The sequence below is a fragment of the Squalius cephalus genome (assembly GCF_949319135.1).
Source record: "Squalius cephalus genome assembly, chromosome: 1".
In the NCBI taxonomy this organism is placed as follows: Eukaryota; Metazoa; Chordata; class Actinopteri; order Cypriniformes; family Leuciscidae; genus Squalius; species Squalius cephalus.
The window spans coordinates 18633888-18705976 of record NC_137122.1 but is presented as its reverse complement, the minus strand read 5'-3'; the positions used below and the strand labels follow the sequence as shown (position 1 = coordinate 18705976).

At 36.4% G+C, this 72089-nt stretch overlaps 1 protein-coding gene and 1 pseudogene across 2 annotated transcripts; one reads left to right on the top strand and one right to left on the bottom strand.

Annotated features, from left to right (window-relative positions):
• Nucleotides 1–25850: 25850 nt before the first annotated feature.
• LOC307171187 lies at nucleotides 25851–29168 on the top strand (annotated as a pseudogene). Its single transcript has 3 exons — nucleotides 25851–26479; nucleotides 26662–26727; nucleotides 28883–29168. The product of its transcript is annotated as an uncharacterized misc_RNA (transcript).
• A 5580-nt stretch (nucleotides 29169–34748) lies between these two features.
• On the bottom strand, nucleotides 34749–40301 carry LOC307169296 (uncharacterized protein). Its single transcript, XM_079889848.1, has 8 exons — nucleotides 40205–40301; nucleotides 39452–39823; nucleotides 36002–36034; nucleotides 35844–35918; nucleotides 35523–35551; nucleotides 35363–35431; nucleotides 35145–35213; nucleotides 34749–35026 (listed from the first exon to the last, which is right to left on the bottom strand). The coding sequence occupies exons 1-8, from the start codon at nucleotides 40263–40265 to the stop codon at nucleotides 34916–34918; spliced, it is 819 nt and encodes a 272-aa protein (XP_079745974.1). The 5' UTR covers nucleotides 40266–40301; the 3' UTR covers nucleotides 34749–34915.
• Nucleotides 40302–72089: the final 31788 nt, after the last annotated feature.

Below are 72089 nucleotides of genomic sequence, written 5' to 3'. Positions count from 1 at the left end.
TAGTCACAGAAACAAGCTTTTTCAAATTTATGTTTTTGCCTGGTCCATGAAAAAAATGTATCAGTGCAGAGTTAATGTCCTCTCCACGGGTTTGGCCTTTCAATGGGAGCAAGGTCAACATTTCCTCTACAAATTTCTCCCCTTTAAGAAAACGCACCCACACTGCTAGCTGTGCGACATCTGTGCTGTCAGTAGATTCATCCAGTGCTAAACTGAAGTACTCTGAACTTTCAATGTCTTTTAGCAACTGTGAAGAGAGATCGTCTGAAATTAATTCTATTCGTCTGGTCACTGTTGAATCAGACAACTGCAGCTTTGAGATTTGCCGGATGATGTCTTCCTTGTTCTTAAAATCCGAAAACAGTGATTCTGCACAGTCTATAAATGTTTTTTTAAGAAATTCTCCCTCTGTAGATGGCCTCTTTGCTTTTGCAATATTCCAAGCGATTCTGAATGAGGCCTCTGTAATATTGTCGGTGCTTTTAACAATGCCGCAGAACATGGATCTCTGGGCATTCAAACCAGCTAACAATGTATTTACCTTGTGACTCCTGACTGAGCTGCTATGTGGATATGCAACGCTGAAATCGGAATGAAGTTGCTCATGGTGGCGTTGCAGATTAGCTCGCTTTAAAACAGCAATTGTTTTTTGACAAATGAGACACACTGGTTTGCCACCTATGTCCGCAAAGGCGAATTCCATTTGCCACGCAGGGTTGAAAACTCTGTTTTCATCGTCAACCTTCCTTTTCTTTGAAGCCATCATTATTTAATGTACCGTACGTACACACGTATTTTCACAAGGTTTAGATGACAGATGAGGTTTCGCGATGATTCATCGCCGACGAATAGGCTCTCTTCATTTTCGCGGTTCCGTTACCACCACAACCTTAAAGGTACACTCCCCAGTTTTCACATGACTTTTGTTAGCCTTCATGAGCAGATGTTGAGGGCCATTAAATATATGAAGAGCTCTTTTCCAAAACGCGATAGGCTAAATCCATTTCAATAGTTTTCAGGAAAATGACATTTTTTACCTAGACCCACACATTTTGTGAATATGCAATTTATCCTGTTAAAATGTTGTTGTTGTTTTTTTGCTCAGTCTGAACATGTCGAACAATGATTATTAAATCAAACAACAATATTGTTGATGATAAATTCAAAGTTATTTTTTTTCTTTTCAAAACGCTATAAATCCATAAATTTTTTCCCAAAACGCTATAAATCCACCCCCCCCCCCCAAAAAAAATGCTATAAATCTTTTTTTGTTTGTATTTTTTAAAAAGTCTTTTGTCTTTTATTTTTCGTGTTTGCATTTATGAGGAAAAAACAATGTTACGTGACAGTTCATTATATGGACGCTCTGAAAGCGGCACTAAAAGACTTTCAAACTTTCACAGAGACCTCAAACAGAAAGCACAAACCTTTCTCGACAATTGACCCATTGACAATTTGAAAATAAGTTTTGTTTTTCATGCTGTTAAGAGGATCATCAGCCCATTTACACACTGACACTGCACTAGAGATGCGCGGATCAGCTCTATCGTCACCCGAATCAGCTGTGAAAGTGCGCAGCTCTGAATGCACGAGCTATGCATAGCGCGCCGCACACACAAGTTGCCTGACAGTTTTACCGCTTGTTTTGCTATTGTTGCGCTTAGCAAGTTAATGGTACATTTCGGAGATATCAAGTAAAGTCTCACTAAACATTCCACACACATCACAATGACGATGATGAATGTTATTTTTTATTAATCGACCAACGGATTATCGACCGTCCGCAATATACATAGATATAAATCACACTGTCTAATATGCGCGCAACTTTTGAGCTCAAATTATTCAAAAAAGTGCTTTCATCTTTTGCATGACGCGGGCCATAAAATTAAGGCCGATGGGCCGGATGCGGTACCACCTGTTGAGTATCTGTGATGTACACAGTCATTTTGATCTTCAAAGTACCAATTTATAGAGACCAAACATGGTATGCATGGGGTTACGTGGACTGTGGGTTCTATAATAAGATATATAGTATCAAAGAGATAATAGTATCAACAGATAATAGTATTAAAAGACACAACACAAGACAGTAAGTCATTCACAAAGTTGCTGGTATGTATGCTCATTTATAGATCAGTTCGTCTATGATTAATGCAGAAAAGTCTGTATTAAAGATTGTTTCTGTCTTCCCATTGTCTCTCTCTCGAGCATGTGGTCACATTCTTTTAACACCCATAAAACCTTATCTGATCGTGGTCATGACAACTAGGACCGTCTTGCCCTGTTTGGGGGGATGGGACCACAGATCCCAGAGTGAAGTTTGAAGATTGTTATGGTACATATACCAAATAATTGTGTCTGATTTGGTCTCAGTCGTTACAATACCTTCTGTATGCAAAAACAAAACAAAGATTAAAGCTGCAAACAGCCTTCCTGGGCCAAGCCCTTATGGCTGTTTGGCTTGTTTGGATACGGGCCATTCTACAGAATTGGTGCAAACTGCTGTCCCTCATCCAAAAAACACATTTGAAAAGCATTTAATTATTAAAATCTTAGATGTTTACTAAGATCCTTCAATTATCTATTGAAACCCACAATAATATTTAAGATATCAGTAAGCTTTATATATATAAAATCATAATTTATGGGCTACTTTCAATTAGGAGGTGGCTGTCCCAAACCCTAACCCCTAAATTTCAACTTGTGAAAATGATATTGAATAATTTTTTGCAAATTTTTCCTTTCTTGTTTTAAAAAAAATATTTTTGTTTTTTTTAAAAAAATGAAGTTAAAAAAAATATTTATTTTATATTTTATTTTTAAATCATGAAACTTTATCTAAAAAAACATGTCCCGCATTTTCATGTCACTACCAAAACAGTGAATGTTGTAGTCCATTGGCTGAGACTGATTTTAACCACACTCCTACATTTTTGATCAGGAAATATTCCTGTGTCCCTCTCTCTCATGTGCTATATGGTGAGTAGATTGATCCCATCATTTTGAGGTAAATGTGTTCTAAAGTCTAAAAATCTGTGTGTAACTTTAAGGAATGTCACTACCAAACTCATTTTTTCTGCTATTGAGTATTTTTTTTGGGATGTTATTCCATAAAATTTAGTTGTTATATGTGTTCAACTGTTCTGACCAGTGATGGCTAACCATGTGCTGATTAGCATCTTCGAGCTAGGCTCAAAAGTTATCTAAAATTGTCACTACCAAAACAGTCACAACCGAAACATTTTCTTGAAGTTTCGGTTGTGACATTGTTTTGGTAGTGACAAAAGGGAACACATAATCCTTTATTTGGAGGAATAAACTACATTTTAGTACAGTTATGCAAATAATTACTACTGTAGTATGTTTTAGTAGTGTTTTAGTATGCAAGATTCTGTTAAAATTCTGTAATGTGATGAGGTTACAATTACTTAAGGTTGCAGTCCATGATACTAGCTTAGGTGTAAGGTTGTTGTCAGTAATGTTAATTTCTATGATTAACTTGGCAAGGAGAATGACATAAAACACCAACATGCCTAAAAAAAATAGAAAAACTACAACAGAGAGACAGAGAGAATACAAACAAAGGTTGAGGGAAGACCCAGTGAAGTACGAGGAATACTTAAGGAAAGAAAATGAAAGAAATAAGAAACGAAGGGAAGAAGGAAAGTTGAAGAGTATCAGTGAATTATCTGACAGGGAGCAAAGACATGTCAGAAAAGCATGGAGGAAAAGACAGAAAAGACACAGGATGATGGTGAAAAGACAAAAAGAGATGGAGACATTTTGCAGGGCTTCCACACCACCTAGCACTTCCAGTGAGGGTGATCAGACACCAGTACACACACACACACACACACACACACACACACACACACACAGTTCAGTGGTTCTGGAGATTTATCTGAATGAGGAAAATTATTCTGAAATTAATGTATTATGTAAACACACACACACACACACACACACACACACACACACACAGAGTTCAGTGGTTCTGGAGATTTATCTGAATGACTCATAAACAAAATGTTGAAAATGTGAAAATAAAACAAAGTGGTTCTGAGTCTACATTGTAAGTTGTTGTTTTTTTAGGAAGAAAAATCTATGAGCATACCTCTTCTCACTTGCACCTCAAGACCAAAGTATAGAATAGCTCGAGGTGTTCTTATAAGATATTTACTGTCAGATGTGTGTCTGCTATATGTACTGACTGCATATGTGCATCATAGTTATTTATTTATATTAACATAAAATGTGGACAGTCTGATTCAGCCATGGCAAACTAATTATTGTGGTCACTACCAAAACATTACTGTCACTACCAAAAATGTGCAGTCACTACCGTAACATGGGATGTTTTGTCAAAAATAAAGTATATTGAATTATCAACTAAGATGTTATGATAGTGTTTGGTTCAATGCATATTAATACTAATGAATCCTTAACTTTGAAATCAGTACGATAAACTTTATGCCTTCTACAAAGAAAGATTGGGTTCAAAATACAACAAATCTCATAAATCACACTTAAAATATTATTAAAATTATAATCTTTATTGATTTAACCAGTAAAAATATTTTTTAAAAATAGAAAAAATATATATTTATAAGGTAGATGTAAACAAAATCTTAATAGGTCATTATAAGCCTTCTTAATAAATTATTTAATATTGTGTTTCGGTAGTGACAAATTTGGGGAGAAGGAAAATATTCCAGCATTTTCTGAAAATACAATATGAGAATTAACTGCACAATTACTAGAAAAGCATACCTTGGATATTATACAATTTGCATACATGCAAAATTTGTGGGAAAAAACAAAAAAATTTCAAGATGTTTCCAACTCTGACTTTGCACCAATTCTGTAGAATGGCCCATACATGATTATTTATTTTTTACTAGGAATCTTTTGAACATTGCACAATTCACATGGTTTATCGACTTAAGTTGTTGAAGGTAGAACTGCAACTATTGGCTGTAAGTGACAAACAGGAATCAAACACATTACCTTTAGGTCAGATGCTTGTTGTTTAATGTCATTCAGCACTAGACAGACCAATAGACAGCCAGCTGCTGAGGTTCAGTAGTTAAAAAGAGAATGAACTCAAAACAAAGATTTTGTATATAAACGAAACGCATGTCATATTTAAAAAAAGAATAAAGAATAGTACAATGCTTAAGTATGATAAAGGAACTGAAATTACACACAATTTTGTAAAGTTGACCAAGACGGGATTCGAACCCACAATCTTTGGGGCTGGTGCCTGCAGGTTTCTTGTTGCGACACTGGAAATATGTTTTTTTACACATGTCTTCCATATTTCATATTCCATATTCCAACTTCCATATTTCAAGTAAGAATCAACTCAAAATGAAGAATTTTTAAATAAATTTGCTGCATGTTGTATTTATTGAGTTCCTTCACACATAGACACCATGTCTGGAACAGAAGCAACTTTTCCAGCACTTAAGGCCACAGTACCTCTTGCGGTCTGGGCATGTGCCACACATGATTCACTCCCATGACCGGAATGAATTTGTACTTAAAAGAAATGCATGTTTTATGTGACAGCTTCAGATGAGATTATTCTTAGGCACAATTCCTGGAACAGATGCAACTTCTGCATCTTTTCCTGCCACAGTACTTCATGCGGTCTAGGCATAGTCACGCTGAGTGGTGAACCCACAACGCTAAGCATCGGGATACGTGGTGTAACACGTTGAGCTAATCACTCATGCATGTTCACCAACCTGCTCAGGACAGGTTTCAGTGTGAGAATGAGTTCACAAAAAAGTTCCATGACATGTTAACCAGATTAGCATGCTATGCTAATGTAGCTTATGGTTAACTTGATAGCTGAAGTCCCACATTAAAAAGAATGGCATCTGGTTAGCATGCTAACCAATTATTATGCTAAGCTAATTTAAGCTAACTTAGCCTGTATTTGTAGACCTAGCCTACAAATACAGGCTAGGTCAACTTTTGAGAAGAATATCTCGGGAACGGTAGCGATCAAATTTTGGACAACATTAAGCAAGATTTGAAGGAGGAGTAGCGAAAAAACTGTTTTTCACTTGCTTCAATATGGTGAACAGTCACATTGTTGGAAAATGACAAATGAGATACCGTCAGAATTGGAATAAACCAAGGAACATAATGTCATAAAGCAATCAAATTTCAAGCAATGTTTGAAAAGTACATGAGAAGTACATGCCCTGTACTTGAAAGTACATGAGAAAGTACATTTTCATGTACTTTCAGGACATGCTGTTAATGATCCCTACCAAATTTTGTTAATAAATGTCAAATAATTTAAAAGTTATTGCAATTTATGACTAAATTCAAAATGGCGGACACGTGGTACATCCAATTCTAGCAAAATTGATATCGACGGATTCGGCATGAACCAAGGAATCGATAGACCCGATAGACACCTTTGGTGCTTGACCGACTCAGTATTGGCCGACGCTGGTCATGTGAGCAGCACAACGCATGCGATCCTGACGCAGGAGCTGGCCAATAACGAGGCAGCGTTCTGACGTAGATCCTGGCAACACTGCACTGTGTACAACAACGTGTGTTGGAGAAGCGTGTGCAGATCAGAGGAGCAGTAAATGAAGACTTGGCATTTAGAACCGGAAATTGTGGAATTATTTCTGAAGCAAGAAGAATCAGCAGAAAATAAAATTGGACAATAACAACAAGCTGTTGATAAAATTATAATGATTTAATGAGTTTAATCAATCATTACTTGAAGTACAAAAATTAATAAAAATTAAAACTAATGAGACAGATCTCTGAAAAACAATGAACGAGTTCAAATTAATATCAGTTTCATGTCTCTGTTAAAAGTGTTACGACCTCTTCTTCAGCTCCCTGAACATGAAAGGTTTTTTTTCCAGTGTAATTTTTGGTGCTCTTCTTCAGAATGAGAATGCAGATGTGATTTCAGAACGAAGGCCCGAGTGAAACTCTTCCCGCATTGATCACATGTGTAAAGTTTCTCTGGCACCTTGATGTCAAAATTACGTCAAGAAATAGGTCAAAAATGAAAGTCAAATTGACGTCAAAGTGTTGATGTCAATTTGATGTCAAGATTTGACCTCTGCTGATGTCATTTTGCCAAGCAAAAAGGTGAAATGCATGGCTGTACACTTATTACCAGCTTCACTTAAAACTAACCAGATTTACTTTATTTAATTTCCGGTTTAAATAAATATAATATTTAAATAGTTTAAAATATATTAAACATATTTTGATGACACCATGATGGTGGTTAGCGTTTGCTTTAGTTGTGCTCTTGACCCTTGACTCTTTAAAATAAAATTTCTCTGGCTGCTGTAATTGTGTGTTTATAAAGCACAACTGTTGTAGCTAAAAAAGCCATGAAAAAATGAGATCAGGAGATGTTGGCAGTTTATTGAAAATGATGATATTATCCTCATGTAATTGCCTGAATCTCTGATCTTATTCAGTGTCTAATGTTTGGTTATATAGGACTTGTGATTTTAATGTTGTATTATAATAGAAGCCATTTAATTTTACAGCATGAGAATAACATCTTTTTAAATTAATAAAGGATTTTAAAAACATTTAATGCATTAAACTCAACATTATTACTTAGCTATCAAGAATCAGTGTATGACTCTCAACAATGGTGACAGTCAATGAAATGCTTCATGCTGCAGTGCATGCTGGGAACCACCAATCAAAACTCACCCACATCTCCCAGCATGCATTGCGGCTTTAATAAATTATGCAGCTGTAGTTGATCTGATTATCTGGATATTTTGTTTGATTGTCACCATTGTTGAGATTCATATGCTGTTTCTTGATGTCTGTGTGCGTCTTAGTAATGCCATAGATGAAATGTTTTTGTGCACTAAATAGTTATTAAAAACCAAGTATATTATTTGATAACATTGCTAGACATGCTGTAGAATCAAATTACTTTTATCATGAATAAAATCACTTTTATACCACAAGTCCTATATAATCAAAACATTAGACACTGAATAAGCTCAGGGATTCAGGCAGTTACATGATGATATCATCAACAAACAGCCAACATCTCCTGATCTCAGTTTCTGATGGCTTTTTTAGCTACAACAATTGTGCTTTATAAACACACAGTTAAAGCAGCCAGAGAAATTTTTATATTAAAGAGTAAAGGGTCAAGAGCACAACTAAAGCAAACGCTAACCACCATCATGGTGACTTTAAAATACAAAATATGATTTCATTAAACTGGAAATTAAATAAAGTAGGCTAAATCTGGTTAGTTTAAGTGAAGCTGGTAATAAGTGTACGGTCATGCATTTCACCTTTTTGTTTGGCAAAATGACATCAGCAGAGGTCAAAATCTTGACATCAAATTGACATCAACACTTTGACGTCAATTTGACTTTCATTTTTGACCTATTTCTTGACGTAATTTTGACATCAATTTGATGTCATATTGATGTTAAATTGACATCAAATGCCCACTGGGTCATGTGAATCTTCAGACTTGATTTACATGCAAAGAGTATTTTAGGCTTCTGTTTTTCCTTTCTCGTTCGCGTCCATCAGATCTAAAAGAAACATTAAATCATGTGAGATTTCAAATGAGAGACAAATGTGAAATGAAAAGTGAAGCTCAAAGTCAAGATCACTGATGAGTTCAATAGTCATTTTAATCCCATCATATCTGGTCAACAACTGCTGTGCACGATTATGATCTATTTTAATATCATGAAGATGATTTGTGTTATAAATTATTAGTTTGGTCATGAAACAATGTAAATCTGGTGAGCATCAGCATGTTTGTTCTAACCTCTTTGTTCTTCAGTATCATGATGTTTCATTCTGCAGGTTCTGGATCACTGGCGTTCTCTCTGTCCTCTCCTTCCAGATGCTTTCTGGTAGTTCTGCCAAAAACAAACCAGTTTAATTTCCAGCAGACATGATGCCAGATGAATAATCAATATTTCAGACTCTGAACTAAGTACTAAGGCTAATCATGTTTAAAAAAAATTGTGACCTTGATCATGTAACTTATGATCAGTTTTGATCAAATGATCAGTTTTGTTGAAGCCACAACAAACAAAACAAAATTAAAATTACCACGGGCTGCAACAACTAATTGATTAAATTGCTGCAGGAAAAGTATACAAATCATGTTTTCCTAAACATGAAAAATGCTTCATATTAAGCGCTTTACAGTTTAACACGTCGTACAGATGCATGTGTTGTTTACTCTAATGTGGTGTTCCCTTTGTGTAACTTATTAACCTTTATTTAACCAGACAAGTCACTTAAGAACAAGTTCTTATTTTCACCAACAGCTTGACAGGAGAGTTAAAATCTCCTAAAAGAAATACAAGGAGAAAAACTCTCTAGTAGTTTATTAAATGCAGAGATTGAAATAAATGATTGCAATTTGAATTACTTTTGTAGCACATTCTTTCTTTTAATGGTTATATCCTTATCAGTAAATGTTAGAAAGTCATGTGTGTATTTCCATTTTCCTTAAATGCTTGTCCCGAGAGCGAGTGAGTCTCTGTTCAACTTTACAGAACGAGCTCCAGCACCTCAAGTTGATGAAGAGCAATAATTCTGACTAAAATATACATTTGTAGTTAGACGTTAAATCCTTCATGTTATAGTTTTATGAAAACAGAAACTGTAACTAATGTGTCACATTTTTTTTAAACAGAGAGGTGTTCTAAAACATTATCAGTAATTCTAATCACATGCCAGATGAGATGGACTTGGTAATTGTGATGATGTATTTGTTGTTTTGTTTATTTTTCTGACAATGTATATTCCAGCGAATTCCATTCTCTTTACTCTGTAGTATAACATGTACATCTTTTAAAACTGTAGTTTAAAATTAATGATTATTTATGCAAAGTTGACAGACTCTCCAGGCATTTATCCTCACCATTTGAAAACATTAAAATTTGTAAATTAATTTTCCCAGTTGTTAATATTACTGTTGTTATAATAAATACAAATATGCAACTGTCTCTTTCAATGGAACTTGAGCTGCATCAAAATCACTTGTGGTGATTGCATCATAAAGCACTTATGGAATCAGTCCAAGGTCTGTGGCAGGACCATCATCTCTCGTGGCATATAAATTGTCTGGAAATGTTGGCGGAGTTTCAGGCCCTGAAACACTTCCTCCCAGACCTGAGGGTCCATCATGTGCTTGTTCGGTCAGACAACACCTCCGTGGTCTCGTACATAAACCATCAAGTGGGTCTGTGTCCCTTATACAAGCTGGTTCACCAGATCCTCCTGTGAGCCCAGGGGAAGCTACTTTCATTGAGGGCGATTTATGTCCCAGGGTATCTAAATCAGGGGGCAGACATCCTGTCGAGGCAGGGGCCAAGGCCTGGGGAATGGAGACTCCACCCCGAGGTGGTGGCGCTCCTATGGAAGAATTGTGGTCGTGCTGAGGTAGACCTGTTCGCATCCAAGGAGACATCAAGGCTCAAGACTAAACACAGTTCAATGAAAACTGCCAACTGAAATAGGGCAAAATACAGGTGGAACACAATCATAATCTTGATTAGCAATCATAACTAAAGAGTTCACAGCAGGTGGGGCCACCTAATGGCTGGGAGAGTAATTGCAGGAAGGAAGAGACAGCTCTCCCTGGTGGCTTGGAGAGTGGTTGCAGGATGAGTCTTACACTATCTCACTTGTTTACGAGTCGGCTGGTCAGCCTTCACCTTTAGCTGTACGAGCTCACTCTACTAGGAGTATGACTGCTTCTAAAGCTTTATCAGGCTTTCTGTCCTCCTTTTCTGACTTCAGACCAAGAGAAACTAAATATGATCTGCCTGGTAAGGGCCCTAGATGCTTATGTCCACAGAGCTGCCCTGTCGAAGTAATCTGAACAGCTGTTTGTTTGTTTGTTTTGGGTCACCCCGGAAGGGGTGTCCGGCATCTAAGCAGAGGATGAGCAAGTGGGTGGTTGAGGCTATCTCACTTGCTTACGAGTCGGCTGTTCAGCCTTCACCTTTGGCTGTACGAGCTCACTCGACTAGGAGTATGACTACTTTTAAAGCTTTATTGGCAGGAGTTTCCCTACATGATGTATGTGATGCGGCAGGCTGGTCCTCACCGCACACATTCGTAAGGTTCTATGATCTTGACTTCGGCTCCACTCCAGGGGTGCAAGTGCGTTCGTCCGAATGTGTACTTTGACTTCACATGGACAGACATTTGCTCTTATGGCGACGTGGGTATTAGCGTTCCCACAGCGTTTCGACGCAGCTCGAGTTCCCTTGAAAGGGAACTTCTCGGTTTCGTAAAAAGGGAAAGGGCCTGAAAAGGGAACGAGACGCTGCGTCGCCCTGCTTCCATACTCCCAGCATGTCCGTGATCGACTTGCTTCAGCCTATCAGAAGCTGACGCGGTTGTGATTCAGGAGTGCTTTATAGTTTCCTGGTTGATGACGTCACCCGCACATGACGTTCCGTCTTGCCATTGGACTGATTCCATTCGTGCTTCATGACGCAATCACGCAATGGAGGGACAGAAAGCTCTCAGATTTCATCAAAAAAGATCTTAATTTGTGTTCCAAAGATGAACTGGTTTTGGTCTTATGGGTTTTGGAATGACATGAGGGTGAGTAATTCATTTTTGAGTCAACTAACCCTTTATAAGTTTAATTCACTTTCCTGTGTTGCTACACAGGTGAGGAAGCTCTTCAGCTCGTCCTGGATAGTGAAAAAGAGATTACATTTTCCTCAGAATAAGAGCGACGACGATGAACATTTTCATTTTGAATAGAAACTTGATCCCGCTGTGGACACAATTTCGGATGAGTAAGTTCTTATTTATATTCGTTGGAGTATTTCCAGACTTCTATTTGGATATATTTTTTAAATGCAATTTATTCCTGTGATGTAAATTATTACTCCAGTCTTCAGTTTCACATGATCCTTAAAATCATTTTAATATGCTCATTTGATGCTCAAGAAACATTTCTTATTATTATGAATGGGGAAAACTTGTGTACAATTTTCTTTCAGGATTCTTTGATGAATAGAAAGTTCAAAAGAACAGCATTTATCTCAAATAGAATTCTATTGTAACATTATTCACTACCGCTCAAAAGTTTGGGCTCAGTAAGAGTTTAGTTTTTTTGTTGCTGTTGCTGTTGTTGTTGTTGGTTTTTTAAAAGAAATTAATACTTTTATTCAACGAGGATGCCTTATATTGATCAAAAGTAACAGGAAAGAAGACATTTGTATTGTTAAAAAATCTTTCTATTTCAGATAAATGTACTACTCAAGGAATCCTGAATATTTTGTACACAACTGTTTTCAACATTGATAATAATCAAAAATGTTTCTTGAGCAGCAAATCATATAAGAATGATTTCTGAAGGATCATGTGACACAGTAGACTGGAGTAATAATGCTGAAAATTTTGATCACAGGAATAAATTGCATTTTAAAATATATTTAAATAGAATAGAATGTATTTAGAATTTTAAAAATAAACAGTTTTTGAGTTATTTTGGATCAAATAAATGTAGCCTCGGTAACCATTAAGAAGAGACTTCGTTAAAAAAAAAAAAGTTCAGATCTAAAAGTGAAAAAGATCTTTTGAAAGGTAGTGTAGGTCTAAAATTTTAAGTAAAGTCTTTGTGTAAAGAAAATGTACAGTCAGATTACTTATTTTAACTTAAACTTGATTTTGTGAATAAGCTACAAACAATACATTCAATCATTAAGTCTCCTCACATTCATTCTCTATAGTTCCCTCATTCTTCATTGATAATCAGGGTAGGGTCTTTGTCTCTTCAGGTGTGAATCACAGCATTATTCATGATGTTTCACGCCTCCCCGCATACAGCCATTCTGACATTAGGTGTCTTACAAAAGTTAAATGACTACATTGTTTTGTATGAGTGATCAGGATGGTTTTCACATTGTTTTGAAGAAAAATAAATAAAGCCTTTTAAAAAGCCTTGTGAACAAATGTTTACTGTGTTATATGGCCTTATTTCAGTGACTTAAATTTTAGTTTTAAAAAAAAAACATACATAAACATGATTTTCTCAATACTACAAACTTTTATGTACATGTTGTTCACATATTACTGTATAGCCCAGTTTGGGTTGACCACAGTGAAATCAGACTTTAGCTTTTATTATGTGTTTAAGCAACTGAAAAAAGCACAAATGTCAGGGCATATCAAAACTTCTTCAGGCCCCAGAATACCCTTAGGCCCAGAGGGTTAATCATAAAATGACTATTGTTTTGCATTAAGTGCAGTTACTAATAATATTACATGTTTATTTCTTGACAATATTTGTCAGTGTGTTTGCCATTTCACAAGATTTGTAACGTAACTCAATTGTAAATCTACGCCAACACAGGAGAATACATTTAAATGTTTCTAAATAGCCTATGTGAATTGTTATCATCGCGATTTCAAAATAAAAGTTTAACCCCTCGCTCTGAGTTTGCATGTTTTGATGTGCACATTCTTTTTTAAGAGATTACAGCGGCTGTTGCATGTCTATCGTACAAAAGTGATAAAATATTAAAGATGAAGTGGACATTGAATTAAATGTTGTTTGGTCAATATTAAACAAGGATTTGGTCATGCCGTAGTGTTACAACAACAATCACCAGGCCATTGACACACTTCTGTTATACATTGTATTAGAAGTTATGTTTATATTAGTTTATATAATTTTTACATGGTGTATTTTAACAGTGTTGTTCATTAAAACCCAAATGATTACTTACTTTGATACTTTATTTGAACCAATTATATAAACGATTTTCATTACTCAATGCCAGACCCTTAATCTTTTGGATTTGGGTCTGGATTTCCAGGCTACTTTCTTACCACTTTTTGTTCGATTACTCGATTTATCGATGGAATAATCGGTAAAATACTAAAATAATCGATAGCTGCAGCCCTACTTGGAGTTTCACTACTGGAGTCCTCTGTTTATTTATTTCATCTAGCATTAATGGACAGAAGCCCAGAACATGTTGATATATTGACATTCAGAACATGCCGACATTCTCAGACGTATTATTGTTATTAATAATATTATTATTTACTGTTATTATTATTATATGCGTATACAAATTTTTACTAAATTAGTTAGTCGATTAATCGATACAAAAATAGTCGTTAGTGGCAGCCCTGGAAAAAAAACTATTATGGAGTGGAAAAAACGTATAAGTCAATAAGCGCTCCTCTGCCTCCATCTACTGGTTATAGTGCTCATTTAAAAATTTTAAATAAATATGTTGGTTTGCCACACTTTGAAACGTTTAGTTTTACAAATGGGGACAATCTTTGAAGGATGAACAAATCATGGTTTTGGTCATCACATTAAAAATAACATTAAAACGGGATAATATAAAAAAAATTGAAGAGAAGTGTTTCTCGTATGCAGCAGAAGTGGCAGCTCTCTCGCACCGGCAGCAAAATGTGACCATTTACTCGCAGTCTAGAGCCCTGTAAAGTGGTTTATTTCTGCTTTTACATGAGAGCCATCTACTGTCAGAGAGTGATTTTGTGGTATTTTTGCATTGATCTGAACTGACAAATTACACATTCCTGTTGGTTGAACACAAGTTAATAGATATCAATCAGTCAACAAAGTGTCACACCGGCTATAGGTGGAGAGGAGAGATTTGGCTATAGGGTGATGGGTGTCTAATTTACACAGAAGAGACTTTGTTGCTCAGCACATGAAAATAAACTACTTACCGTGATTTCAGACTGCAGTGATGTGGTTTCTCCACTGCATGGATCTTCATGTGTATCTTCAGGTGACTTTTAACAGCGAAACTCTTCCCACACTGATCACACGTGTGCGGCTTCTCTCTGCTGTGGATCTTCTCATGTGTTTTCTGATATGATGAACGACTGAATCTCTTGTCGCAGTGTGAACACTTGTAAGGTTTTTCTCCAGTGTGGATCCTCTCATGTAATTTCAGAGTTGATGATCGACTGAATCTCTTGTCACAGTGTGAACACTTGTAAGGTTTTTCTCCAGTGTGAATTTCCTGGTGCAGTTTTAAATTGTTTGCTGTAGTAAAAGTCTTTTCACACTCAAAGCACATGTACTCTCTTACACCAGTATGAGTTTTCTCATGTGCATGTAAAGTTTGCAGCAGTGAAAAACTCTTTCCACACACAGAACATGAATGTGGCTTCTCCTGCGTATGAACTGTCAGGTGTTTCTTCAGGTTTCCTGCCCAAAGAAATGTTTTGCCACATTGATCACACTTAAACGGCTTTTCTCCGGAGTGGATCCTCATGTGTTCATTAAGGTTTGAAGATCGAATGAAACTTTTACCACACTGATCACACTTAAACGGCTTCTCTCCAGTGTGAACTCTCATGTGAACATCAAGAGTATATTTGTTTGTGAAATTGTTTCCACATTGATGGCATACATGCAGCTTCTCTCCAGTGTGGATCATCTCGTGTGATTTCAGATGTCCCGACTGACTGAATCTCTTGTCACAGTGTGAACACTTGTAAGGTTTTTCTCCAGTGTGGATCCTCTGGTGCAGTTTTAAACTGTTTGCTGTAATAAAAGTCTTCTCACACTCAAAGCACATGTACTCTCTTACACCAGTATGAGTTTTCTGATGTACTTTTAAAGATTGCTGCAGTGAATAACTCTTTCCACATTCAGAACATGAATATGGCTTCTCCTTCGTATGAACTGTCAGGTGTGACTTCAGGTGTGATACACAAAGAAATGTTTTGCCGCACTGATCACATGTGAACGGCTTCTCTCCAGTGTGAACTCTCATGTGGATCTCAAAATGATGTTTGCTTGTGAAACTCTTTCCACACTGAGTGCAGGTGAAAGATTTCTTGGCTCTTCTTTTCTTTAAAAATGTCTTTTTAGTCTTTGTGCGACTCAAATGTTTTTCTCCAGGTTTGACATGATGTTCCTCCTCCACTTCACTCAGTTCTTCACTCTCCTCGCTCTCTTCCATCAGGTCTGACATGAAAGAAAAAAATATTGAATTTCTTAAAACTTTCCATGAATGAGGTAAATTTATCTTCCAATTATTATTTTTAAAACATTATAGGCACGAATCCCATGTTTCTTTAGCAAGAACTATTAAATATACTTGATCAATGACACAATTATCTAATATGATATTAACATTAAAATATACAATACTGCCGTATTTTGACACCAACTTTAAGATTTATATTAATTTTACTAAAAACGTTTGAATTATTAATGGACTATTTCAGTAGTGAGAACTATTAAATATATTTGATCAATGACACAATTATCTAACATGATATGAACATTAAAACACACAATACTGCCATATTTTACAATACTTTTAGATTGATATTTTAGATTGATATTTAATTATGTTAAAAACTACTAAAACATTTAAATTATTAAGGGCCATTCACACTAAAATTCTCCTTCCGTTGACTTCACAAGCATGAAACACAAGATCAAGTGAATTTCACTGTGAGAAAGAGAAATGTTTGCAGTAAAGCGGAGTAGATTGTAGATTTTATTTACAAAGCGTAGATTTGTACATTTTGAAATTATTATTATTTGTTATTCATGTTTGTAAAAATATGCACAAAATTCAGGTCAAATTTTGGTAAAATTGTTACAAATTGTAAACCATATATAAATGTAAAATAAAACAGTTAAAATATTTAAATTGAGTTTGACCTGATGTTGACCATCAATTCAAATCCCTTTACTGACCATTTGTTTAAAAACAAGAAGAAACTTTTGCAGACATTTCTTAGTTTAACTGTTTATCTAAAAGAAGTGCTTGCATCTTTCTAACATGAATGTTCTTCAGCATCATGAATGAATGAAGAATAAACACCAACCTCTTTGTTCTCCAGGGTCTTCAGTGTGTTTCATTCTGCAGGGTTCTGGATCACTCATGTTCTCACTGTCCTCTTTAATAAACTCTTTGCAGATTTCAGCTCTTCCTGATGCTCTGATGCTCGTCTTCACTTGTAGCTGATGGGAATTTTACAGCATTTATTGGAAAATAACAGTGGGAGGAGCTTCACTCTGACCATGTGACTCCAGTGGGAGGAGCTTCACTGATGATGTGACTGCAGTGTGGGAGGAGCTGATCTGCCCAAAATCAAAAATATATAAATTACTGAGTTTGTTGTTATAATAAATGACACTTCTAAGCATTTATGTCTGTCTATCTATTCATCGTATCACTGAAACTGAATGCCAATTCATTCATTATTTTTAATGCTAATCCTCACATTATTATGCTTCTTCATTAAAATGCAGGTATATAGAAATAAAGAAAATAATATAAATAATTTAAATTCTTCCAAATATAATGGTAAGAAAAACAGTTAAAATCATAAACACAGAAATAAAGGTACAGTATAGTAGCCAACAAATACTCTCAGTCTATTGACACCAATGAAATGAGCTTTAAGTGTCAATTTACAGGAGATCTGAAGACATCAGCATAATAAATGAGGTGAAAACAGGAACTATTGTCATGAAATAAAGAGTCTTTTCAGCAGATCTGTTAATATTGATGAGCCTCAGACTATCAACACTCATTCAACAAGCCATTCAGGATCATTACCAGATCATCTCACTTTATTCTGAGTGTTTGCTGTTAGCAACACATTATTTGAGTCAGGATAGATGATAAAAGCCTGTAAAACTGCTCTATAAAACATCAATAACACAAAAACAATGTGACACATTACTGGATGTGAATCTTGAAAAGGAAAACAGTTCAAAAATGGCAAACACAGGTATAGTTGAGTCTGATGCAGAGTTACTTAAATTACCTGTGTCACGTGAGAAAATTATTGCTGCACAGAAAGAGGATAAAACACCTGTCACTGTTTTTAATTCTGCTGTTTCTTCTGATGTCGTTAATGCAGGGGGCAAAACACCTGTTTTTTAGGAAATCAGACATGGGCTGCTGTAAAAGGTTGTCATATAAAAATGAAATCTATGATGTCTGAGGATCACAACCTGGGTGGACAACCCGGTCAACAAGCTGCTGGAAACTTGTAATTAGGGTCAAAACAATGTTACCTCAAATTCGGCTTTAACTCCCAGAATCACCCAAACATGCTAAAACGGTTTAATTATATTCATGAATCGTGAGCCATATCTCCCTGATACTTTATGCTAGAAACAAACTGAGCACACCTTTAGAAAGAGTGGAAGATAAGCTTTCATCTGATGCCTTGATTGTACATGTAATTAGAATGTAAGAGTTAACAATGCCTCTTAATTCATAGGTAGGCAAAATAAAATAAAAATAAATTGAACATTCCATTTGTAATCGGTAGCATTCTTTTCCCTTTGTTGTTGTTACAATAAACAAATTACCATGTAAAGTTAACTTTTACTGGATGAAATCATATTTTGATTTTTTTTTTTTTACTAACCAGACAGTCCTCATGGCCCATAACACATTTAGAGGTAATTCAATGTCAAGCCTAGCCTGTCAATTCAAACAAGGTCCAAGAAAGACCATTAACTGATGTTAATTGTATACTGCTCTGTTTCTGTATGTACAGTATATCGTTTGCATATTTATGCAATATCAATTATTTGTATTGCAATGTCTATTTCTAATATTCTTTCACAAGTGGGATAGCTTTATTTATTCTATTGAAAAAAAAAAAGGGATTTGAGGATTTTGGGTTAGGCTGGTTATTGTTCAATCCTGGTGTTTGGAGTGTGAGACAAAGGTACTGACAACTAAATGTTGAAAGACTAAAACACACAGGAGTCATGTGTGGAGTAGGTTTAAAAGTATTTACTGATTAAAACGGTTACATTAAGTAGCAATTTGTACCAAAAAAAAAAAAAAAAAAAAAAAACTGAATATTACTTGCACTATTGCAATATTAAGTGCATAGATTGCACTTTTATGATGGACAGATGCACTTTTATGATGGACAGATGCACTTTTATGATGGATAGATGCACTTTTATGATGGACACATGCACTTTTATGATGGACAGATGCACTTTTATGATGGATAGATGTACTTTTATGATGATAGATGCACTTTTATGATGGACAGATGCACTTTTATGATGGACAGATGCACTTTTATGATGGACAGATGCACTTTTATGATGGATAGATGCACTTTTATGATGGACACATGCACTTTTATGATGGACAGATGCACTTTTATGATGGATAGATGTACTTTTATGATGATAGATGCACTTTTATGATGGGCAGATGCACTTTTATGATGATAGATGCACTTTTATGATGGATAGATGCACTTTTATGATGGACACATGCACTTTTATGATGGACAGATGCACTTTTATGATGGATAGACGCACTTTTATGATGGACACATGCACTTTTATGATGGACACATGCACTTTTATGATGGACAGATGCACTTTTATGATGATAGATGCACTTTTATGATGGATAGATGCACTTTTATGATGGACAGATGCACTTTTATGATGGATAGATGCACTTTTATGATGGATAGATGCACTTTTATGATGGACAGATGCACTTTTATGATGGATAGATGCACTTTTATGATGGACAGATGCACTTTTATGATGGATAGATGCACTTTTATGATGGACACATGCACTTTTATGATGGACAGATGCACTTTTATGATGGACACATGCACTTTTATGATGGACAGATGCACTTTTATGATGGATAGACACACTTTTATGATGGATAGATGCACTTTTATGATGGACAGATGCACTTTTATGATGGATAGATGCACTTTGATGAAAAATATACCCATTGACTGTCATTATAAAGCTTGGAAGAGCCACGACACTTTTTAATATAACTCTGATTGTATTCTTCTGAAAGAAGAAAGTCATATACACCTAGGATGATGTCAGGGTGAGTAAATCATGGGCTAATTTTCCTTTTTGGGTGAACTATCCCTAGGACCATAGACATAAAATACAAATAGGACTACCAAATTGCCTATCACAGTTTTTGGCAAGTAAATCACGTGATGTGACACATCCTATTGACCCTGTTCACATTTCTGGGTTTCTCAGAAGTGGAAGGCATCATAGCTGGGTTAACTTCTATAGCAGTGAATGAAAGACTACATTAAATATATTTTTTTTGTTTTCCAATTTGCTCAAATAGCAAAAGAAAAATGCCACAACAGCGTTTTCACAACTTTCAAAAAGAGTAAAAAAATAGATAATGGCAGTCGGAAGAGAGAAAGTTGTCAACTTTGTCACAGCCACGCTATTAGAAACACCCTCACAGCAGCGTTAACTAGTTTTTGTGTAATATAATACAAATATAGTACATAATATATATTATACATAATATTCAGGTTTTTTTTTTTTTTTTTTTTTTTGTTGGTACAAATTGCTACTTAATGTAACAGTTTTAATCAGTAAATACTTTTAAACCTACTCCACACATGACTCCTGTGTGTTTTAGTCTTTCAACATTTAGTTGTCAGTACCTTTGTCTCACACTCCAAACACCAGGATTGAACAATAACCAGCCTAACCCAAAATCCTCAAATCCCTTTTTTTTTTTCAATAGAATAAATAAAGCTATCCCACTTGTGAAAGAATATTAGAAATAGACATTGCAATACAAATAATTGATATTGCATAAATATGCAAACGATATACTGTACATACAGAAACAGAGCAGTATACAATTAACATCAGTTAATGGTCTTTCTTGGACCTTGTTTGAATTGACAGGCTATTATAGGCTTGACATTGAATTACCTCTAAATGTGTTATGGGCCATGAGGACTGTCTGGTTAGTAAAAAAAAAAAAATCAAAATATGATTTCATCCAGTAAAAGTTAACTTTACATGGTAATTTGTTTATTGTAACAACAACAAAGGGAAAAGAATGCTACCGATTACAAATGGAATGTTCAATTCATTTTTATTTTATTTTGCCTACCTATGAATTAAGAGGCATTGTTAACTCTTACATTCTAATTACATGTACAATCAAGGCATCAAATGAAAGCTTATCTTCCACTCTTTCTAAAGGTGTGCTCAGTTTGTTTCTAGCATAAAGTATCAGGGAGATATGGCTCATGATTCATGAATATAATTAAACCGTTTTAGCATGTTTGGGTGATTCTGGGAGTTAAAGCCGAATTTGAGGTAACATTGTTTTGACCCTAATTACAAGTTTCCAGCAGCTTGTTGACCGGGTTGTCCACCCAGGTTGTGATCCTCAGACATCATAGATTTCATTTTTATATGACAACCTTTTACAGCAGCCCATGTCTGATTTCCTAAAAAACAGGTGTTTTGCCCCCTGGGTATAAGGATAAGAAGTTTGCTTACTTCATTGACAAGGACTTACTGATGAGAAAGTGGTGTTCTCAGGCTGACGAGAATTCAGATTGGAATGTGGTTTATCAAATTGTGGTTCCGTTTTCCTATCGTTTTTTTTGTTAACTATCATGTGTGTGGCCACCAGATTTCCAGAGGCGATTCCCTTAAGAAAAATCACTGCGCCTGTAGTCAGCAAGGCATTGGTGAAATTCTTCTCCACGTTTGGACTTCCAAAAGTAGTGCAAACCGATCAAGGTACGATTTTTTTATCTAAACTTTTTAAGCAAGTACTTGAATCACTAGCAATTTCTCATCGAGTCTCAAGTGCGTACCATCCGCAGAGCCAGGGCGCACTTGAGCGTTTTCACCAAACCCTTAAGTCGATGCTTAAGAAATATTGCTATGACACCGCTAACGATTGGGATGAGGGAGTTCCCTTAGTTCTGTTTGCTGTTAGAGAGACCATTCAAGAATCTCTTGGTTTTAGTCCGGCCGAACTTGTGTTCGGACACCAAATTAGAGACCCGTTGAAAGTTCTTAAAGAACGAATTTTAGCACCTGATTCGAATACAAACACTAGTGTACTGGATTATGTGAGCCAGTTTCGAGATCGTCTTCATACTGCTTGGTCGCTAGCTAGAGAATGGCTTGCAAATGCTCAGAAAGATATGAAGAGTACATATGATAAACGATCAGTAGCGCGATCTTTTCAACCTGGTGACGAAGTGCTTGTGTTGCTGCCTGTTCCAGGATCATCTTTATCTGCTCGTTTCTTTGGTCCCTATGTTGTGAAAAAGAGAATGAGTGAAACTGATTATATGTTGTGTACACCTGATCGAAAACGAAAAACCCGTGTTTGTCATCTAAACATGATGAAAGCTTATCATACTAGAGAGTCGTCAACGGCGAGTGTTGCGGAACAGACGGCAGGGCCCGCTGTCTCTTCTGTTGCGATAGCCGTGGACCGGAAAACATCTCCTAGTATCGTAGAGGTGGACACGGATGGTGTGGTGCTTCGCCATGCTTTTCAGCAGGGTGTAAGGTTGGAAAATTCTGAGATTTTAGAAGATCTTCACTCGTATCTTAATCATTTTACTGTGGATCAGAGAATAGACATTGTAAAATTACTTTCTGATTTTAAATGTCTGTTTAGTGATGTTCCTACACAAACAAATGTTCTGAAACATGATATTGATGTGAACGGAGCTCGTCCTATTAAGCAACATGCTTATCGTGTAAACTCAATGAAAAGATCTGTTATGAGTCAAGAGGTAGAGTATCTGTTGGAAAATGGTTTGGCCAAGTCCAGTTGCAGTCCGTGGAGTTCTCCATGCCTACTTGTTCCCAAATCCGATGGCACATTTAGATTCTGCACAGATTACCGTAAGGTAAATGCTGTGACTGTGCCAGACAGTTACCCGTTACCTCGGATGGAGGATTGTATAGATAACATCGGTTCTGCACGTTTTGTTACAAAGCTTGATATGCTAAAAGGATATTGGCAAGTTCCACTCACCTCAAAAGCTTCAGAGATTTCAGCCTTTGTAACCTCAGATAATTTCCTCCAGTATACGGCAATGGCTTTCGGGCTTAGAAATGCCCCAGCAACTTTCCAGCGCCTCGTTAACATCGTTTTTCATGATGTACCAAATTGCAACGCGTATCTTGATGATTTGGTGTTGTATTCGTTGAGTTGGACAGAACACATTAGCCTGTTGAGAACAGTGTTTGAGCGACTTGCTAAAGCAAATTTGACACTTAATTTAGCAAAATGTGAATTTGGCAAAGGAACTGTTACTTACCTTGGTAAGGAGGTTGTTCAAGGCCAAGTACGACCAGTAGAGGCCAAGGTAACTGCCATAGCCGAATTCCCAATTCCTACCACCCGCAGAGAGTTGAGGAGGTTCTTGGGAATGGCAGGCTATTATCGTGGTTTCTGTAAGAATTTCTCGACCGTTGTGAGTCCCCTTACTTCACTGCTTAGTCCATCTAAATCTTATGAGTGGTCAGTTGAGAGTCAACATGCTTTTAATTCAGTCAAAACTCTGATGTGCAATGCACCTGTTTTAATGGCACCTGACTGTGCTCAGCATTTTAAATTGGAGGTTGATGCAAGCGCTGTGGGTGCTGGGGGGGTTCTTATCCAAGAGGATGCCAATGGAATAGAACATCCTATTAGTTATTACTCTCGTAAGTTTAACAAACATCAGCTGAATTATTCAACTATTGAAAAAGAAGCTCTTGCTTTGTTACTCTCATTACAACACTTTGAGGTTTATCTTGGTTCTAGTAGTCTTCCGATTGTAGTATATACCGATCACAATCCCCTCGTGTTTTTAACTCGAATGTATAATCACAATCAGCGGTTGATGCGTTGGGCTCTTATTGTCCAGAACTACAACCTCGATATCAGACATAAGAAGGGTTCGGAGAATGTTTTGGCTAGTCTAGAGTCTAGTTTTTTTTTTTTTTTTTTTTTTTTTTTTACAAACGAGTTTGTTCTTAAGGGTGGGAGTGTTACGTTCATAGGTGTCTTGTGGGAGTGCCTGTGTTTGTTTTCTCTCGCGCTCTCTCTCTCTCTCTCTCTGTCTCTCTCTCTCTCTCTCTCTCTCTCTCTGTCGATCTCTTAGGCTGTCTTCCTTGACCGCTGATTGGCTCACGAGGCTGTCAATCATCATTAAGAGATGTGACGTCGACCTATCCGCTGCCAGTAACGTTCCCGTTGGCAGATTAAAGGACGCCGGAAAGGAGTGAATGGAGGCTCTTTTGTTTACTGGTTTTTGCTGTCATTGTTACTCGTTTTTTGCTTTGCTTTATTTGTTATTTGCTTGTGCCAACCTCTGTTGTTTTGTTATAATTTTTGATTTACTATTTTGTTCGATTATTTTCTTTTGCGTGGATGGCGTTGTTCTTTGATCTTCGCTGAGCTTACGCTCTCTGATGTTTACTCTTTACCAAGAGGAAGGAGGATAGGGAAGATGTCGTACGACTTCCATTGTGCAACATTTAGGTAACTCTGTGTATAGAAACCCCAGGTAAGAGGTGAACGCCACCCATTGTATGTTTTTGTTTTGTTAGCTGAGAGTAGGGAAGTTTACGGCGTTTGGCGCTGAAGATTTCATTTTATTTTATTTCCTTTAGTTAGGTTAGAGGTTTAAATGAGGCAGAATTGTTTGTTTTTGTTTCTTTCTTTCCTTTGGCGTCACTAGAGTCCCCTTTCCTTTGGGTTGATTTGTTTAGTTTTTTTTTTCCCTTGTTAATTTCTTTTCCTTTTTATTTTTATTGTAAATTTGTACATATTGGTTGTGGCTTTAATAATTTATACTCTTGTCAATCTACTTTATAGTTTAATGGTTTATTTTCCTTTTTGTACAATAAATCATTTTTCATTGACAGTTTGTGTTGTTGCATGGTTTCTTGCCGCCTCCTATTATCCTTACAGATTTTGCCATATTTTTTTTAGTGTTACTCCTCTTGCTCCTAGACAAATCTTAGAGGGGTCGTAACACCGGGCGACGTCACGGTCCTCGATTTATATGTCAACATAAAGGTTTATGAACTGCTCTTAGTCTGACCCGTCGCCTAGGACCTGTTTGCCTTGGGAGACCCTACCAGGGGCATATAGCCCCGGACAACATAGCTCCTAGGATCCTTTCATGAATTTGTCACACTTCAGCATCTTTTAAAAAAATAAAATAAATTCAGCATATAACAAATAATAATACATCTATACAATACGCAATCTACTTCACCTGACTACGATGAGTTGGTCTTCTTTTAATTGAACTGATGCATCAATCTTGGCCACAAATACAAATGATACAAATGCCAGTGTCCTACATTCACATGCGTATAAATGGAAGTCAATGGAAGGAAAAACTCTGTGTGACCAGCCTTTAATAAATTAAGAAGTTTAGTAAAATAAATCTTAAATCTTAAATCTTAATCTTAAAGTTGGTGTCATAGTTTTGGCAGTATTCTCTATTATTTAATGTTAATATTATATTAGGTAATTGTGTCGTTGTTCAAATAAAATTGTAGTTCTCACTACTGAAACATGGGATATGTGCCTAAAATGTTCAATAACTGAAAGATTTACTGAAAATGACTTTTTTCCCCTTTCATGTCAGACCTGATGGAAGTGAAGGAGGAGAGTGAGGAACTGAGTGAAGTGAAGGAGGAGAGAGAAGAACTGAGTGAAGTGAAGGAGGAACATGTTAAACCTAGAGAAAAAACTTTGAGTCGCTAAAAGACTAAAAAGACATCTTTAAAGAAAAGAGACAAGAAATCTACAACCTGCACTCAGTGTGGAAAGAGATTTGCATACAAACAAAGTCTTGAGCTTCACATGAGTGTTCATACTAAAGAGAAGCCACATGTATGCCATCAATGTGGGAAGAGTTTTGTGCGATCATCTCACCTTAAGAAACACATGAGAGTTCACACTGGAGAGAAGCTGTTCACATGTGATCAGTGCGGGAAAAGTTTTCCATACAGAGAAAGTCTTATTGTTCACATGAGGATCCACACTGGAGAGAAGCTGTTCACTTGTAATTGCTGTGAAAAGAGATTCTCAAACAAACAACAGCTAGAGAAGCACATGAGAGTGCATACTGGAGAGAAGCCGTTCACATGCACTCAGTGTGGGAAGAGTTTCTCACAAAGAGAAAGTCTTAAAGTTCACATGATGATCCACACTGGAGAAAGACCGTTCACATGTGATCAATGCGGGAAGAGTTTCACAGCATTAGCAGACCTTAAACGGCACAGGAATATCCACACCGGAGAGAAGCTGTTCACATGTGATCAGAGCGGGACAACTTTTCTTTGAGCAATATCCTTGAAGACACACCTGATAGTTCATACAAAGGAGAAGCCATATTCATGTACTGTATGTGGAAAGAGTTTTTCAGTGCTGCCATATTTACATAGACATGAGAAAATTCACACTGGTGTGAGAGATCTTGTGTGCTTTGAGTGTGGGAAGTCTTTTATTTCAGTGAGCTTTTTAAAACTGCACCTGATAATTCACACTGGAGAAAAAACATACAAGTGTTCACACTGCGACAAGAGATTCAATCAGACATCACATCTGAAAACACACGAGAGGATCCACAGCGGAGAGAAGCCGCACACATGTGATCAGTGCGGGACCAGTTTTGCTATTAAACGCTACCTGGAGCAACACACTGGAAAAAACCTTACAAGTGTTCACACTGTGACAAGAGATTCAATCAGACATCAGCTGTAAAAAAACATGAAAGGACCCACAGCAGAGAGAAGCGGCACACGTGTGATCATTGCAGGATGAGTTTCTCTTTTAAAAGTCAGCTGAAGATACACACGAGGATCCATGCAGTGGAGAAACAACATCACAGAGGTCTGAAATCACGGTAAGTAGTTCATCTTTATGTGCTGTGTAGTGACCATCTTTCCGTCTATGAAATATAGTTGAGGCGTGTTCCATAAACTTAACTTATTTATTTTGAAAACAATCGGAATATATAATAATATAACAATTCGGGAAAACAAGGAAATCAGAGACTGATCACATTTTTGACCGGTCTCAAAACTGTGTCCCTTTCCCCAACTGGCCACACCCTCACCTGACTACTGTCTAACTATGGTCCCTATTTTAACGATCTGAAACGCAAGTATCAAACGCAAAACGCAAGTAACTTTGTGGGCGGATCTCGGTGCTGTCAGTATAATAGCGCTGTTGCTATTATACCGACGGGATAAATTACTCTTGCGTCCGACGCATATCTAAAAAGGGTTAGTCTGAAGTAGCTTCATTACTCAAAGGTGTGGTTTGGGGGTACACTGTAAAAAAAAAAAAAAAATCCCGTAAAAAAAACGGTAAACCTCTGGCAGCAAAGTTTCAAAATTACAGTATGTTACTGTTAATAATGGCTTATTAAACCGTGGAAAAACAGATAAATGATGTCAAATTACATTTAAAAAACAACATTTAACTTTCAGGTTAAACTGTAAATTTAGGGTTTTATAAAGTTATTTTATATAATAATGCTGTCTATCTGCAGTAATTTTCTTTTAATATATAGTTGTTCTGTGTAAAATAACAATGAAATTATGTATAAAAATGCAATAAATTCAAATACATAAACATAAATTCATAAACATAAATTCAAATACAAATATTTGTAAATTTACAGTTTTAATTTTTATTTGTACAGATCCAATTTCACAACTTTGACCAATCTCTAATTAAGTACTTAATAATAGCAAATTTAACAGTCAATTTCTGTTAAATTAACTAAATGTATGAGTACAGAATACCAAACACTGAACATCAAGATAAGTGATTGATAGGAAATAGAAGCTTAGTATATAGGCAATTGCTGTATATGTCACAGGTCGGGGCGGGCCAAGTCAGGCTGCACCCACCCCCCTAGGACCCGTACCACCCTTGGGGAGTTAGACAGAGGCCAGGCAAAGACGACAGACAACGAGACTTCCAACAACACAGTATTTTATTGAATAAAATAGGGGCAAAGGGATCCAAAATGGTGAGTCTTCTGGGCAGGGTCGTTCCGTCCTGCGGACCGCCGGGGGACCCACAGTCGACAGACAGAGAACTTCCGGCTGGAGGAACTTCAGGCTGGAGGAACTTCACTGCAAAGCAGTCAGGTGAGTATTCAGGTATGCACTCCTCTTGAAGGGCTGACAGACACAGAACTTGACGACAGAGAGACGTTACTGCAAAGCAGACAGGTGAGTATACAGACACGTAATCCTCTTCTTCAGTAATGACAGACAGAGGACTTACGGCTGGGGGAACTTCACTGCAAAGCAGACTGGTGAGTATACAGACACGTAATCCTCTTCTTCAGTAATGGCAGACAGAGAACTTACGGCTGGGGGAACTTCACTGCAAAGCAGACTGGTGAGTATACAGATACGTAATCCTCTTCTTCAGTAATGACAGACAGAGAACTTACGGCTGGAGAAACTTCACTGCAAAGCAGTCAGGTGAGTATTCAGGTATGCACTCCTCTTAAAGGGCTGGCAGACACAGAGCTTGTGACAAACGTTACTGCAAAACAGACAGGTGAATATACAGACACGTAATCCTCTTCTTCAGTAATGACAGACAGAGAACTTACGGCTGGAGGATTTTACTGCAAAGCAGTCGGTTAAGCATTCACCTACGTGTCTCTCTTCACAATGGGCTGACAGATAGTACACTCAAGTCTCTGTGGAGTACAACAGTATTAGCCTCTTCTTACGTCCGGGAACGTGATAGAAAACTCAGGTAATTGATGGACATTCAGCGGGTTTAAGTTCACACTTCACACATCAAGGCAGTGCATCACATCACTCCATCACTGCAATTCAACACTCAGTGGGAAATACATATGGCCGTCGCCCATTTCCTGACCTGGCATTCTCATCAAGAAGTCCCATAGACAAGAGAGAGCAGATGGAGATCGATTGGACTACTCACAGTCTCTCACCAGCGATCTTACTGTACAACGATTTCCTTCCTCCAGTTGAATCAGCGTGCTCTTCCTCCCACACTCACAGTCTCGCGTCCATTGCCAGCCCTACTTCCTCTTCTCCACCGCTCGCGCTTCCTCCGAGATACTCAGTCCCCAAACACCACCTGTCCCCAAACACCTTCCTCTCCAGACACCTCCCGTCCCAGCCTTCACATCGTCCCAAACCTCTCGTCCCCCAACTTCACTCCTGTCTGATCTCCACTCTCTCCCTTTATCCTCCTCTAAATGGCAACGTGTCTCATTGTCCACAGCTGGCGGCGATTTTAGCTGATTACCCCATTCACGGGGATTTTGCGCTTGCCCGGAACTAAGCCGATGTTCTGTTGTTTTGGGTCCGGCGGGAGGCAAATCTCGGCGGACATTAGTTCCGCCTTTGGGGAAAAATTTAAGTTTTCGTCACCCCGTGACATATACCTTTATACTCTAATATAACTTCTTATTTTAAACATTTACAATTACATTTTATCCAAAGTGACTTACCAATTAAGATAACAATAGAAGCAACAAGTGCAGTGACAAGCCCCAGTTAGTCTAGCACAGTACACATAGCAAGTTTTTTTAAACAAAGATTTAGTATTATTGGGTCAAGTGTTTATGAAAAAGATGGATCTTTAGCAGTTTCTTGAAAATGTTTTGAGTTGCGCCGGTCATTCCACTAGCAGGAAACAGTCCAGGGAAAGGTCAGTAAAAGTGGTTTCGTGTCTCTTTGGGATGATGGCACCACAAGGCACCGTTCAGAACACAGGCTTCTGGAGGACACATAGATCTGAAGCAGTGAGTTTAGGTATAGAGCTACCTTTAAAGACAACTCTTGCTGCAGCATCTGGATCAGTTGCAGAGGTTTGACTGATGCTGGAAGAGCTGCCAAGATAGCATTACAATAGTCCAGTCTGGATAAAACAAGAGCTTAGACAAGGAGTTGTGCAGCTCTGATAGGAAGGGCCTGATCCTAATGATGTATAAGGCAAATCAGCAGGATCACACAGCAAAGGTTTGGCTGAAGCCATAAGCAGTTCTGTCTTGGCAAGGTTGAGTTGAAGGTGAAGGTCATTCATCCAGCAAGAATCTCCATCAGGTAGGCTGAGATGCGAGCAGCAACCGTCAGATCATCTGGCTGGAATGAAAGGTAGATATATGTGTCATTAAGAAAGTAGTGATAGGAAAAGCCATGTTTCTAAATGACAGAGCCTAGTTACAAAAAAAAAAAAAAAAAAAAAAAAAAAAAAAAACATAGATGGGTGGAATCTAACACAATCGTGGTCTTAGTGTAGAAAATCCAGACCTTGTGCACACTTTTAGTGCAATCATATGGAATCAGAAGACTCGGCCATTATGATTTTTTTAAAGTTAATTCTTCCCATATCTTGTTTGCCATGATCATCTGCTTTCCACATGACCTGAAATCACACAAAAGAATAAGTTATTTTAAAACTCAGTATTACCATTTACACATGTCAGAATATGTTCCATTGGGACAATGCAAAACCTAAACTGACTATGATCTGGAAGCTGAGCTGGAAAGGCTAACATTAATGTTTTGAGCTGCCATGTGATTTTAGCTAAGTTACATTTATAGAAAGTAAATGAATATGATTTACTGTGACCTAGCTGCATCAGTTACACCTAGGGGTTCATCGTGTTGTATTCATATTCTAGTCTTCCTGTTTTAGGCTTTCCTGTATCATTATCAACAAGTACAGTATTTCGTTTTCTTAACGGTCTTGATAGTTATCAAAGAAACAAACAAAAACACGGTAGGCCTATTTTTAGTAAAACTGTGGCTATTATAATGGCAATAAATCCGCCAAAAACGTGGTTACTACTACAATTTTACTATAATAAAATCAAGGATGTTTTTTTAAGAGAAGAGTTTTCAGCTTCCAGACAGTGTTTCAAAATGTCCCGCCGTTTAAGATATTGATTTACTGACTATCATAACGACGATTTTATACACAATTGGACGGACTTTAATATGAATAATAAGTCTACTAAAGCTTGTTTTAGGTCTTTAGAGATGTTGGTTTAACTGATCTTTCTCAAAACAGATGGAAAATTGTAAGATGCATGCTGCATTCTCAGTGTTTTGCCCTCCAGCTCTCAACGCCAGTTATGACTGAACATCATTTAAGAATGTTAACGTTTGCTTGGAAACTGTCAACTTAACACAAATGTAATATAAAATATCGTTCACATGTAGTATGAGACTCTTACCTCAGCCGGTGATCGGTTGGCATGATGTCCGCTGTGATGATCCAGGCTCACTGAAAAAGGGCGCGTTATTTCCGAACGGAAACTTATGTGTTCAGTGCTCCTGCTCACGGCTGCTCCTGACGAATACGATTATAGCTTTGACCCACTGTGATCACAATCCACTTCACGAACGTAGACTGAATTCAAATCTCCCGCTTGCCCTTGACACAGATCCAAACAGTCCAACAAATAGTTGTTTTACGTTTCTTGTGAAAGGGCCGTCTGTCAACAAATTCTCTAATTTTTGCATATCTTAGAGGCCAATCAGCTTGTCGTGTAGGGAACTATGAGATTTTTTTTTTTTTACAGATCATATGTCAAGCCTGCATCATCTAGAGTTTCATGACTTAACTAGTGACTTATAACACAAATCATCTTCATGATATTAAAATAGATCATAATTGTGCACAGCAGTTGTTGACCAGATTTGATGTGATTTAAAATGACTATTGAACTCATCAGTGATCTTGACTTTGAGCTTCACTTTTCATTTCACGTTTGTCTCTCATTTGAAATTTCACTTGATTTAATGTTTCTTTTAGACCTGATGAACGTGAACAAGAAAGGAAAAACAGAATCTAAAAATTCAGTAAATCAAGTCTGAAGATTCACATGAGAGTTCACACTGGGAAGAAGCGGCTCAGGCTTTCTCTCTGAAATCACATCTTCTCATTCTGAAGAAAGACCATTTAACTGTGATCAGTGCGGTAAACCGTTTCATTGGGCATCAGTCCTGAAGAAACACCTGAAGATTCACACAAAGGAGAAGATTAATTAGTAATATTACAGCAGAAAAGACACAGCGGTGTGTTTCAGTGCTTGAAGTCCTTTACTACAGATGATGAACTGAAAGAGCACCAGAAAATTCACACTTAATATAACACTTTAAGAGAGACATTAATCTTATATAAAATTTTAACTCATTTGTCATTATTTTTTATTAGAAATGTTATAGTTTCTCTGCCACTTCTACTCTTCCATGCAAACACAAGATATACTTTCATGTATCTTTGAAACTGGACTCTTTTCTTTTCTTCTTCTCTTGAGATGCTTTGACTCTTCAAGAGAGAGATCTGTCTAATTCACTTTTACTTTCTTAATGTTTGTATTTGCTTCATATAATGATTGATTAAACTGATGATAACTGATGATCAAACAAATTTTATTTGTTTGATCATCAGTGCTTTTTTCGATTATTGTCTTATGTTGTACATATTGTACACTTTTTCATTGTATGCTTGAAATAAAATAAAATAAATTAAACTCTTTACTCATTTTATCAACAACTCATTGTTATTGTCCATTTTTATTTTATGCTCGTTTTGCTTGAATCAGGAATAATTTGTTCTAAAAGCCATGAAATATTATTAGCTTTTTGATTTCTTCATGTTGTTAATTTCTCATTAGAGATTTTAAATACCTAATAAATTATATTTCACCCACACATGATTGACATTGAATGAGATTGCTGCCTGTCTACATTATAAACTGTTTCATCCTTGATATCCAGTATCATATATACATTTCAAAGAGTTTGTTGTAGTCAGTTTGATGTTTAATCACATCATGAGGCTTCATGAACTCCGAGACACTAATCATTTCAGTTTATTTAGTGAAAACTGTGTTGTTTAACGTTCATAGTAATTCTTCTATCTCACCACAGCTTTGCACAACTAGCAGAACGAGAGCAGCTGGAATAATGAGAAGCCGCGTGTAATCCTTATTGTTTTTTTTGTGTGTGTTTGATTATGTTGATGTTTATAGATGTTTTGTCGTTGTGAACAGTATTTGGTGAATTTGATCATCTACCATTGACACACACCTATGAGACGGGGCCCCTCCCACCAGCAGTGATGTCATATACGAAAATTTGTTGTGCACCTGCTGCAACAAACTATTAATACCAACTCTTACCGGATACCTGGCCAGTAAAGAAAATAAGATGAACTTGGCCGAAAACCGAAAACGAACATGACTTTAAAATGGACCTACTCACTTGCAGGTAAACAAAAATGGGAGAACTTAAAAAATATATATATTTTTTTGCCTTAGGATTGCAAGTGTCCTGGGACGGGTGAGGGAGTGAGTGGAGTGAGGGAGTGAGTGGAAAACCCACTGCTGAAATTTGGCCCTGCTGTGTTCTCATGGATGAGGTGTTGGGACAGAGGCACATTAACACCCCCTGTCCTCATTGCCTCCATCTCTGAGGACACAGCAGGGCCGAGCTCATGATGAAGAGGAGACGGAGCCAGTACCAGCAAGGAGAAAACGAGACCGATATAGGATGAGCTGATCAATAAGCTGATCGAGTTAATTAGGGAGGACATGAAGTTTCAGAGAGAGGAGATGAGATCACAGGAGAGCACGGAGATAATGGACAGACCGTTTTCTCTTCTTGAGAGATTGGTAGAGAAATAAAATAGTTCACTCTGCTCAGGTGAGAGCCCAGGTTGCTCTTATAGTGGCCTTCAGCTCTTCTGCATTGTTGGGTCTGGCGTATCGCATCTTCCTCTTCACAATACCCCATAGATTTTCCTATACAGAACTAGATTGAGAGACCATTTAAAGGCCTTTGCAGGTGTTTTGAGTTAATTAGCTGATTAGAGTGTGGCACCAGGTGTCTTCAATATTGAACCTTTTCACAATATTCTAAATTTCTGAGATACTGAATTTGGGGTTTTCATTAGTTGTCAGTTATAATCATCAAAATTAAAAGAAATAAACACTTGAAATATATCAGTCTGTGTGTAATGGATGTATACAGTACATTATACAAGTTTCACTTTTTGAATGGAATTACTGAAATGAATCAACTTTTTCATGATATTCTAATTATATGACCAGCACCTGTATATGACAAGAGTCCAAAAGTATAGCCAGAAATGTGTCTTTTTAAAAGAGTGCCTGATCCTCACTGTTTTCCTCTGGGATTGGGTCAGGAATTGACTGAATAATCTCATCAACCCTCTGCTGGTAGATGCTGGAACAACACCATCATGGCAGTAACATCATTTATTCATTGACAGATAAAGCCAATGCTTCATGTTAAATGTTAGTGTTTATGTGTGTTTAAAATCTGCAAAATAAAGAGAAATAGGACTATCACATATGCAAAACCTCAAATGATCTCTTATAGATCCTTTAACTGAGAGTTACTCAGGAGAATAGAGAAAGCTCAGATATGCAAGACTCTGAAATGGACTTCAAGTGTAGCATTCAGTGTGATTTCCAGATGATAGAGATTTTGCAGGATGCATTTGAACACGTTCAGAGAATAGCTCTGTTCTCAGAATAGGTTAAAGCGCTGATAAAGCTGTGAGGCAGATTTGAGGAAGTGTCTAGAGACTGTGAAACATAGTGTCCAAATGTTCAGCGGTTCCTTGTAGCTCAGAGGGTGGTAATGGACTCTCTTGTCTAGTGTTTAGAGCTGTTATCATCCTAGGTCCCCCCTATTTTTTATTTTATTTTTTAAAAATTGAAAATCAGTAATATATTTTTCCTCAAATAGCTTTGTGGTTCCTGCCAAACGTACTTCTGTTTTCCAGTGGCGGCTGGTGGGTTTTAAAATAGAGGGTTTTTAAAGGAGCAAGTTTAGTTACGTCTGTTTTTACAGGAATAGAAGAGAAAAAATCTTTTCTTTTAACTCATGATATTTCATGCTCTTTATTGTCACATGTGAAAAAAAGAAAGAAATAGGACATTCAACAAATATCTGCTCGTTCACACACACATAGGCCTATATAATTCCTCCAAACCCCAGAGAGATGAAATCTTCCCGTCTGCTCCTGATATGATGAGCTCATGATCATTAATGTTTATTTGTGAAGGTCTTGTTCTTGTTCACAGAGGCGTAAAGTTGATCCTGCGGTTGATCTTCTCTTCCTCTGACGGCAGCATAAGTCACTGTATCATCATGATCCTGAAAGAACAGATTCTGTCCATCAATGTGTGAACCACAGAAATTATTATTATTATTATTATTAGAGCATGAGCTTAATTTATCTGAGAGTCAAACTCATGTGCTGGTATCTACTCACATTGAGTGATTTTACTGGCTTTGTATTGGAATAAGTGACCTCAGAATAAGTCACATCATCTGTCTGCTCCTAAACATCAATGCAGACGTGCAGAGAGTCGAGTTTAACACACAGAACAGACATATCTCTCACTATAATATGTAGAATAACACAAAAGCTTTTAAATCACATTATTGAACAGACAGTGAACGTAATGTTTGATGATTTAGTGGACTCACATCGGCTCTTGCAGCAGGAGGAATGGACATGTTGATCGTCTCATTCGCCCCGTTATGATCATCTTTGACCTTCAGAACAAACAGTTAAACTGCATGAATGACACTTTATTGAGCTTTAAAGACAGTAATCAAATCTAAATCACTGCATTACTGAACTCACCGCGGAGTCGTCAATCCCTCTTTTATTATCTGAAAACAAGAGCCTCATGAAATATGAAGTATTTATGGAAAACACAATGTTAAGTATTAAGCTTTTCAACAATCAGATTTTGTTGAAGCATTAAAATGAATAATAAAAATGATTGTTGACTTGATAACTCTGTGAGATTGACATTACAGGATTTCTCAGCAGGAATAAACTTCTGTTTGAGAATTTCATATAATCCACGTTTCTATGATACTTACAGTCTGAACATGATGTGTTTGTTTGCTCATCTGAACTGTTTTTAACTGTTGTAAAGGAGTAAATCTGAAAACTCACCAGCTCTTTTTCTGCAGATCAGCCAGAGAAGAGCAAGAAGGAGAACAGCGACTGCAGCGACAGAAATCACTATGACTGAAGAAGAGATCGAGCACAGAGTCAGAGGGCAGATTGGGGGCAGATTGGGGACAACAAGACAAAACACTGTGATTATGTACCTTGTGTGTTTTCATCCCAATGATCCTGAGAGTCTGTGAAAAGGATGAATGGGGACAATTATATACAAAGACAAAATCCATTGGCAATAGTGACATGCTTCATGGTATAGTATAAAACTCATGGCTCCCAGCATGCTTTGCGGCATGAAGCACGTCACACCACACAACTCTATATAGTATGATATTAGACTTATTTAGATTGTTTTTTAACTATATTTTCTTCAACAGCCCAAGCATACATACAGGCCTATAGTGCTGTGTAAAACAAATGTATAATTTATAATCAGCTCCACATTGGATTACATGTGATGAAGGGTTTATAGCATTTCATTCAAACTCATTTCAAGAGTTCTCCAGTAGTGGACATTCGTGCAACATTAGCGAGGGATGAGCATAAAAAGTGGACGTAAACACAGCCTCGCCCTGCATCTCAATGTCCATACTATCCTTCCTAAACAGTGTGTGAGATTAAAATAAGTGTCCCAAAGCATAGTATGTTGAAGAGTGTGCCAGAAGTCTCCAGATGTTCTACTATTTCCGGTGGATTTTCGAAGAGTGGATCCGTGCTCACTATAAAGGTTAATATTACCCACAACCCATTGCGCTTTGGAGGAGGAACTACAAACACGAGTAAAAAGTGTTTTTTAAAAAACTACAAAACATGGCGATATGCACGACCGATGGTGAGAAGTTTAGATAAAGGTTTGAGTGACTAATCAAAGTTTAACCTGATAGAAAAATATTTATTCTAGTTATCTGTTATATTTCATCTGCAATAACCATGTGGACTTTTATAAAGATCCGTTTGGCCATTTACTTTTAAATGCATCATTATGCATTAATATGAGGAGAGTCTTGTCATGAAAGACCCGCGACTGCAGATCAACGTGCTTCTGCATTTCTCTCCAATACGGTAGGAAATTAAATGAAAGCACACTGCAAAAAAAAAAAAAAAAAAAATACAAAAAAATATATATTTTACGCATTTATTCGCAGAATACGTTTTTCCTGTAACCTGTTGACTAGTATTGTATGATCACGCTCTTAATAATGTGAATGCCTTTAAACCATTCAAGCGCGACAAGACTAAAGAGACCACGCTGCCCCGTCTATTACACACACACACACACGACCCACGTCAGTATCGAGTTCTCTTTTGGGCTTGAACAAACCATAACACACACAAATTATGCCAAAATGTCAGTTTTGTCGAGTGTCCTCATAAGAGCCGTCTTAAATGATTTAAATAAAGTCTTAAATGATCGTAGAGATTTGTGAGAAAATGGGACGCGTGTCAGATCGCGTTTCTGTCAGCAGCGGCTGGTCTTAAAGTGTCATTAATATTAATCAAAGAACAAAGGTAAGAGAGTAAATTACTCACTCAGACACGGCGCCAGGAGGATTATTATACCGGTAGCCTAATAATCATAAATGCACTCCGCTATCTGTTAACACATCTCTGGCGAATGGCTTCTTCAGGCAAAAGAAAAACTCTTCATGAAGCGCAGTGAAATTCAGCGACCTATGTGGCGTTTCCTGATGGATCGAGGTTGTTTGTTAACTTCATTTTATACGTGCACTTCACACGAGCTCTAAGCGCATGCAAATAGGGTGTTATTTGAGGAGATTTTTTGTCATTTTAGCCATTTTTAGTGATTTTTAGTGATTTCAAGTTCAAATCCACTGACGTTAATCTACTTAAGCCGCCTTTCCACTGCACACGACATTCGCATTGGATTGTCGCCCCCTGGTGTCAGTCGCGGTCGTGAAGCAACCGTTACCCTCGGCTATTCACAATGGTAAAATGAATGATTTTAATGAATGTTAAGCATGCATGAATATATCCACACAAAACAAATGACCCTCAATACATCTAATATAAAAAATAGTCGATTTTATAGAGCTAATCAATATAAATATTGATTTAATAATGATCAAAATATTTTTTACAGCCATAATTATTAATAACCGTCATTTTGCAGGAATAACGTTTACATTAAAGTATTAAAATATTGGTAATTCTAGCTTAACGCTCATAGTTTTTCACATCTGGTCGATCGGTTACATACGGTCTAGCTGCAGAAGTTCAGATATTTCAACGCATCCAAAGCTCAAATCGGATCCGAAATTTCCTCATACGCATATGATCGAAACTCCCCGCAGCTCCAGTGCGACTCTCCATTGGAAATGAATGACTTCCGGTCCTACGGCTGTCTTCCGGTCCTGTGGCTTAAATCTCCTGACTGCTTTGTCGGACAAAAATGGTGGATTTTGATTGGTCAGACTCAGATCGCATGTCAATCAAACTCCCTGCGAAGGATGAATTGACGCTAATTTAAAAGTGAAAGTGAAGTGCACACTGCCGCACCAGCTTTTTGTAAGCGATGTAAAAAAAAATTTAAAAGAACCGGAGTGTTATATGAACACACTACTCTCACTTTTTATACTAAAAATGTCCCAGAATATGCATAAATACGCTAATTGGGACACAACATAAAAGTCCATGAAATTAAACTAAAACAACTTCTCAATATGACAATAATACTGTAGAATATTTTGATTAGTTAACACTCAAGATAAGCATATTTTAACTTTGATCATCACATTATACAAAGTTAATATTTTTGCTGTCAAGTTTCAATTCCATAGCTGCCAACTCTCACGCATTCACCGTGAGACACACGCAATTGACACTTTCCACACGCTCTCATGCCACACATTCATTTTCTCACGCACAGTAAAATCGCGAAGCAAAGAGGACACGGAGACCGACAGACTAGACAGAGCAGGTTACTTATGATATAAAAAAAAATCTCACCTCTCAGTTTCTGTCACTTTTATTACAAAATTCAAACAATACAGTTTTGCTGCTTGTAAATGTGACGCGACAGATCCCTAGCGGCACGTGAACCGATCATCTCTAACTAATAGTAAATAAACACGAACACTGTTGAAAGATACAGTACAACTTACCGAAATGTATATTCCTCATACATAATATCGACCAATCAAACAAACAAAGGGGTCAATAAAACAGCTGGAGAACAATCATGTCACATAGGCCTAACATTTACCTCAGGAAAGCATTTGATGACCATAATATAGGCTATAGCACGTTAGTTGGCTACAAAAAAAAGAGCTATAGAGAGTATTTTGCTAAATATGTGTACTATATTACATATTTATTATATTTTTACTTATATCATTAAATAACGTTTTTTATTATAATAAAAAAACGCATTATATTTAAGTTGAGTTATTTTTAACCTTATAATACTGCCAGCTGATAGGGATCTCTGTATGTTTACAGCATTAGGTAAGATGTTTTTTTTTTTTAGAAAAAATAATGCCTATCTTGTGTAGCCTACCTAATATTTATCCAAATGAGTCAATATTGAATCAAATCACAATAATTGGATTGAATTGAAATAATAAAAAAGCGTAGCTTACCAGAAATTGTACCATGTAAACATTGTAACATGTTGTCACTAAACCTAATCAAATTCAGTTTAGTTACTAAAATGTTTTGACAATCAACATTCTGTCCGTTATTCACATATTGTCGGCAGCTGTAATATCCATAATCTTCTACTGTGACGTTCTTGATGTTCAGAGAGCAGTTAGACTCCAGACTCAGTCTCTCATGTCTCTCTGTGTCTTTATTCTTTATCCCTAAAGTAATCAGTTTAACTTCTCTTGGATATCTGAATCTGTTGTAGATCCATGTAGTTTTAGATTTGCAGTCAGAAAGAGTTTTATTACAGGGCAGACGCACATTTCCACCAGAACTGATGAACACTTGAGCATCCACTCCACTGATACCTGAAACACAGTATATCTCAGTGATCATTATTATATATATGAATAAATTAACACAATAAAACATACCAGCATAAAAAGCAGAAGTTTTAAACCATAGTCTTTTTCCTCAATCAACACAACACACTCTCCAGAATAAACTATTAGTCTTTATCAGAGAGCTGTTCAAATCACTGACACACTCTTAATATGAAGATAATTCTTCATCATCAGATGTTTGAGTGACACTATGTCCAGTATCAGGAATAATACAGTATGATCTGTGTGTATCAATACACAACTCTGAGATCACAACGTGAATGTGTGCAAGAATAAACTGAGCATGTTCAAATGAACTCTTTCCAGACTAATACATGTCTTTAGAGAAAATACAGATTTCTTTACCTGTGAGAAGTGAAGAGAGAATGATCAGTCCCAGCAGACACAGATCACACTTATCAGCCATTTTCTGCTTCTGTCAGTCTTTCTCTTCATTATATATAGTTACAGCTCTTTCTCTTCATTATATATAGTTACAGCTCCTCCTTTAAACATCTGCTCCTCCTGTGGTTTTTAACTTCCTCTGATCAACTGGGTGTCTAAATCCTGCTAGAGTTGCTGTTTAGTGACACGACGCCACAGTGAAGTGTTGCTTCAAGTGCGTGTGAAACGTGTGAGAACTGCATACTGTGAACACACTGTCTCACACATCTGCTCTGAACAGTTTATTGGCTACTTTTGCACACAAGAGAATTACTGTTAGTCTCACTTCTTTCTTTTAGCAGTTTGCCACATGACATTAAAATCTAGAAATAAAATAATTACATTATTAGTAATAAAATGAGTTTGTTACTGAAAAGGTTTCCACTATCCATGACTAACTTGTAGAAAATGAATTCTAAAACAGGTTTTAAGGTATTTTGAAATGATTAACATCAGCTCCAGTTTGGTGAAACAGAAAGTATTTGCACACACTTCATGAGCGTCTGTAAAGCAGATATTAAATGTGTAAGATTAATAAGGGAATTAAGATCAATATAACTCAAAGGGGATTGAATTACTGTGAATAAGAACCGAATTAATAAGCAAATTATTCAGAATTAATATTTAACACTTTATCAACTATTCGTCCACCGATAAATTGAGATTAGGGTATTTTATCAATTCTGCACAGAATATTATCCCGTGGCCTACGGTAATAATATCATAAAATCAAAAATTATGATAACTGATTATGAGCAAGGTAACAAAATCTACAGTTTAAGGCAGTAACTTGTAAGCACACAGCACAAGACGCTTGTATGTAAAATCAACCAAGACTTTATTGAACTACTCTAATACACACAAACTAAACTAACGAAAACAAACATTCATTCAAACAGTGACAGAGAAAAGTGATGTTATCAGGGTTGCCAACTTTGGGACTTTGGCTGGAGTGAGACTCTGTAAAACATCAGTGCGCGCGCGTAACCCAACCCTAATTTAAAAAAAAAAATCAGTCCTTGTTTACTTAGTATAAACCCTGATTTATGAAAAAAAAAACGTTTTTTTTCAAAATGTAAAATTAATTGATTGATTGCACTATAAAAAATAAAGATAGAGGTGATTAAATAACAAACATGTAAAACAACAACATCAAAACAATAAAAGATCTCAAAACAAAAGGGACACAGAATAGTTACTCCACCTCCCCAGAAAACCACAACACAAGTGTCACACATTAGGCCTGTTCTAGCCTGTGCCACAGTGGCTGCTTCACCACCTCTGCAGGAGGCTCGTATCTGAAGCAGGGTTCAATCCGGTCATGAACGTTCATTGCGTCTGTCATTTGACAAATGAACGAAAGACTCGGAAAGTAATTATTTATGTTACCTGCAAATTATTTTTGACTGCATTTTAATGATTTCTTAATTCAGAATATGATAAAGACTGCGTAGGTGGATGTGTCCGGGGAATTTGGCTGTTAAAAGTATAACATTTAAAGCCCCTTAAATGAATGAAATGACTCGAAAAAAGATTTGTTCATTTTAATGAATGAGATCGAACAAACGAGTGAGTAAAATGATCCGAACTTCCCATCACTCACAGGGTGCCATCAAGTGACAGTCTGTTCCTGGTGTCAGTCTTGTTTAGGCCAATAACTGAAAAGGTTTGCTCAGCATCCGCATTTGACTGTGGCAGGCTCAACACAATCTGGGCAACCTTTGATCATTTTTTTGATCATCACACAAAATGGGGGGAAAAGTATTTGCACTTTAAAAAAAGCAAAAATGTTTTTCACAATTTTAATCACATTTCCTGCATTTACATACCTTTAGGGACTATGGTGATACAAAATCCAGGAAATAATTAAGTTGATTATAATGATAAATTCTGGCAAAAAGAATATAGTAGGCTACTAAACTATGTATAAGAAAAATATGTCTTACTTTCTTTATTGTTTAATAGGGGCCAATTGCCAAGACTTGAGAGAATCATTTTATAAAGTCAAAAATGTTCACCATTAATGTTTTGTGTGCAAATAAAATTTAAATAATGTGAGACTCAATTTCCACTGTAATATAGAAACAACATAAAGACAGTATATTTTAAACAATTGTTTAATGCCATTTTTTTAAGAATGAAGGCCAGTATCACTGTAGCATCACTGATGTCTCCATGAAAATGATTTTTTTGCTTTTGAAAACTTTTAATAAGTGAACTTAAAAATTTCCTCACATAACCCTCCATAAATATAAAAAAATTATATTTACATGTGCCCTTCCTGTCTAACAGGTTGGAAATATACAGAAATTGAATTAGGTTATCAAACAGTCCACACTGCATACATTATTAATTAAATTAGATTAATCCTTATTAAAGCTGCAAGCGTTCTTTAGTCAAGAGCAGTGAGTGATTTTCTCTGTTCCCTTTGTTCTTTGGTTAACTTTACTGACTACAGAATTAGTGGCTGCTGTCACTTTAAAATCTGCCGCTGCTGACAGGCTCTCATGCATTTCATTTTCTCATTTACTCTTGTTCATTTAAGACTTTATGTAACTAATTTAAGACTGCTTATTGTTATGAGGATACTCGACAAAACTGACATTTTGGCATGTGTTATTGTTCGTTCAAGTGCGAAAGAGAACTGCCCAGCAAAACTGATTCTGACGCGCTGTCTGTGCGCTCGATACTGGCGCGAGTCTTTCTGTGCGTTGTGTGTGTGAGTGTGTGCGTCAGGACATTCACAGACAGCGCGATACCTGCTCATTATAACTTTCAGTGAGGTATTTTTAGTGTGTGCAAGCGACGTTCCTGGACGCGGCTGCGCGCATTGACGCAGGCAGGCGCTCCGTATCCTGCTCGGTCCTGCTCCTCTTCGGCGATGACGGCGTGCGGTTAAAAATCATAACAAACTAATTTGAAAGTGGGGGGGAGACGAACGGGATTTCGAAGAGAGATGGGGACCTGTCCACATAGGAAATTACGCCCGTCAGTGAAAGGCACACCATTTTGTTATCTGCTGTGCTTACCTTGATTGTCATCCAAACTTTCAAACGCGCATCAGTGGACGCCGACTCCGAACCTATGCTCTGAACTCTCTCTGAACTTCTCACGCGCAACTGACGTATCAGGTGCAAGGTTTTCAGCGAATCAACGATCAGAATATACTGCAGTGAGAACGTTGTAGCCAGATATTGCAGCTGTGGGCCTTAAACTCCTCTCCTGTCATTAATACGCAGTGGTTTAGTCATCAACATAAAATTAACGGATTGAGAGGGGAGAAACATGGATTTTGCAGTGACATTTCTTGCATGTGCATGAGAGTGTGAGATTGATGCTGAAAGCGTGAGTGTCACGCCAGATGCGTGAGAGTTGGCAACCCTGTGTTATTAACGGAGGGTGAATGGAGTCCCAAATGTCTAGCGTTAGACACTATTTCTTGACCGCAACCTGAGAGAATCAATCTAGTAGCACTTTAATCTTAGTTCGTTTTCTTAATAAGATTTGCACCAGTTCAGCCAGAATTAGGAGATTGTGTACTTGCGTTTGGATGCTCCTATGAGCGCGTGCGTTCCCTTCTGTGACGAAGTTGCTGGAGAGGGAATCTCTGGCGCTGATTGGCTGGCAGTTGGTCGACGATGCGTTCTGAGGGATAGCACTCGATGGTGAGTGGTTGGTTGGCTTTGCCGGTGGCACTTCGTTCGCGGGATTTCCTGGATTGCGGGTTGCTATGCAGCAGAGTTTCCTCTGACCCCTGATTTCCACCAACTGTGGAACGGCTGCGGACCGGCTCCGCTGCGTGTCGGCTCTGTGCTCCGCTGTCCTTCAATACCCACCAGGTCCGGATTTGTTGCGGAACGGCTGTGGACATAACTGACAGCTGAAGTCACGAGGACCCACGAGATCTTGTGAATTCACATATGATCGCACGATATAAGTGCTGAATTGCTGCGGAGCTCTCCGGCATCCGGCAAAAATAGAAGCTCTGCGTATCTGCTCCGGAGGGCTGCGGATCGCCGGAGTCGGAACGCAGCCGTTCCGCATTCAGTGAAAATACACACATTGACTTTAATGGAAACCTATTGACTCCGCCGCCGTTCTGGAGTGAATCCGCAGCCGTTCCGCAGTTGGTGGAAATTAGGGGTGAGAGGGTTTTCTTTGACGAAGTTCAACGAAGGATCTTACGGAAGAGTTGATGAGTTTCGAGTGAGCTCTTGGTGGTTTGAAGAGTATGTAAGCATACACGCTGGATGATGGAGAGGTTAGCACAAACATACGCAAGAGCAAAAGTCACTGCAAAAGCAAAGCAAAAAGCAACGCATAGCTGCTTGTCATTGGGTTATAAGCGTGTCCATCCGACCCATCCTTCCGAGTGTGACAGCCAATCAGATATTGTCTTGGGAGGGACCTACGCCCCGTTCTCCGGTTCTTGCATGTAATTAGCGTAATGTCCACATGATCGCGTGTGCCCAAACTCCTGAGAGTTAAGTTAAACACTTTAATAAGAAAACTTAATAGTTTAAATATGGTGCATCCTGCACACATCTACTTTATATCAAAATTCTAGAAATCATTTATCCATCAAGTAGGCACCAAAATTCATATATTTCCCATAGTTGAGGTGGAAGTAACTAAGGATTTAGCTGTGATAAGTGTTTAACACACAAAATTAACTTGATAAAGGCATGCATAATACAGAGGATACACACATATGAGGCAACTTCAGGTGATTAGTTCCAGCCTGATCTCACACACGAAACGTACATATTTAGACGTAAATAAAAACGATCCAATTCGTATATTTACGCATTATAGTGACTTTTACGTATCATATGGACGTTATTTCAGGTTCGATACGTATCTATATGTACGTATTACAACTTAAAATACGTATAGATTCAACGTATATCCATAAATGCATGACAGCCTTGGTCTCATTGTTAATACGTAGTATTAATACGTAATTTTCAAAGATTTTCAAAGAAAACGTACATTTTATAGATAAATGTATGGATTCTAAAGATTTGGATTATCAAGCTAATAAAATTGATGTCTTTTGTGAATTTATGTTGGGTTTTGGTGTATTATTGTTCTATTGGAGAAAACGCATTTTGTGTCTCACTGTAAATAAACTAAATATTACAAAATGGTTAAACGATTAAATAAGGTATTTTTAAGGTTTTAAAGTGTATTCTTGTGTAACTGCATGTAGACTAATCCTCCGAAACGAGTTTGCAGCAGAAGGCACGAACAGAGCGAATGGTTATTAGCCTATTTCTTGAGTAAACTGCATTTAATAATAATAAATGCGACTGAAAACGTAATTGATAAGACATTTGAATGCAAAAGAGTCAAAACATTAATGCCACGATTTTAATATGCATAAATAAGAATACGTACAAATATGTACGTCGGTAGAGTTGTTCATACGTAAATAATTTACGTTTTTTTGCTGTTTATATGTAAATATTTTACGTTTTAGAGCTGTAAATACGTCAGTATTATACGTTTCTGTGTGTATAAAACGTAAGTAAATGTACGTATGGTAGAATTACACTTTACGTAAAAATACACACGTATTCTCATGAGATCACGTTGTTAGTTCCTATAACTGAGGTAGAAAACCCTACGAATAGGCTCTAATAAAAGTTAAACACACAGAAAGAACTCCACAGGTTATATAAAACATACATGATACTGAAGATATATGTGAGGAAAATACTGGTGATCAATTCAGCTTATTGGAAGCAATTTTGAGACCGTTGTTTGTATTAAACCACAAGTGGGTTAATTTCAGTCTATTGGTTTTGGAGACAAAGGTCTCTGGAATTTACAGCTGCAGAAAGGAGGTGTCCCCTGGTTTAAGGTTTGTGGTGATTCTGGGCCATGGGAATGCCTTAGCATCCTTCGTTTCCTGATAAGGCTGTGGATTTATGCATTGGGGTCACCACAGGGTTTCTTGGCCATTTGGTCTTAAGTTTGGGGAACACAGAGAAATCTTTTTCTGCTGTCCTGGCATCGCTGGTATGAGATTAGACAGGCACAAAAAGGGAAAGGGGGGTGACATCTCCTTTAGCCATCTCGGCACCATGACTGTGTTTTATGACTTACTAATGGTTCGATGGGGAATCGTTCCGAACTGTGGAATGCGGTGTTGGGTTCATTTAATGAAATGGACTGTTCATGGATAATCCTGCAATGTCTTCAGGAAGAGTTTCTACACATGGATTATAATGTTCTGCTTTACTCTCTCCAGCCCTGAGAAAATAGATCAGATCCAGACTCCTTTATTAACTCTACAAACACCAAAAGCCAGTCATTTTCCCTTTGGCCGGTGGATTTGGCAGTGGCACAAGCCGCTCTGACGAGGATAATTCTCGGTCAGCTGGTTTTGTGTGCTGTGACACAGACGGAGCTGTTTAAAGCGATTCAGAGATGCTTTAACCCCTTGAGGTCGGCTATTGCGCCGGCGCGATAGGCTCGTTTTTTTCCGTATGAGTGCAAAAAGAAAATAAAAATAAAATATTAATTTTTATCTTATATGCTTGTGTTATACATCAATCGATCCTGTTTAGTGTGTATTTTTTTTGTGTATGCTCATAATAAAAACAAAGTGTTGTGCTTTTCGCCAAATAAAGAAAAATAAACATGATGCGAGTTCTGCCTCCTCTCCGTCAGTGAAGTCAATTCTGAAACGCGTCCGAAAATGAACTGTAACTCAGCGAATACTCAGTCAAACAGGCATACAGTCACACAGGCATGAAGCTTGAATTCTCTTCTTTTAAATGAAGTAATTTTTATAAAAAATAAATATTCAGTTTATGTAATATGTATGCAAAGAGAGAGATGTCAGTCGTTCTCATCTCAGCTAATAAAGTTTTAATGTGACTCCGCCTACGGAGAGCGCGCGCTATTCAAACGCAAATGTGAGGCGATCCAAACAAACCTGTGAAACGCCCACATCAGCTGGATAACACACACCGCGAGTTCACTTTCAGACTTATGTACTTTACGATGCTGTGAGGAATAATACTATCTTGATAATAATCCTGCAAAAATTTACCTCAGAAGTTCTGGAAGTATCATTTCGAGGAGCAAACGGATCCCGCTGAGGAATAGGTCAGTTCTATTTGCTTTGTTCTAATCTGAATGAATGAACGCACAGATGCGTGCTGTTGTGGAGCTACTACAGCTGGCAAAAATACTGTTTAAATATGAATCGCGTTACTATGAATGAATGAACGCACAGATGCACGCTGTTGTGGAGCTACTACAGCTGGCAAAAATACTGTTTTAATATGAATCGCGAATACAAAGAAAGATTACACTGGAAATATTGTTACAATTTTAAATGTTGTTGTAATTGTATAACCTTAAAAAAAAAAAATATATATATATATATATATATATATATATATATATATATAAGGATAGATGTAAACAAAATCTTAAAAGGTCATTATAAGCCTTCTCTTTAAATAATTTTATTATGCTTTATTAGTGACACATTTGGGAAGAGAATATATTCCAAATCTGAAAATACAGTATGAGAACAATTAACTGCACAATTACTAGAAATGTTTACCTTGGATATTGTACAATTTGCAAGCAAAATTTGTGGAAAAAAACAACAAACCAGTTATATGTTGTCCTTGCATTCTTGTGGCTCAGTCACACACCTGAATGAAAGGCTCATTACGTATGCAGCCTCATTATGCGGGCCCCATTGACTCCGCAGGTGTGAATCACGCCCACCCGCATATGGCCTTTCCAAACAAAAAGTGTTTTACAAGATTTAAATCAATGTATTGTGTTATGTGAATGATTAGGCAGGATGATTTTCACATAATTTTGAAGAAAAAATTCTAGGCAACGTCATCCATTAGTCAAAAGTCTTATTTACATATATTTAGAATGTGTTTTATGGCCTTATTTCAGAAACTTTAGTTTTTTGTTTTTGAAAAAAACATGCATAAACATTATTCTATCAAAAATACAAACATGTACATGCAAGTTGTTCACATATTATGGTAGCCCTGTTTGTGCTAAATAGAGTGAATTTACACCTTTGCCATTAATATGTTTATAAGCAACTGAAAAAAGCACAAATGTCAGGGCATGTCAGAACATCTCAAGGACCCCAAAAACCCCTCAGACCCCAGAGGGTTAAAGGTACATTTGTATTTGTATTTATTTTGATCTCCATTAGCTGTAACAAGTACAGCTATTCTTCCTAAATCAATATAGTGGAGGATTTTCTTTTTCCGGGTGGATCATCAAGACTATTGGTCCTCCTAATTGTCAATCATTCTGGTGATATGTTTACGTAAGTCCGTCATACGTGCTTGTCAGCAAAAATTGGAAACAGAGCGTGCACGAGGAGAACTGGGCTCGTGCATGCTCTCTCGCACACGTTTAATAGGCGTTCCCTCTTGGGAGCAGGTAGAGTGTTGCGCATGTGCAAGTGGAGAGGGCGGTTCTTTTCTAAAATTCGGAAAAATCCTCCACTATACCTTTAAAGGCTATTTTGAATTTAATTTGCTGTAAAATGCGATGTTGCAACCCTGGCTCATGTGAAAAACATTCCTGTGGCAACATTTTTGCAAGACGATAAAATACGTTGCGTTGTGCACGTTTCACATCAGTTTCAAAGTGAAATGTCCAGTGAGTGGCGCTAAAAGTGTGATTGCTCTTTTTTTTCCGGAACAGATGAACGTGAATATGCCAACGTTTTATTATGTCGAAGTTTGTACGTATCATTGCAGTTCTGAATTGAAATGTCCAGTGAGTGGCGCTAAAAGATTAACTATCACGCTTTAAAATAACGTACACCTACACTATACCCTAAACCTACCCGATAGTGTTAACAAAAGCAAATGCGACATAAAAATGTAATCGTAGCCATGGTGTTTAAAGGGACAATATGTAACTTTTTAGGTATTTTATTATCTAAAATCAATATTTTTATTCATAAATATGTCCTCAATGTTGTCCAAATACCTCTGCCAATGATCTGACTTGTCCTCGTAAACGAAGAATTTATTATCTTTATGTACATGGGACGGGTAGGTCCACGGAGGCTTCCATGTAGTTCCGCCATCTTGAAAAACTATAATAGCAGAGAGGGACAAAAAGTACTAGGCCAACGCGTTTCCACAACGCGTTTTCGTTCAGAGCCCGCGTCACGTGACTGAAACCAGCAGAAACGGAGCAGAGCAGTGAGAGGCGCTTGTCACTGCCCCGGCGAGTTTAAAAGGCTGCACTTCACGGTTAAGTTACAGGATAACAAGTCATCTTCGTCGAAAAAGTCCAAAATAAGACCGTAAAAGGAACCGTGACCGGAGATTACAAAAACAAGGGTTTATGTCGTGATAGCTAATGCAGGAGAAAGCTTTCAAAAGAGACGCTGAAGTTGCCTGCTTTCTTCTCGACAGGTAAGTCAATGTTACGGTTACCACATTTTACATTAAACTTGTCGACAGCAATAAATTGTATTTTTACAGGGAATACTGCTTTTATTATTACATAATTAAAATATTATACTTTAAGGTTTCATAAGAGTAGTCACACTAGGAAAAAGAAAACATTTTCTGGGTTTTAAAACATTTATTTAGTTAAATTGCCTTCTGTGAACATGTTGGCTGAATTACTTTTTAAACATAAAATGCAATTTTAACACTTAAACAGGTAACAGTTAGCACTTAATTAAAGGAATAGTTCACCCAAAAATTTAAATTAGCACATGATTTACTCACCCTCAAGTCATCCTAGGTGTATATGACATTATTCTTTCAGACGAATACAATCAGAGTTCTATTAAAAAATGTCCTGGCTCTTCCAAGCTTTATAACGACCATAGTCCATAAAAGTGCAAACGAAATCCCATTCAAAGTCTGCAAGGTTTCGCAGAAGTGAGGACACCTGTAGGCTTACAGTGGTGTTCTTGTTTTGCACAACTTGGCCAGTTTTCTTTGAAGTTACTTGTCCTTTCTTTGTTTTTGATCCACGTTCAGGATTGATGTCAAGAAAGCGTCTAAAAGGCAGAAAAAAACAACAATTAAATATTATTAACTGAGTGTATATATTTTGACAAAGAGAGACAGCACAAAAGCGGTCTAAAACTGAACAACATGAAAAAAATAAAATAAATGCAATGTTGGATGTTGTGAAAAAAAAAATGCAATGTTGGATGTTGTGATCAATAACTGATATTTTTTCTGCCCTGGTAAAATACATCAACTCAATGTGTCTGTTTACATGCACACTGTCAACTAACTAAATTTTTGGAAGTGGGGTTGCCAGATTTAAAGTTTTATTCTACAACTTTTGTCTACTCATCACCCAGCTCATTAACAATATCATGCCCTCATCCGGTGCCATCAGAGTATCAGTGGAAAGGCAGTCTTTAGACTCTCCGTTTATATAGAGCACACACTGCCAGAATCCAGCCCAAACCTTTGTGACAGAAATAATTTAACTTAATTGCAAGCCTTGCAAGTTTATTGCATATATGACAACATGATTTACCAGACTAAATGCATGTTTGCACCCAAAAATTTTAATTCTGTCATTATTACTCACCCTCAAGACTTTTGTTCATCTTCGGGACACAAATGAAGATATTTTTGATGAAATCTGATAGTTTTGTCCTTCCATTGATATCAATATCATTGCAACTGTCAAAGCCCAGAAAAGTGGTAAAAACATTGGTAAATATATAGCTACAGTGGTTCAACCTAAATATTATGAAGCAGGGTTTCTGCACATTTTTTAAAGTCAAATTTAAGGCTTTTTAAGACCTTTTTAAGACCCGAAGAAATCAAAATTAATACCATGCATTAGGGGTGAGCAATATTGACAAAATATGTCTCGATCGATATTTTCAAAGTTTTCTTGATAATAATTAGATAACATTTTACGGATTGTGTTTCTGTGCTTGGTGCCATGGCTTGTTTAGGCCTGTTGACAGCTGACTGACAAAGATATTCATATTCTATGCAGTGGTCAGTTTACAGCAGTGACAGAAATTAACATTTTTTATTAAGGGGTAATATATTTGCCACCTTAAATTGATTTCAAGGGGCATTTTCACCTATATACGGACATTTGTAGATGTTTCAACAAGATATCTTTCACATCTACTGCAGTCAGATTCACCCGTGTTCACTCTGAAGGAATCACTCACATGGCTGGGCACTTGTATGACACATCAAGGATGTTAAGAGGCTAAAAGCAGGTTTAAAAATTGAAGTCAACAGGGTGCAAATTTTAAAAAGAGGATAACACGGTGTAGGCAACACCGATTTTTGTCGTTGTTCTCTGTATTGACAGCACTCCAAATTTACAAAAAAATTAGCTCAATGTTAAAATTGACCGGAGTTCTCCTTTAAGGTTGCACTAGTTACATGGATTATTTAAACAATGTTTTTACTAGCTTTCTGGGCCTTAAAAGTTGCAAAGACGTTGCTGTCTATGGGTGGTTCAGAAACCTCTCAGATTTCATCAAAAATATCTTAATTTGTGTTCTGAAGATGAACGAAGGTCTTACAGGTTTGGAACGACATGAGGGCGAGTAATTAATGACAGAATTTTCACTAATCCTTCAACTGAAAACAACTTGCACCGATATATCTTAAAATATATGACTGCCACTGTTTTATCTCAAGATGCACACCAGTAATGTTTTTTTTTTTTTAATGATACATTATTATAAAAGCTGCTTAAATACCCTAATTTTATTAAGGCCTAGACCTGGCTTAAGCTAAGCCCTGTATGGAAACCAGGGCCATATTGTTCATACCAGTAGTCAACATAATAAATACTGTCAAGTCAAGGTTAGTGACACAATTCAGTCTAATATATATATATATATATATATATATATATATATATATATATATATATATATATATGAATGGCAAATATGCCAATGACTAACCTCTGAACAAACTCAAGGTGCTGCCTCTTCCTGTACTGCAAGCTGAAGTTATAGGAGGAGGCAAACAGCGCTGCCAGGCCAGTGATGAAGAGGCTGTGATCCTTCACACACACCTTGACCTTCCAAACTTAATATCCAGCACTGGTTGCTTAGAGATTGACCTGTAATGGAATAAAAAAGAAAATAAAAAAAAAGAATAAATAAATAATATTAATAATTAAAATAACTACTGTGGGTTCCACTGTGGTTCGATGTAGTTGTCTATTCATAGTTCTATGAATTAAATTTTTCAACTAAAAATTAAAATTGGTTAGAATGCTAAAATGCACTGGCATATAATTTTGTTTGTTTTAAGCATAAACTCACTTAATTTTGACTTATTCTTTCAGAAAACAAGACAATTTTTACGTGTCTAATAAATGCTTCTTCATGTAAGAATTGTAACTTAGGTAAAGTTGGTCTTATATTCGCTCATTCGGACTTCCGCGTTTAAACACTTTTTCAATAGTATGTGCAATAAAGCTACTTTTTGCAAATTCTAAGCAGCTACATGATGTTGACAACAAAGATGGTCAACTACTACATTTTCCACAATCGATAAAAATGGGCAAGTATTGTTTTAATGGCACACTTACTTGCGAATGTCCACTGAATGTCCAATGTAGTGTGGTGAACAAGATAGGGACCGTCTAAAAAGTTGTAAGTTTTTTTCATTGCGTGCAAACAGACAACTACATTTTAGCCAACTACAGATGTACCAGCAAATATCTCTAACATTATGAGTTCTAATGCTATAGAATGTCCTTTAGCAACAATAAAAACTGCATTATAATGATGGTGTTTAAAAAGGTGTTTAGGAAATAAGAAAGAATGAACATGTACATGAACTGTAATTTGGTAACAATCCAGACTGTAGAAAGTACAAAATCATGTGTAATCTCCTGAACATAGTTAATCGCTTCATTTTACAACTGTTTATATTAATTTATTTGAAATCAAAATGAACAAGAACCGTGTTGGTGTTGGTTTTAATAATGACATATGATTTATTTCAATAGGTTTTGCAAGCATGGGCCGACTGTTCCAAAGCAAGTTGGATCGTCTTATCTGGACCCTACAGAACATACTACAGCCCATGTCTCGCTGTTTTATGCACCTCTGTTTTTCTGTTTTTAAGTGCAATAAAGACTTTACAGTGTAACAGTGTTCTCCAGGTATTGAATAAAAAGAATGGCTAAACTATCTTTTATGTTTTCCTTTTGTATAGCATCTTCGTTTAACATTAAACTCTCACGTCACAATAACACAATTCATGTGCATTGATTGATGTTTACAGTCCTGCAGAAATATCACTGTGGTACTGAATCCATCAGATTATTGACAAGTAATCAGAAAGCATGACAGCAAACATGATGTTTATTTTGGGTGTGAAGGGTGTGGATTTTGGAATAAACTGCTGCTTCAATGTATATGTAATGAGTGATTTATAATCAAGGTTTTCTTTCTAAATATTACATGAGTTAATACTTCTGAGATTTTACTTTGTTTTAGAAGTTACCAGTGAAGATTACTGAAATATTCTATTCATGTATTCTCTAATGTCTGTATTTGATATTTGAATGCAGTAACAGTGCTTGCTCATTTAGCCCGGCTTCCAGAAATGAAATATGGAAAGATTTGTTAAGAAAGGCCTTCAACATGTGTCAATACATACATCTGGGAGTCACAGGGGTCATTGAAGTCTATCGTTTAAGGGAACTTTTCTCAGTTAAAGCCTTACTTTCTAGTTAGACTAAAGTGTAGTTCTTCTTGGAGAAAGAACGCATAATCCTGATGTTTTGAGAATACTTTCCTGTTTATAGTTAGAGCCTGGCCAAATCCAACCTTGAAAAAGCTGTGTGTCAGTGTGTGTGTTAGTCTTCTTGATTACAGGTTAAGAAACCACTGGCAGAGTGTTGTTCGGGTCATGCTGGCGCCCAGCAACCCAAATCTGAGACCTGGAAGATCACGACGTGCCTAACTTCAGGGTCCGAGTTTCAGCTGCATAATCGATGGAGAAATGCTTCAGTTTATCTGTATATGTGTGGAAAATTGTTTAGATTTTATGTGTACTTAGCCAATCAGAAGTAGCTAACCTGTAAGCAATGATGTAATCAATGCCCTTGGAAATGGTAAATCTGCTGTGATCTTTGTAACTAAGCAGGGCAGCCTACGAACTCCTGTGTGAGTCAGTCTTGAAGCTGACATCTGCTGATGAAACTGAAAACTCTTCAGTATCTTTTCTTTAATTTATTATAATGCTGACTCCTGGTCTTCATTCATCATATCTGGTTCTGGGTCTTTGACTGTGCGCCCCTAACAGGTGAACATTTAAAAAACTTGCAAAACTCCTATGGGGTTCTATGGCACACCTTCCATCAAACAATATTACATTATCTACATTTATTTATTACTGTAATGGCTGAAAACAGTAACTTCTTTACTTCATGGATGTATTTATAGAGGAATGATTTGCTTTAAAAAAACATTGCAACCATTATAAACAAAGTACAGTTTCATCGTATACCTTCAAAGTGTCTGTAATGGTTATTGAATAATTTTTAAGTTACATAGCACACCCTACAAAGAAATACACTACCTCAAATTACAACCTCATTAAAGCAAAGACATTGACTTACTACATGTGAGATTTTGCCAATACCTGCCTGACTGTACATACAGTACACAACTATTTTAGAATGAAACTACATTAATTCACCAAAGGGATTTTTTTTATTATCCAAAGAGTGTAGTGCTTTCCTAATGACCGGGCTGACTTGCTCCAGGTTAAATTTCCACCATAACTCGCATACTGTACTTGCCATTGTCAAATATGTTTATGAAAAATTAACTGTAAATGACTGTAACTATTTTTCCGCGTTCCAAAGGGTGTAGTACTTTCCTAGTGACCTGACTGACTTACTACAGGTGAAATTTCCACAATAACTCGCATACTGTACGTACTATTGTCAATTATGTTTATGAAAAAATTACTGTAATTCACCTAAAGTATTTTTCCGCATTCCAAAGGGTGTAGTACTTTCCTAGTGACCTGACTGACTTACTACAGGTGAAATTTCCACAATAACTCGCATACTGTACGTGCCATTGTCAATTATGTTTATGAAAAATTAACTGTAAATGACTGTAACTATTTTTCCGCGTTCCAAAGGGTGTAGTACTTTCCTAGTGACCTGACTGACTTACTACAGGTGAAATTTCCACAATAACTCGCATACTGTACGTACTATTGTCAATTATGTTAATGAAAAATTAACTGTAAATGACTGTAACTATTTTTCCGCGTTCCAAAGGGTGTAGTACTTTCCTAGTGACCTGACTGACTTACTACAGGTGAAATTTCCACAATAACTCGCATACTGTACGTGCCATTGTCAAATATGTTTATGAAAAAATTACTGTAATTCCCCTAAAGTATTCTTTTCATGTTTCAAAGGGTGTAGTACTTTCCTAGTGACCTGACTGAAGTACTACAGGTGAAATTTCCACAATAACTCGCATACTGTACGTACTATTGTCAATTATGTTTATGAAAAAATTACTGTAATTCCCCTAAAGTATTCTTTTCATGTTTCAAAGGGTGTAGTACTTTCCTAGTGACCTGACTGAAGTACTACAGGTGAAATTTCCACAATAACTCGCATACTGTACGTGCCATTGTCAAATATGTTTATGAAAAATTAACTGTAAATGACTGTAACTATTTTTCCGCGTTCCAAAGGGTGTAGTACTTTCCTAGTGACCTGACTGACTTACTACAGGTGAAATTTCCACAATAACTCGCATACTGTACGTACTATTGTCAATTATGTTTATGAAAAATTAACTGTAAATGACTGTAACTATTTTTCCGCGTTCCAAAGGGTGTAGTACTTTCCTAGTGACCTGACTGACTTACTACAGGTGAAATTTCCACAATAACTCGCATACTGTACGTACTATTGTCAATTATGTTTATGAAAAATTAACTGTAAATGACTGTAACTATTTTTCCGCATTCCAAAGGGTGTAGTACTTTCCTAGTGACCTGACTGACTTACTACAGGTGAAATTTCCACAATAACTCGCATACTGTACGTACTATTGTCAATTATGTTTATGAAAAAATAACTGTAAATGACTGTAACTATTTTTCCGCGTTCCAAAGGGTGTAGTACTTTCCTAGTGACCTGACTGACTTACTACAGGTGAAATTTCCACAATAACTCGCATACTGTACGTGCCATTGTCAAATATGTTTATGAAAAATTAACTGTAAATGACTGTAACTATTTTTCCGCGTTCCAAAGGGTGTAGTACTTTCCTAGTGACCTGACTGACTTACTACAGGTGAAATTTCCACAATAACTCGCATACTGTACGTACTATTGTCAATTATGTTTATGAAAAATTAACTGTAAATGACTGTAACTATTTTTCCGCGTTCCAAAGGGTGTAGTACTTTCCTAGTGACCTGACTGACTTACTACAGGTGAAATTTCCACAATAACTCGCATACTGTACGTACTATTGTCAATTATGTTTATGAAAAAATTACTGTAATTCCCCTAAAGTATTCTTTTCATGTTTCAAAGGGTGTAGTACTTTCCTAGTGACCTGACTGAAGTACTACAGGTGAAATTTCCACAATAACTCGCATACTGTACGTGCCATTGTCAAATATGTTTATGAAAAATTAACTGTAAATGACTGTAACTATTTTTCCGCGTTCCAAAGGGTGTAGTACTTTCCTAGTGACCTGACTGACTTACTACAGGTGAAATTTCCACAATAACTCGCATACTGTACGTACTATTGTCAATTATGTTTATGAAAAATTAACTGTAAATGACTGTAACTATTTTTCCGCGTTCCAAAGGGTGTAGTACTTTCCTAGTGACCTGACTGACTTACTACAGGTGAAATTTCCACAATAACTCGCATACTGTACGTGCCATTGTCAAATATGTTTATGAAAAATTAACTGTAAATGACTGTAACTATTTTTCCGCGTTCCAAAGGGTGTAGTACTTTCCTAGTGACCTGACTGACTTACTACAGGTGAAATTTCCACAATAACTCGCATACTGTACGTACCATTGTCAATTATGTTTATGAAAAAATTACTGTAATTCCCCTAAAGTATTCTTTTCATGTTTCAAAGGGTGTAGTACTTTCCTAGTGACCTGACTGAAGTACTACAGGTGAAATTTCCACAATAACTCGCATACTGTACGTGCCATTGTCAATTATGTTTATGAAAAATTAACTGTAAATGACTGTAACTATTTTTCCACGTTCCAAAGGGTGTAGTACTTTCCTAGTGACCTGACTGACTCACTACAGGTGAAATTTCCACAATAACTCGCATACTGTACGTACTATTGTCAATTATGTTTATGAAAAAATTACTGTAATTCCCCTAAAGTATTCTTTTCATGTTTCAAAGGGTGTAGTACTTTCCTAGTGACCTGACTGAAGTACTACAGGTGAAATTTCCACAATAACTCGCATACTGTACGTGCCATTGTCAAATATGTTTATGAAAAATTAACTGTAAATGACCGTAACTATTTTTCCGCATTCCAAAGGGTGTAGTACTTTCCTAGTGACCTGACTGACTTACTACAGGTGAAATTTCCACAATAACTTGCATACTGTACGTACTATTGTCAATTATGTTTATGAAAAAATTACTGTAATTCACCTAAAGTATTTTTCTGCATTCCAAAGGGTGTAGTACTTTCCTAGTGACCTGACTGACTTACTACAGGTGAAATTTCCACAATAACTCGCATACTGTACGTACTATTGTCAATTATGTTTATGAAAAAATTACTGTAATTCCCCTAAAGTATTCTTTTCATGTTTCAAAGGGTGTAGTACTTTCCTAGTGACCTGACTGAAGTACTACAGGTGAAATTTTGACAATAACTCTCTTACTGTATATACTATTATCAAATAGGTTTATGGAAAATTTACTGTAATTGACCATAACTATTTTTCCGCGTTCCAAAGGGTGTAGTGTTTTCCTAGTGACCACACTGACTTACTACAGGTGAAATTTTGACAATACCTCCTTTAATGTACAATTATCAAATATTTTTATGTAATAAACATTATTACATGTGTTTATTACATATGTTTATGTAATAAACTGTAATTCACCTATAGTGTTTTTTTATATATTCCAAAGATTGTAGTGCTTTCCTAGTGACCACACAGACTTACTACAGGTGAAATTTTGACAATATCTAATAATACTGTTTTACATAATAATATATATAATAACTGTAATTCACTAAAAGGGGTTTTGTTTGTTTAAGGTTGTAGTACATTAATAGGGGCTACATTATTATTAACAGTAGTGACTGAACCTGTACGCATTGGTGCAGCAAATCTGACAGATAATGAACAGCAAGATCATGGAGGCATTCAAGATACTGTACAGTGCACTGTTTTATTATCTTTATTGTTTCTATTATCTTTCTAATTTTTCCACTGGGATTATACATAAAAGTTGTAATTAATTCCTCGTGGTTAGAGTAATATTTCAATATCACCTCTTCAAAATTTTGCTGTTGTTGATCCTCTCTTCACTGTAAAATCCAACAGTGGTTCTTACTAAAACTTTTTAGTTAACTTTACTTAATGTCTTAACTTAATTGTAAAAATCTAGTAATCTGTACTATTCACATACTATGTTTTATTTACTCAGAAAACCCAAGTTAAGATTAATTGATTGGTTTGAGTGTAGTTTTTGAGGCAGAGAAATTCTTAATGGACTTTTCACTAATTTCCTCCACTTCTGCAGTTATTTGTCTTTGTTTGCATTCACTCATTTCCCAAAGTAATCTTGAATGTTGAATTGTCAATACAACTGAAAAATTTGTAAGAACGTAACATAAGTTGACTTCATAAATTGATTTAGATTTTCTTAAAATATTTTTAGTCACCATTATGGCGATTAGTGATCCCTTTGGTTGGGCACTTGGAACTATATTTTCTTTATTATGATTCTCTTTCTATAGATGCAGTGATGCAACAATAAATCAGTTGTTTAGTGTCAAAGAAAGATAAGTAATACTACACACACACACACACACACACATATATATATATATATATATATATATATATATATGTGTGTGTGTGTGTGTGTGTGTGTGTGTGTGTGTGTGTGTGTGTGTGTGAGAGAGAAAATATGAATGGTGTATAATGTAACTCGTGTCAATTAGTGATCTTTTATAATTTTGTTGCTACTGTTTATGCCTAAACACCTTCTGAAACAGTTAATTGGGTTTATATAATCCCTCTATATTTGTGTAAATCTTGTAATTGATCATGCTTGACTCACACAGACTTCATCATTCAGCATGCAAAACACAACCATGGTGACAAATACATTTCATTTAAAGTAAATTATCAAGTACTCTCTACAGTTATTTTTTAGTTACTAGAACTCTTGTGTAAGTGAACTTTACTAAATAAGCATTTGTCAGTACCACATACTATTCCTATTTCACTTTACTTGCTTTTTTTAGAGCAATTGGTTTCCTGATATTTTCCTAGTAACGTGAACTCTAATGAGAAGTTAACACAACTAATGATTTTGATTCAAGAGTGCTTGAGTATACTAGATTAACAACATTAATACACTACTTTACTTGGAAATTTTAAGGCAATTGGTTTCCTCACCTTTTCTAAGTAGAGTCAACATATTACATTTTACAGTGTTGGTTTAAGTTGTTCTTATATTATCATAAACCCTTTAACTGATTGTTTTGTCAAGTACTTTTTACTTTACTATATTTTCTTTTAGTGAAGTGACGTAAAAGTTTAAGTAAAACAAATGTGTGTGTTTGAATACAATTTTTTCAAATGTTTTCAGTCAGGACTACTTTGGGTAAACAAAAATATTTAAGCAATTGAACATGTTATTTAATATTTATTCATTGCATTATGTAATTGGTTAACACACATAACTATAACTGTTAGTGGTTTGTTACATAATTAATCCTTGTCATGTTTACCAATGTGAACAGTGCCAAAGATGGTAACCAATGTATGCTGCATTGGACTATCACCAGACAAGCTACACTGTAAAAAATGTTCGTAATTTTAACAGTAAAAAACTGTAAAAAAGCAACGAAAAAAAAAAGTTAATTCCTTAACGGTATGTACCCTTTCTATATAGAGTGAAAAACTGTAATAGCTCTCACAGGACATTTCATGTAATTTTACATTAATATACCTTTAAATGTACGGATTTTGGAAGTACACTGTAAAAAAAAAACTTACCGTTGCATTTACCGTAAAAAATATGGTAGCAAATGTTTACTAATTTTACAAAATTTTACATCATCGAACTAAAAATTACGGTGAAAAAACTGTCAGCTGGTTGCCAGTACTTTACCATAAAAAATACGGTATAAATATTTATGTTTTACGGCATTGAACTAAAGTTTACGGTAAAAAACTGGCAGCTGGTTGAAAGCGATTTACCGTAAAAAATATGGTAGTAATATTTTAGGTTTTACGGCAGTGATCTAAATATTACGGAAAAAAACTGGCAGCTGTGGTTGCCAGTACTTTACCGTAAAAAATACGGTAGAATTTTTTTTTGCTTTTACGGCACTGAACTAAAGTTTACGGTAAAAAACTAGCAGCTTGCAAGTGCTTTACCGTAAAAAATACGGTAGTAATATTTTAGGTTTTATGGCATTGAACATTGAACTGAACTTTTATATAAAAAATAAAAACCTGCCAGCTGTGGTTTCCTGTAATCTAATTATTGAGAATTACCAGAGGTTTAGACGTTGATGTTTTATTGAAAATAATAAAGTTTGAAGTTACCATCATGGAGATGAGTGTTTGCTTTAGTTGGGCTCTTGACCCTTGACTTTTTAACTTTAGATTTACTCTGACTGCCTTAACTGTGTGGTTATATAACACAAACGTTATGGCATGAAAATCAGAGAGAAAATGTGACCAGGTAATGATGGCAGGTTAATGATGAGATAATCGTCATATTGTGGCCTGAATCACTGATCTCATAAAGAGTCTTATTTCTCACTTTATGAGCGAAGTGATAATATTAATTATAATATTAAAAATAAATATTTCATATTATTGAGTATAATATCTCTGTAAGTGAGCAACAGATAATCTGAAGAACTTTAAAAATACATGGTGTAGAAAAAAAGTTTTAAACTACTGCTCAATTTAAACCAACACAGACATCAAGAATCAGCATATGAATCTCAACAACGGTGACAATCAACACAATAATCAGATAAAACTCTGAACATCACAAAACAAGCTACTAAAAAGCTGCAACAAAAACAACATCAAAAATAAAAGCAGATATAATAATAAAAGAAAATACTAAGGCAATTCAGCATAATGTATTCCTGCTGCAATGCATGCTGGGAGATACTGATGAGTTTTGATTGGAGGCTCCATCAAGTGCGCTGCACTTTTATCATCACCATTGTTGAGATTCATATGCTGATTCTTGATGTCTGTGTATGTGTCTGAAAGATACAGCAGTTCAAACTGTTATTGTACACAATGTTTAAAAAAAAATTCTGATTATCACAGCAATGATGGATCACATGCTGTAGAATCATAGGGCTACTACAATCAATAATGTAAAATTAATAACACATATAATTACAGATAAGAGACCAGAGAATCAAACATGGTGATTGCCATCACTGATACACAACCGCCATCACATGATTCATTTTCTCTCTGATTTCCTAGCCATAATCAACATGTCTTATAAACACAGAGTTACAGCAGGCAGAGAAAATCTAAAGTTAAAAAGTCAAGGGTCAAGAGCCCAACTAAAGCAAACACTCATCTCCATGATGGTAACTTAAAACTTTATTATTTTCAATAGAACATCAACGTCTAAACCTCTGGTAATTCACAATAATTAGATTACAGGAAACCACAGCTGGCATGTTTTTATTTTTTATTTTTTATATAAAAGTTCAGTTCAATGTTCAATGCCATAAAACCTAAAATATTACTACCATCTTTTTTACGGTAAATCGCTTTCAACCAGCTGCCAGTTTTTTACCGTAAACTTTAGTTCAATGCCGTAAAGTACTGGCAACCAGCTGGCAGTTTTTCACCGTAATTTTTAGTTCGATGATGTAAAACTTTGTAAAATTAGTAAACATTTGCTACCGTATTTTTTACGGTAAGGTACGGTAAATGCAACGGTAAGTTTTTTTTTTTACCGTGTACTTCCAAAATCCGTACATTTAACAGTATATTAATGTAAAATTACATGAAATGTCCCGTGAGAGCTATTACAGTTTTTCACTGTATATAGTAAGGGTACATACCGTTAAGGAATTAACATTTTTTTCCGTTGCTTTTTTTACAGTTTTTTACTGTTAAAATTACGAAAAATTTTTACAGTGTAGGAACATCTGTTCAATTTCTCATTAATGCAATTATCTAATCAACCAATCACATGGCAGTTGCTTCAATGCATTTAGGGGTGTGGTCCTGGTCAAGACAATCTCCTGAACTCCACACTGAATGTCAGAATGGGAAAGAAAGGTGATTTAAGCAATTTTGAGCGTGGCATGGTTGTTGGTGCCAGACGGGCCGGTCTGAGTATTTCACAATCTGCTCAGTTACTGGGATTTTCACACACAACCATTTCTAGGGTTTACAAAGAATGGTGTGAAAAGGGAAAAACATCCAGTATGCGGCAGTCCTGTGGGCGAAAATGCCTTGTTGATGCTAGAGGTCAGAGGAGAATGGGCCGACTGATTCAAGCTGATAGAAGAGCAACTTTGACTGAAATAACCACTCGTTACAACCGAGGTATGCAGCAAAGCATTTGTGAAGCCACAACACGCACAACCTTGAGGCGGATGGGCTACAACAGCAGAAGACCCCACCGGGTACCACTCATCTCCACTACAAATAGGAAAAAGAGGCTACAATTTGCACGAGCTCACCAAAATTGGACAGTTGAAGACTGGAAAAATGTTGCCTGGTCTGATGAGTCTCGATTTCTGTTGAGACATTCAGATGGTAGAGTCAGAATTTGGCGTAAACAGAATGAGAACATGGATCCATCATGCCTTGTTACCACTGTGCAGGCTGGTGGTGGTGGTGTAATGGTGTGGGGGATGTTTTCTTGGCACACTTTAGGCCCCTTAGTGCCAATTGGGCATCGTTTAAATGCCACGGCCTACCTGAGCATTGTTTCTGATCATGTCCATCCCTTTATGACCACCATGTACCCATCCTCTGATGACTACTTCCAGCAGGATAATGCACCATTTCACAAAGCTCGAATCATTTCAAATTGGTTTCTTGAACATGACAATGAGTTCACTGTACTAAAATGGCCCCCACAGTCACCAGATCTCAACCCAATAGAGCATCTTTGGGATGTGGTGGAACGGGAGCTTCGTGCCCTGGATGTGCATCCCACAAATCTCCATCAACTGCAAGATGCTATCCTATCAATATGGGCCAACATTTCTAAAGAATGCTTTCAGCACCTTGTTGAATCAATGCCACGTAGAATTAAGGCAGTTCTAAAGGCGAAAGGGGGTCAAACACAGTATTAGTATGGTGTTCCTAATAATCCTTTAGGTGAGTGTAGATGTGAATGTAAATAGATGTAAAATTAAACTTAGTACACCTGATTCCACTCATGGTGATCACAATCAATATCTTACATTAAGACTCTGCCCATTACAGTAGTGGCCATTTTGAAAAGTACAGTGTTCAATTTTTTGTGCTACTCCTCATTCAAATTTTGTTCAATTTTTACAAAAATTGGCTCAGATGATCTTTGGACCGAGCCACACAGAAGTGACTGAACAGATTTTTTATTTTTGCTACCGTTCCTGATATACTTTTCTCCAAATTTGACCTGTATTTGTTGTCTTATGGTAGTTAGCTTAGCATGCTAATTGGTTAGCATACTAACCTGATGCCATTCTTTCTAATGTGGCTCTTCAGCTATCAGGCTAACCATAAACTACATTAGCATTAAGCTAACTTATCTTTCTAACTTAACTAATCTGGTTAACATGCCTTTGTGTGCTCATTCTTACACTTAAGCCTCTCCTCGGCAGCTTGGTAAGCCAGCGTCATCTGAGTGGCGCAAGCTGCTAAACCACATGCCGCAAACCCTGAACCATTCCGGTTGTGGGTTTGAATCCTGTGTGGCGCATTCCCAGACCGCAAGAGGTATTGTGGCCTTAAGTGGTGGAAAAGTAGCTTCTGTTCCAGACATGTTGTCTATATGTGAACGAACTTGATAAATACAACATGCAGTGAATTTATACAAAAATTATTCAGTTTGAATTGCTTCTCACTTCAACTATTGGACCTTCTTCATCTTAACAAAAACACAACTTCCCAGTGGCACAATGATATGAGTGACAGGTATCTGACCCAGAGATAATGGGTTCGAGCCCCGCATGGGATGATTTAAAAAAAATGTGTGTAATGTTGTGTCATGTCGATTCCTTTATTATTCAACGTTGCACTAATCTTTCTTCCTCTTGGATTAATGTATGTCTTGTTCATATGTTCATTCTCATCTGAACTTCTGTTCATTTTGAGTTCATTTTCACCTGTACTTCTAAACCAGCTCTTTTTTCTTCAATTTCTGCTGTTTTTACTATTCTTGCTCTTGCTGCTGCTTCATGGGCTTGGCCCCGTATCACTGCTTGCAGCTATATTTCCACTTGTTCCTTAACATGTAACCAAGAATACTAACACACACAGACACAGTTTCTTCCAGATTGGATTTGGTGAGGAGGAGAGTCTTCTCAAAACATTAATATAACATGTTATTTCTCTCAAGGAGAGGATACTTTAAATCTAACTGTAAAGTAAAGAATTTAACTAAGAAATGGTCTCTCAACTATAGGTTTCAATGACTCCTGAGACCATTGCTATCAGGGTAGCCTAGAAAAGCAGATGGATGTAGTGACACCTGTTAAAGAAGTCCATATTTCATCTCTGGAAGCCAGGCTAAATGAGCAAGCACTGTTACTGCATTCCTGGCATGGGCCAGACCCTTACGTTACACCTCAGATATCAAATACAGACATTTAAAGAATGCATGAAATAACATTTTCAATAATCACACTGATAATTTCTATAACAAAGTAAAATCTCATAAGCCTAGAGAAGTCATTCAACTCATTTGATATTTAGAAGAAAAACTATTGATTAATACCTTGATTATAATCACTCATTAGATATACATTGAAGCAGCAGTGTGTTCCAGAATCCACTTCTTCAGGACTTCATAACAAAAACTTAACTTGAATAATTACAATAAGGGTGTTGCTTATTTATAACGTTGAAAATATGATTAACCTAAAATATCTGCTTTTTTTAATCAATGAAAGAATTGTGTTGTACAAGGAACAGCAGTTCTAATACATACTTTTACCTAATACATTTATCAAAGTTAATTGAGTAGAGTGATCACTGGGAACATACTATAACCATTGGAACATGAAAAAAGGAGAAATTACAATAACTTTTTAATAATAATATGTTTGTACTATACTTACAGTAAGGTAGGTATTGGCAGTATTTAACATGTAGTAAGTCAGTCTGATCACTATGAAAGTACTACAACCTTTGGAATATATAAAAAATATTATAGGTGAATTACTGTAATTTTTTTAAATTAATATTTGTATACTGAACGTACAGTAAGGGAGGTATTGTCAAAATTCCACCTGTAGTAAGTCAGTGTGGTCACTAGGAAAGCACTACAGCCTTTGGAACAGGAAAAAATACTTTAGGGGAATTACTGTAATTTATTCTTAAACTTATTTGTTTATAAAGGAGGTATTGTCAAAATTCCACCTGTAGTAAGTCAGTCTGATCACTAGGAAAGCACTACAGCCTTTGGAACATGAAAAAATACTATAGGTGAATTACTGTAATTTTTTCTTAAACTTATTTGTTTATTGTACGTACAGTAAGAGAGGTATTGTCAAAATTCCACCTGTAGTAAGTCAGTGTGGTCACTAGGAAAGCACCACAGCCTTTGGAACACGGAAAAATACTTTAGGTGAATTACTGTAATTTTTTCTTAAACTTATTTGTTTATTGTACGTACAGTAAATGAGGTATTGTCAAAATTCCACCTGTAGTAAGTCAGTGTGGTCACTAGGAAAGCACTACAGCCTTTGGAACATGAAAAAATACTTTAAGGGAATTACTGTAATTTTTTCTTAAACATATTTGATTATTGTACGTACAGTAAGGGAGGTATTGTCAAAATTCCACCTGTAGTAAGTCAGTGTGGTCACTAGGAAAGCACTACAGCCTTTGGAACAGGAAAAAATACTTTAGGTGAATTGCTGTAAAAATTTTTTAATTAATATTTGTATACTGAACGTACAGTAAGGGAGGTATTGTCAAAATTTCACATGTAGTAAGTCAGTCTGGTCAGTAGGACCATACTACAACCTTTGGAACATGAAAAAAATCCCTTTGGTGAATCACTGTAACTTTTACATAAAACATTTGCGTACTGTGTACAGTAGCCTACACAAAAGCAGTCTACAAGTCAACAAGTACACTAAAGCAATATGCAGCAAATATCAAACCTGAAACAATTTCTACCCTGGTTGGCAACTTTATTTATTTATTTTTTTACTTGACTATGTTCATGGTGCTGTCCACGTATGTGGTCCTGAAGGTCCTACCTACATGATCAAGTGCCTAACTTGGGTAAAGTTGATTTTATATTCGCATATTCGCGGAGTTCCGCGTTCAATATCTCGTGAGCTGAATATTGTTACTACACAAATCATTGTTTTAATATTTAAATCTTCCTCAAAACGAGCTTTCCTTCGGGTTTGCACTTTGCAGATGGTCCCTTCTTAGCAGCCTGCGCATAGAGATCAATGTATTTTGTCCAGTGCGAAGGAAAGATCATTTTGAGGAAAATTATGTTGTAGCTTCTGGTGTTTAATCTGTAGTTATATGTGATAGGTGTTTTGTGTAGCAACAACGTTTAGTTCACGAGTTATTGAACGCGGAAGTCCGCGAATGTGCGAATATGCGAATATAAAACCAACTTTACCTAAGTAGAATTGTAGATATCTGGACTGGAAACAAAATAAAAACACTAATTAAGAAAAACATATTTTGCAGTAGGGTGAGTAAATGATGGCTTTTCATTTTAGGTTTCATCTACCCCTTTAATGTTTACATACCAGGAAATAAGTCGTGGACTTTCTGGCAAATGTAGATTGCTGGACATCAGCGATGCAAATTTCTGAAACAATTTTTAAAAAGGACAGCACAACCTTGATCAGCAGAACCAAAACATAAAACATATTACAAATTAATGAGATTTGCTGAATAATCTCTACTTATCTGCTTGAAGGATAACACCGTCTAACTTCTTTGAATTAGGGAGTAGTTGTAGGACCATGGGATGGCAATCAGGAACAGGCCTACTACATTTGAAAACAGCATTAGGAACATGGATTTTCATGTGCTAGCAAAATTCTGACAACGATTCAAAAGCACGATCACAGAACTGACAGAATTTGACAGCATTTTTTTTTTTTTTACAACATAGACTATAACTGTAACACTACTTAAAAGCACTTACATTAACAATGGCCATCAGATTACAAAGCCTAAAACGAAAAAAATATCAAATGCACGTCATGCAAATAGCATGGTAAAGGTTGTCTATTATATGAAATGTCGAAGTTAACGTTACTTGGTAAACAGGTGGAACAGAGTCAGTGAATTGCTTGCGCGGCCACGGTAGTAAACCGCGTTCGCAAAATCAAACCAAATACGTGAAAACAATGTAGAAATGCGAACGCAAAAAAAAAAAAAAAAAAAACACTTATATATTGGCTTACCGTATCACTCAGTTGAACAATTCTCCATCTTCTCAAACTCTAAATCCCACTTATCGTCACGCGCAGGTTAGATTATTCAATGACAAATTCTTCCATCCGTCTTCTCTGCTACCGTTAACGTCGTCCATTTTCTGCTGCGTCACAGGCAACTAATGTTTGAAACACGAACCGAACCGAACCGAACCTCAAAAAAGCTTTAAAATTGCTCACAGATTCGCAGACATTGTTTATCTTGATAACAGGAATGATTATTTGTTCAGTTGAATCCCGCTGACAAAACGAGTTTGCCTGTTGTAGCTGCCTAACGTTACTGTCTGCTCGCATGACGCGTCACATTTGAACTGAATTGAGCGCGAAAGAAATCAATCCCACAATGCAATGCCTTTTCAGTCAGTATGATGGTAACGAATTTATCAGGACGAAAACATAAATGTGCTGTATATTTACAGCTGTTCTGTAAAAGATACAGCTTAATACTCTATTATGGAAATACAGTAGCCTACAATTCTGTAAGAAATTCGTTGTAAATTTACAGTAAAGGGTTACAGTGTATGTTTACATACATTTATTAAATATGTTGAAAACAAATATGTATGTCACATATTTATAATTAATGTTGTCCATATATGCGAGAAACCAATACTATACTGTAATATATGCAGATATTTGGTATCATATATGGATGAACTCAAATATTTTCTTCACATGTTTGGACACATACATGTTCATATATGCTGCAGGCATATATTGTGTTCTCAGATAAGTCAAATATATGTATAGATATATGTTGCAGTCATATATTGTGTTCTCAGATAAGTCAAATATATAGATATATGTTGCAGTCATATATTGTGTTCTCAGATAAGTGAAATATATGTATAGATATATGTTGCAGTCATATATTGTGTTCTCAGATAAGTCAAATATATGTATAGATATATGTTGCAGTCATATATTGTGTTCTCAGATAAGTCAAATATATGTATAGATATATGTTGCAGTCATATATTGTGTTCTCAGATAAGTCAAATATATGTATAGATATATGTTGCAGGCATATATTGTGTTCTCAGATAAGTGAAATATATGTATAGATATATGTTGCAGTCATATATTGTGTTCTCAGATAAGTCGAATATATGTATAGATATATGTTGCAGTCATATATTGTGTTCTCAGATAAGTCAAATATATGTAGAGATATATGTTGAACATATATTGTGTTCTCAGATAAGTCGAATATATGTATAGATATATGTTGCAGTCATATATTGTGTTCTCAGATAAGTCGAATATATGTATAGATATATGTTGCAGTCATATATTGTGTTCTCAGATAAGTCGAATATATGTATAGATATATGTTGCAGGCATATATTGTGTTCTCAGATAAGTCGAATATATGTATAGATATATGTTGCAGGCATATATTGTGTTCTCAGATAAGTCGAATATATGTATAGATATATGTTGCAGTCATATATTGTGTTCTCAGATAAGTCGAATATATGTATAGATATGTGTTGCAGTCATATATTGTGTTCTCAGATAAGTCGAATATATGTATAGATATATGTTGCAGGCATATATTGTGTTCTCAGATAAGTGAAATATGTATAGATATATGTTGCAGGCATATATTGTGTTCTCAGATAAGTCGAATATATGTATAGATATATGTTGCAGGCATATATTGTGTTCTCAGATAAGTCGAATATATGTATTGCATATGTTGCAGTCATATATTGTGTTCTCAGATAAGTCAAATATGTATAGATATATGTTGCAGGCATATATTGTGTTCTCATACAAGTCAAATATATGTATAGATATATGTCATGCTATTTAAAATATAAGTACATATATGGCCATATATTACATTTTTGTATGGGTATTCCCGTGCCTTAGGCTATTCCCAGTGCGTCTACATAAAGCTGCCTATTTTTCATTGATGGGCTTACAGTCAAATACACACGAAAACATTGTCACAACGTCCGTCTTGCCGCGTATTCACATAAACACATCGGTTATGTCCGTGCTGCTGTCAACGCAACGCGTGCGATTAATGTTTTTCAGTTTAACAAGTTAAAAATATTTAACGCAATTAAAGCAGCATTTTTTTCTGTCATCCTTTGGCTAGCGTTACATTATATAATCACGTTCTTCTTCATGCAAATGCTTCTAACCATGCAAGCGAGAAAATACAAAAGAGAATGCGCTGTCCTGTGATGCTGACACGACGCGCGCCAGACTCGACTTCTCTTTCGCGCTTTCGCTTTGAGTATCCTCATCAGAGCAGTCTTAAATTAGTTAAATAAAGTCTTAAATGAACGTTAAGAGTTGTGAGAAAATGGGACGCGTGTGGGATCCACATGTGACAGTGCAGCAGTGACATCAGAATCAGATAACACTCCATTCATAAAAAGATGCCATTAAACAATTATTTGAAATATACTGTCTTTATGATGTTTCTACATTAATTTGGAGATTTACTGTGAAATTATTAGGCTACATAAAATATATTAAAAACAAGCTATCTTGTGCAATTATAACAAAATTATCCCAATAATTATCACATTATCCCAATTATTATCCCAATAATTATCCCATACACTGAGTGAGCAAACATTTAGGTGAGATTTGCAATGGTAATTGAGCAATGTTTATATATGAATAAAAAGCCTTAATTGAATATGTCATTATGTAAAGTGATCTCTTCAGAAGAAAGTAATGATTTCCTAGATTTTAAATGGATGGACAAAAAAAAAAAAAAAAATTTGATAAAAATATCTATATGACAGTAGGCCTATAAGTTCTTCCCTGTGGTATTGAAAATTGCTAAATTTATTTATTTATTTATTTATTGCTCAAGTCATACATAAATGTTTAATTCATTCATTCATTCATTTGTAACATGCATGAACGAAGAAAAAAAAAAAAGGAACAGGAAGAAGAAAATTTTATGGTACCTGCCATTTATTTGTGCACATCAAAAATAAAATAAAAAACAGCACATTTCAAGGTATAGTATCAAAGTAGTATCGTGACAACACTAGTGTAGGGTGCCACACATTTTTTTTAAATTTCAAAGGGTGCCTTGACTGAAAAAATGTTGGGAAACACTGATATAGACAGTAGAACATAGTTAAAAGTTAAACAGGCTCTTTGATGAATAGCAGCTATTGAGTAAAGTAGAGAAGGCCCTATAAACAAGGTTGTAAGTTTTGTTTGTTCAAAACTGTAACATTCGTTTGTTCGTTGTGTCAAGTTGCAGTTTGTTTGAAATAACAAACCAGTTCACCCGAAGGAAAACTCGATGAAGTGCTATTAGAGGACATCCTGTCATAGCTTTTTGGTACATAATGGCTACCGTAGATGCAACACACATTTGAAAAAGCGAGGCGCTAGAGAGCACTATTCATTTGATTGCAAAATACAATTTCACCACTAGATGGGAGAAAATCCCACTTAGTGTCCCTTTAAGATTATTTATGAACTTTGAGCTCTTATATCATGACTCGTTTTTCTCAGCTGATACCCGAGTATTTATGGTGGCATCGCAACTAACAGTTAACTGGTTTTTCCTAAACTTCTGACACAGTGTTATGTTAGCGGAAAGCATGAGACGGACACAGTGAGTAACATATCATAACAAGCTTTACTTTATGTCTGTTCACTATTTAAATGTGTCCGGGTAACACCAGAGCTTAAACAATTATTTCCTTTTCAGAACACTCCTGAGGTATTGGAGTCTCGGCCGTAACACAGAGATGATCATCTTCCCGCAGTGAGAACATCACTGAACCACGAACTCTACCTCAGTGTGCTTAATGCCCAAACACGCCAGGCAACGATCGTGACCATCAGTCAGCGTCAGGAAACAACCGCTTCCAGAAACACACGGGTGGAACGACATCTTGAA

What these genes read in the sequence shown, in the direction of transcription:
- LOC307169296 (XM_079889848.1), bottom strand. Translation starts at nt 40,265, where the DNA reads ATGGCTGATAAGTGTGATCTGTGTCTGCTGGGACTGATCATTCTCTCT. An exon ending in TTTACATGGTACAATTTCTG is followed by an intron (nt 36,035 to 39,451) that starts GTAAGCTACGCT and finishes TCCTTTTCACAG; the next exon opens with ACTCTCAGGATCATTGGGAT. An exon ending in CTCCTGCTGCAAGAGCCGAT is followed by an intron (nt 35,214 to 35,362) that starts GTGAGTCCACTA and finishes ATTGATGTTTAG; the next exon opens with GAGCAGACAGATGATGTGAC.